At 41.2% G+C, this 72,089-nt stretch overlaps 2 protein-coding genes across 2 annotated transcripts; both read right to left on the reverse strand.

Moving 5' to 3' along the window:
* Positions 1–22,417: 22,417 nt before the first annotated feature.
* On the reverse strand, positions 22,418–24,332 carry LOC128132810 (uncharacterized). The gene is made up of 4 exons (XM_052769791.1): positions 24,327–24,332; positions 23,715–24,155; positions 22,561–23,678; positions 22,418–22,473 (listed from the first exon to the last, which is right to left on the reverse strand). The coding sequence occupies exons 1-3, from the start codon at positions 24,330–24,332 to the stop codon at positions 23,022–23,024; spliced, it is 1,104 nt and encodes a 367-aa protein (XP_052625751.1). The 3' UTR covers positions 22,418–22,473; positions 22,561–23,021.
* On the reverse strand, positions 24,263–54,015 carry LOC128132811 (transcription initiation factor IIF subunit alpha-like). The gene is made up of 5 exons (XM_052769792.1): positions 53,954–54,015; positions 25,981–26,086; positions 25,830–25,897; positions 24,742–25,229; positions 24,263–24,616 (listed from the first exon to the last, which is right to left on the reverse strand). The coding sequence occupies exons 1-5, from the start codon at positions 54,013–54,015 to the stop codon at positions 24,498–24,500; spliced, it is 843 nt and encodes a 280-aa protein (XP_052625752.1). The 3' UTR covers positions 24,263–24,497.
* Between the last annotated feature and the right edge of the window lie 18,074 nt (positions 54,016–72,089).

Genomic DNA, 72,089 nt, shown 5'->3' on the forward strand with positions numbered 1-72,089 from the left:
ACTTCGTCTTGGAAGTCTGCTGCATTTGAAAACAACTCTGGGTAGTGCTCCCTCATTTCCTCCTCGGGCTCCCACGTCCACTCTGAACCCTTGCGATGCTGCCACTACACCTTCACTTGCTCGACACTTTTGTTCCTCAGCTCCTTAGTCTTGCGATTCAGAATCGCCACGGGTTTCTCTATGTAATCCTTTAAGGGTACCACTGCCAAATCATCCACCAAGCACTAACGCAGCTGACAAACGTGGAAATTGTTGTGGATTTGGCTGAGCTCTGTTGGAAGATCTAACCGGTAAGCAACCCGACCCACCCGGGCCAAAACCTTAAATGGACCAATGAACCTGGGGCCCAGCTTGCCCCACTTCGGAAACCTGATAACACCCTTCCAGGGTGACTCTTTCAAGAAGACCATATCGCCCACCTGAAGCTCCAATTCCGAGCGTCGCTCGTCGACGTAACTCTTCTGTCAACTCTGAGCAGTCTAAAGCCTGCTCCGGACCTGCTAAATCTACTCTATGGTCTTGAGTACTACATCCGTACTCCCCATGACCCTCTGACCGACCTCACCCCAACAAATTGGTGTCCTACACTTCCTCCCATAGAGCATCTCAAAGGGAGGTCGGTCTATGCTGGCATGGTAACTATTGTTATACGAAAATTCCGCTAAAGGAAGATACGTATCCCAACTGCCACCGAAATATAATATGCCTTTGCGTAGCATGTCCTCGAGAGTCTGAATTATCCTCTCTCTCTCTCTCTGACCGTCCGTTTGAGGGTGGAAAATGGTGCTGAAATGGAGACGAGTACCCATCTCGTCGTGAAACCGCTTCCAAAACCTGGAAGTAAAACAGACATCTCGGTCTAACACCACTGAGACAGGAGCTCCATGACGTGCCACTATCTCTCGCACATAAATCTTGGCCAACTTCTCGGCCGAGATGCTCTCCTGGATCGATATTAAATGAGCGCTCTTGGTCAACCGATCCACGATTACCCATATTAAATCGACCCCACGTGTGGTCCTGGGAAGCTTAGTAATGAAATCCATATTGATATCCTCCCATTTCCACATGGGAATGCCTAATAGCTGCATCTAGCCATGAGGCTTCTAGTGTTCCCCCTTGACCTTCCTGCAGGTCAGGCATCTCTCCACATACCTGATGGGTTTTGAGCAAAACATCATTCCTATGGTGTACATGCAAACCCTAATAGCTTTTGGATCTAGTTTGTTTAATAAACAAGCAATTGAATATCCAAAGCTATAAACCCTAGATCTATCATATAAGAACCGAAATAAGGGTTTAGTAATTACCTTTGATTGTTATATTGCAATAACAATCAATTCCTTGCTTCGATTGGCTTCAAAAGCTTAGTGCCTCAATTGTTGCACCTCTAATGGAGTCACAAAAACCACTAAGCAACAAGATGAGAAGAGAAGAGAAGAGAGGGGAGACGCCAAAAATGGATGGAAACCCTAATCCTTGAGTTGCCCACGTTTTTGGTGCCTAAGGGCTCCTTATATACTTAGGCAATTAGGGTTATCTGACAAGGAAACCCTAATTTGACTTCTTAAGCCCTAAGTAGCCCATGGACTCCTTCTCTAGAAGCCTTGGACGATTTCTAATGGGTTTCCCCATAGAATTCGTCCACTCCCCCTTCTATGGAGTCCATAAACCCATCTATGTAATTATCTTATAATTACACAATAAGTCCCTTAAGTTTAATTAATCCCTTTTAGCCACAAAATTAATTCTTAATTAATTCTTGACTAATAATAATTAAACAATATGATTTCTCCTTTAATATATTATTCTCATAATATATTAGTGAATCATATTTAAACCTTTCTCTCCTTAATTCATCCTACATATTGCTATGGTGAAGGCAACCCAAAAGGACCATGCTCATAATCGGGTCAAGTACATACCAAAATTGTTATGGACTTAGATATTAATCCAACAGTCTCCCACTTGGATAAGTCTAATAACTATTTTCCATATGACTTTAGAACCTGATCAGCAATCGTAGCTTTCAAAAGCCGCTGTCAACTCTGATCTTATAAGATAGCGTGTCCTTTAGATAAGGGATCATATATTCCTCCATTCTCAAGATATTGTATAGACATAATACATGAATTTCAATCATTCTCTCAATACTGTTTCCTGACCTCCAATTTATGACGACTGACAACAGACTACAATTGAACACATTAACATAGTCCCGGCTTGGCCAAGCGCTTAGGTGTCATCACTAAATCATCGAGGGGCCCACATATATCGCTTTTATCCCACTTTGGGTAAAAGGAATGGATAAACTTTGACTCAAATGCTCGCTTCAAAGAATATAACACCAATTTACTGGTGCGTTTACTTATTATCAATGTGCAACCGACCAACAAATAACAACTCACATGTCTCGGTTTCAAGAATATACAATATTATCAACTCACAATCACTCGCGATATAATCCATGAAGTGATTCATGTGAGCGTGGGTTTAATCCAATACTCTAATCTTATCAAAGTACTCATGAACTCTGCAGCAAACTTGTGCCATGTCTAAACACCTCAGACAATCTACAGACAGATTCATGACAGTCTTTCTTCATACCTACTCCCAACATATAACCGACTGTGGATGTTTGAATAACCTAGTTATTCTGGAATTCAAAACATACAAACTGAAACATAATAATAATACTTAATCCTATATGGCCCCAAACTTGTGAGAGTAAATAAAACACTTCCATTTATCCACCATATTGATTACCCATTATTTAGCATTTAATGTTTCGGATAATCAACTCATTACTTGAAGAACAACAATTGTCCTATGCTTCAAGCATGCACACTTTGTTACTTATGGTCCATGCTTTGTGAAATAGATCAATTGAAAAACTTTTCCAATGATGCTCATTTCACAATTCCCAATCCTTGTCATTTGTGTAAGAACACAAGGTTGTTTGCTACTATTAGAATATGCTAGATTCTAACATTCTATGCAACGATCCTTTCGTAAAGTCATAGCACAAAAGCTACCAAGACTTGGCCAATGAAATTACAAAGTACTCTATCAGAAATTGTTACAAGACAAATCCATAGACGTGAAGTCTCACATTCAAAGTACATTCCTTTGAACATCCTTCTTGCATAAAAGTTTCTAATCTAGACATAGATTCTCAATATCCAACTCCCAATATGGAAACATTTCCACATTTTCCATGTGACAACTCATTCTTAATAGCATCTTATCTATTCATAATTAAGTCAATATGGTCCATCCAATATCATAATTCTAACTACTCACAAGCGACCAATCCTCAGCGAACTTTGGATCATCCATTGATAGTTGTTTAATTATTTTAATAAAAACGGATTCTAGTCCTTTTTCCCTCTTAATGCGCTATACATTTGGAAAATTTTAGAATGGTCAAATATTATAGCATTTTCAATTAATTCTATACCCGAAGCGTATGGGACACGATGCATAATGTCTTACATAAAGATATGATGCTTTATCAATCTTCTGCCATAATATGTTATGTGTCACGTTCTCATAATTCGAGCTATGAAAAGGGATGCCGTAATCATAATCGAAATTTAAGAACACGCTATGTATCTTTTCAACCCATGCAACTTTGCAAATTGAATCTTTGTTTTTCTATGATTAATATTGCTAACTTGCAATACTCGCCATAATAATCATACAAGCATAACACTTATGCTCCCACTATCATGATTATTATTATATAAGCATAACACTTATGCTCCCGCTAGCTTTGACATGTATTCAAAAAAACAAATGAACTTCCAGAAAAAAAATGCCTATTGAATTTCTGAAATTCATATTTCTAATACCAATTGCTTCGATAAGCCTTTATCTAAGCTTCTTAAACTTATACACCTTTGTCTTAGATAGATCATATGTGTGTTTAAACAATTCAGAACTTATGTTAGTAGGTTCCAAATGTTCAAACCAATTGCCAAATCTCACAATTGGAACTATGGAAAGGGATGCCGTAACCATAATCGAATTTGAGAAAACAATTTCTTTACAATTGCTATCTTCTTAAAATCTCTCTCAGTGAAAGAATTTCCTCACAATCATTTTCCATGAAGGAGGGAATCTTATGACACTTAGATTTTATGGTGTATGAGTTCCTATCCATGTGAATTTGCCATAACCAAAGTTTGCGACAAATCCAAACTCATATGGACTGAACTTTCTTAATCTTATTTTTTTTCCTTATGGTAACACAAATGCCCACCATGTCTTCCAAGTAGTTTAGCAACTTATCCTTACATATCAATGTACTTTCCATTAATCAAGGCCCTTTGTTATTATGCATTCAAACAAGAACTCATTGAACTCACATGCATAATTAACTCAATTGGAATGGCACAGAAACAAAATAATGTCAACACGATTGGTTGTAAACCTCAAGTCTTGTGCTAGTGATGCTTGAAAAAGGTTTATTCTTGATTTGGTCTTGAAACCTTTTTCAAGATCATTAAAACTCCCACTGACCTCTTGACATATATGATTCTCTTGTCAGGATACTTTCCTAGACAAAACAAATATTCAAGAGTTAGTGTAGTTCTTATCAAGACAAAACACTTCACATAATTGGTCCTAGTTGGTCTTTGTCTTATCCAAGATATCACAAATTACCAATTTCAAATGTGCAAGAATAAGAAAACTTTTCCGAATTCCACATTTGTTGAGTTTTATAAACCTACAAAAGACTTTTTCACTCAAGTCACAATCTTGACTCTAAGACTTGATATTGGAACGAAGTATGATTGACTTCTTGATTTAACCATTTATACAATTCTCGATTCCTCTTCTTAGACATGCAATTGTACTAAGGCTCACTTAGAGGATCAATTGAGACATGGTTCTTAATCATTAAGACCTATCATAAACACAATAAAAGTTACTCTCCCTTCTTCTTAGAATAGAGAAACTTTTATCTTTCTGCCTACTAGATTCTTCTTATTCGTTCTGCTATTGATTGAAACTCTTTCAATCAACTCAGAATTATACTCAATCTTATAAGTATAACCATATTTACTAAACTTTAGTAAATCATGATGAATATCTTTCACTCTTGTGGTGGACTTGATCAACGTACAATCTTGTGTACTCGGTCTCCTAGTCCTTCACTTGACACTTTGTCAAAGAGTTAGTCTAATATCCAAATATGAAGTTTCTCATTCGTCACGCAACCAAGTTGTGTGATTCCAAGTTTCCGTCCAATTGAAACTTGGGCGATGAGAAACTCTCCCTATTTGGTGAATTCTTGACATCTCCACAAATAACATAATTAAGAATCAAATTCATTATTGCTAACAATAGAAACCTTCAAACATCAATTTTTCATACATGCCATTGCAAGGATAAATAAATAAGATAAAATCAGAATTCATTTTATTGCGGAAAAAAATTGTCCTTACAATGCAATTCAATTGAAAAAAAACCTATGTTATTACATATTTCTTAACAATCTATTCTAACTCCAAGTAGTAGCTTAAAAATCCAATCTTCAAACAATGCGATCAAAATCCACTTTCTTCACGATTAGATTCAGCTCACTTCTTCCCTTAAGCTTCCTCTCTTTTCTTCGATCCTAAAAAACATCAAAATGTAATCTTATCACATCATGTATTAAGACTCTAGAATAGGAACTTAAAAGAGTTAGTTAATGGATTTTACCTGAAGCAGAGCCACACGACTTGACTCTCCCATCTCTTAGATCTCTCACGTAAATAGGGCAGCTTCGTCTCCAATGCCCCTTCTCTTGGCAATAAAAGCAAATGGACTCTTTTGGAATGACACAAGGAACTATCTCAGAGTTTACCTTTTCTGGATCCCCAATATCATCATTTTCAATGTCCATTGAAGTTTGGGAGTTTTATTCACCAGAAAAATTTGCTAGACCAGCACACCAAATCATTGATGATTCAGCAACTATAAGCAAATAGGTGAGATCAATGAGGGTCACACCGTGATCCATCATGTAGTACTCTCTAATGAACTCAATATATGATTCAGTAAGTGACTGAAGAACCCATTCAACAGCCAACTCACTTGAAATCTCGACACCCAATATGTTTAGCCTATCAATGTGTGACTTCATCTCTAATACGTGTGTACACATAGGTTTCCCATCTTCGTGTTTACTTGCCAAAAGGGCTTGAGTGAGCATGAACTTTTCAAGCCTTTGAAATTGTGGGTCAGGGAGAACTATTGGAGGAGGTGGAGGAAGTGAAGCATGACTCTCATTTCCTTGATCGTATCTCGGAACGTCATCTTCATTTGGAAAGCTTGTTCCAAAGGATTTGAGAAGACCATTGTAAGATTCAGACATCTACAAAACGGGAGAAAATTCAAGTTAAGTTGATAGAGTCCTTAATAAAACACCTAAATGAGTTATTAAGGCTAGGATCCAACACAATATTCTACAACCTAGAAGAGGGATGTCGTAATCTAGTTGCAGAATATTTGAAGGTAGATAAATGACGATTTACCAAGTTCCACCATGAAAAACGAAAAGGAAGTTTAAGTTTTAAATGAATTGAAAATCCTAGATCTTTTGAGATTCATTGAACTTTTCAATGGCATGTTTAATCTCGATTATGCCCTACTATTTGTGACTGGGATGCCGAGGATCACAAACAAGGTGTGAATAACCATACTAATCACATGGTGCACCCAATGCTACTATCACCTAATCAATGTGTCGGTTAGCCACACACGCTCCATTGATCTATGATAAGCATCGAGCCACCCTTCGTCACCAATGTCATCCCCAAATTAGTGTGCCGGTTAACCACACACGCTCCACTAACGTTTGACAAGGGTACGAAGTGTAATCCCATGGATTAGCAAACAATTTCACATTTTGGCTAAAGTAACTATGATTTGGGAATTTGTATAAGCATTTAGTTACTTTGTACTTCACTATACTTATATAGGAAGGTTTCTGTCCTATCCTACCCATTCAACTAACGACCCTCCACTAGTCAAGAGTGCGGTGGGTAAGAGTGGATACCCATTCAATCGCCATTTTATAGGCAATTTCCTTAAACACCCCTTATAGACCAGCTTCATGAATGAGGCCTACTAACGGTAAGATTGAATGTTTACTCATACATATATATATAATATTAAACTTTTAATGTTATATATAGTATAGGGTGTATTTTACACTTTTGAAATACTAGGTGGTTTAATTTAGTAAATTATACTTTTAATTTAATTAAATGTAAACCAAAACTTTATGGGTTTATTAGATCACCTTTAATTATACACTTTAATTAATTAATAAAACCATAAGGGTGTGATTTGAACTTTTCAAATTACTAGGGTTTTAGAATTTAACATTTCAAAATTAAACTTATGATTAAAATTTTAAATTCCAAAACTTGAAGGCAAGTTTTGAAACTTTTCAAAACATTAGGGTTTAACTTATTCAAATTTCAAAAACAAAACTTTTAAGTTCAAATTTAAACTATAAAACCTAAGGGTGCAATTTGAAACTATTCAAACAAGGCAATTATCTAATTTTGACCTAGTCAAAAAACATGTAGGATAATTCATCAAATAACTCAAATAATTAAACATTATCTTATAAGGTAACAAATATTTGATTAAATGGTAATTATCTACTATTTTGGTAAGGATATTCACCCAAAATCAATAAAAACGGATTTTATTAATTAAAAACATTTATGGTAAGTATCCCAAGCCAAAACAGCAAGAAAATCGCCAAAAAACGCTACCAGATCCTCGGACTCGCCAAGTCAGAGACTGGACTCGCCGTGTCAGCCAGACTCGCCGAGTTCATCTACTGACTCACCGAGTTGGACAAGCAAAAGCCAAAAAACTTCGTTTTCCAAGCAAAAAAACGATCAATCAAGCATCAAATTCACTAACAAACAGCCCTAGGCTCTGCTACCACTGATGGGTTTTGAGCAAAACATCATTCCTATGGTGTACATGCAAACCCTAATAGCTTTTGGATCTAGTTTGTTTAATGAACAAGCAATTGAATATCCAAAGCTATAAACCCTAGATCTATCATATAAGAACCGAAATAAGGGTTTAGTAATTACCTTTGATTGTTATATTGCAATAACAATCAATTCCTTGCTTTGATTGGCTTCAAAAGCTTAGTGCCTCAATTATTGCACCTCTAATGGAGTCACAAACACCACTAAGCAAAGAGATGAGAAGAGAAGAGAAGAGAGGGGAGACGCCAAAAATGGCTGGAAACCTTAATCCTTGAGTTGCCCACGTTTTTGGTGCCTAAGGGCTCCTTATATACTTAGGCAATTAGGGTTATCTGACAAGGAAACCCTAATTTGACTGCTTAATCCCTAAGCAGCCAATGGACTCCTTCTCTAGAAGCCTTGGACGATTTCTAATGGATTTCCCCATATAATTCGTCCACTCCACCTTCTATGGAGTCCATAAGCCTATCTATGTAATTATCTTATAATTACACAATAAGTCCCTTAAGTATAATTAATCTCTTTTAGCCATAAAATTAATTTTTTACTAATATTAATTAAACAATATGATTTATCCTTTAATATATTATTCTCATAATATATTAATAAATCATATTTAAACCTTTCTATCCTTAATTCATGTAACGACCGAAAAATACAACAAATTTTAAATTTTTCAAAAACATCTCAATTCTAATAATTCTTTACAAAAAGGTTTTCAATACAAAACATTTATCGTATTCCCAGAATCATAACACCACAAAATCATGAGGAGCGGTACGTTCACGCCTTCGCCTTGCCACGATCTCCTGAAGAACCTGAAAAACATGAAACCACAACTGTAAGCCCGAAAGCTTAGTGAGATACCCCCAAAATACCAACCACAAATACCATACACGCATAACATGCCATAACATATCCGATCATAGAACAGTCATGCTCTCCGGGTCTACTGTGTGACTTGTCCGCCGCACCGGCCAACAGTCCACCTGGTCCACCGTCTGAGTCTATCCGCATACATCGAGTCTACAGTGTGATTGGTCTGCCCGTTCCCGGGCCTTCAATCCACCTGGTCCACTCTCTGAGTCTACAGTATGACTGGTCCGCCCGCATCGGGCCTTCAGTCTGTCTGGTCCACTCTCCTAGCCTTCGGCATGTCTGGTCCGCCCCTACCGCGACCTACAGCCTATCCGGACCGCTCGCTGGGCCTACGGGACAACCGGTCCGCCCTGGGTATCTTGGCCTACTGCACACAGCAGGACCCGCCTCAACCCAACTCCAGTCCAAAACATCCATGTGCACATATACATACAATCATCTAATAATTCACAGATAACAAGCAGATCAACAGATCACATAACATGCCACAATCCTAACCAGGATACCAACCTAACAGGTCACTAACATAGCATCTCCCTATCTCTCTGGATACCGATCTCAATCAGGTCTCTAGCATATACCATCCTAACTCACAGGATGCAAAAATAATAAAGCAGTAACATAAAAACACTACCCGGATCTCAATCCGATAAGGGCCGGCCTTGGTGCCTTAGACCCCGTTGATATAGTGAGGATAACTCACCTCGAAGCTACCGACTGAACAGATAATCCAAGCTACTCCGATCACTAATACGATCTCCACCACTGGTCAACCACCAATGTGCTGAACTCAAAACAACAAACAATAATTACCAAAATGCCCCTGGACACCATTGGTCAACCCTTGGACAAAGACAAGGTCAAAGTCAACTCCTGACTGACCCCACTCGCCGAGTCAACCCTATGACTCGCCGAGTTCCCATACTCAGACTTCACTCCATCCGCGGCCTAACTCGCCGAGTCACCCAGAGACTCGCCGAGTCCAACAACTCAGAGTCCACTCGCACACAACTCACCGAGTCATCCCTTGACTCACCGATTCTCGACTCGACCAGAGAATATCGGAACTCTTCGACAAGACTCGCCGAGTCCAAGAACAGACTCGCCGAGTCTAAGGCTATCATCAACCTACTCGCCGAGTTGTTCATACAACTCGTCGAGTTCCAGGCTATCTTCATCCGACTCGCCGAGTTGTTCTTCCAACTCGTCGAGTCCCAGCTCATCTTCAAGCAACTCGTCGAGTTCACCCATGTGACTCGCCGAGTATCACCGATCTGAATCCATTCAGAAGCATTCCAGGCCATGCAAATGACCCAAAACATAGATCTAGCCTTATATAACCCATCCATCACGTAAAGTGGCAAACTTTACGTGAATCCCAAGAGATCTAGGCTTCATTCACTTATAACTAGGGTTTGGGACTTGCAAGCTTCACCAAACACTCCAACACAGGGACTTCCATGCTCTCTGATTCTCCTCCCTTCCAAATCTGAGGTAGCAACCTCAGATCTAACCTCTAGACTTCCATTTACATCCTTAGGCAAGATCCCACAAACCCCAAATTGAAGGAACAACATACAATCAGGCCAAGAACAAGATATTACCTCCAATGGACGCCCCCAACTGAAATGAAGTTGATTCCAAGCAAAGCCCCTTGCCCCAAGCCTTCAATTCCCACAAAATCCCTTCAATAACTCCTTCAATGCTCCAATCCACTCAACAATGGAGCTCCTCTGCGATTTAGGGTTTCTGGTACTCAAGAGGGGAGATAAAGAGGCTGGGGAAGGAACATAATGTTCCTTATATAGGGCTCAACCCCGAGAATTAGGGTTTTCTCCACCCAGCGCCTACTCGCCGAGTCCATCTCATCGACTCGCCGAGTCGGCTACTTAACACGCAACCAAGTCGCGACTCTACTCGCCGAGTCCAGCCATGGACTCACCGAGTCACTCTTTCCCAAATAACACCTTTAGCCCTTCAACTCTACTCTTGCTATTTCGGGATGTTACAATTCATCCTACATATTGCTATGGTGAAGGCAACCCAAAAGGACCATGCTCATAATCAGGCTAAGAACATAACAAAATAGTTATGGACTTAGACATTAATCCAACAGTACCAAGCTACATCCGGCTTCATGCAGGGCCACCAGTAATTAGGTCGAAGATCTCTGTACATCTTCGTCGCCCCTAGATGGATGGAGAATCGGGACTTGTGGTCTTCATCTATAAATACCTGCCATACTCCACCCCAGTATGGTACTCATACCCTCGCATGCAGGGTCAAGAACCCTCGGCAATCGTAATCAAACGAAGCTACTCGGCCTACAATCCTCTCGGACTTCTAGCACTTCTCCTTTAGGCCCTCAACCTGAGCCTCCCTGATCTGCTCCAGCAATGGACTAATCACAGTCATCCTCAAACAGATGTCTCGGATCGGGGCCGCCACTGCCTTGCGGCTCAGGGCATCACCACCACATTAGCCGTGCCCGGATGGTAAAGGATCTCACAATCGTAATCCTTCACCACGTCTAACCACCGACGTCGCCTCATGTTTAGATTTGGCTGATCCATGAAGTACCTCAAACTTTTATGGTTCGTGTAAATGGTACACCAGACCCCGTAGAGGTAAGTCCGCCAAATCTTGAGGGCGAACACCACATCCCCTAGCTCCAAATCATGTGTCGGATAGTTATCCTCGTGAGGCTTCAGCTACCTCGAAGCGTAAGCTATCACATTACCTCGCTGCATCAACACTGCTCCCATACCTGTGATCGAAGCATCACAGTAGACTACGAAGTGATCTACTCCCTCTGGCAGGGTGAGAATTGGCGCCTCACACAATTGTTGTCTGAGCGTCTCAAAGGCTATCTGTTGCTCAGGACCCCAACAAAAAACCACCGAATTCTTGGTCAGTCGGGTCAACGGAACTGCTATCTTGGAGAAATCCTGGATAAATCTCCTATAATACCATGCCAGACCCAGGAAAATCCGAATCTCAGATGGAGACCTCGGAATCTCCCACCTCATCACAGCCTTTATCTTGGTCGGATCTACCAAAATAACCTTCTGGTTGACGTGGTGCCCAAGAAACTGCACCTCAAGCAACACGAACTCACACTTGGAGAACTTCGCGAAAAGTCTCTCCCTCCTCAGTGTCTCTAGCACCTCTCTCAAGTGCTCCTCATGCTGCTCCCGAGTCTTGGAGTAAACCAAGATGTCGTCAATGTACTATTACAGACCGATCCAACATCGGTCTGCACATGCGATTCATGAGATCCATGAATGCAGCTGGAGCGTTGCTAAGTCCAAACGGCATCACCACAAACTCATAATGACCATAGCGGGTCCTAAAAGCGGTCTTTTGCACATCATCATCTCTGACCCGCATCTGGTGATATCCGGACCCTAGATCAATCTTGGAGAACCAAGATGCTCCCTAAAGCTGGTTGAACAAATCAATTATCCTCGGGAGTGGGTAACAGCTCTTCACCGTTACCTTATTCAAGTATCGGTAATCTATGCACATACGGTGCGACCCATCCTTCTTCTTTACAAACAGGATCGAGGCTCCCCATGGAGAACTGCTTGTCAAGATAAAACTATTGTCTAACAGCTCCTGCAGCTACGTAGACAACTCCTGCATCTCAGGAGGAGCCAACCGATATGGTGCCTTGGTTATCGGAGCCGCATTAGGGACCAGGTCAATCTGGAAATCAACCTGTCTCTCCGGAGGTATAACAGGCAAATCCTCCAGGAATACGTTCGGGTACTCTCGCATTACTGGCACATCATCGACTGTCGCCTTACCCTTATCCCGGGTATCCATGACATAGGCAACGTATCCTACGCAAACCTGCTGAAAGTAGCGCCCGGCTCTCGCCGCTGAACAAAGAATCAGTCTGCGTTGTGGTCTCTCACCCTGAATCACTAACTGTTCCCCACTAGCAGTGTGAACCCTCACTAGCTGCAGCTCACAATCAATCACCGCCCTGTTGGGGCTCAACCAATCCATACCCACGATAACCTTATTCCCTCGCAGGGGAATAGGGACCAAATCCACTGAGAACTACTCATCGAATAATCGTAGCGTACATCCTCGATGAACTCTCGCCACCCTGACAATCCTATCATCCGCTATCTCTACGTCGAGTGGGCAATCCAGCTCCCCCGGAGCTCTCCAAAGTTGCTTGCTAAGTGCTAGCGACACAAATGGTCAAGTAGCCTCCAAATCAAACAATACCATAGCTGAAATGTCGTTCACTAGGAACAACCCTATATACAAACAAATAAACATGAGTAATAATCAAAATTAATAAATAGAGGATGGAGAAAATACATACCGGTAACCACATTAGGAGTCGTTCGTGCCTCCCCTGCTGTCAACTGGAAGGCTCTGCTCTTCGCCACTGGCGCCTCAGCCCGACCCTGATGGCTGTCTGTAATCCTCAATGTGGTAGGTGTGGGTGCCACCACCTGTCCTACTGATGCTAGACTCGGACACTGGGACATCTTGTGTCCCCTTTGATTGCAATGGAAGCAAATCATATCAGATGTTGCGGTGGTGGTAGTGGCAGTAGTTGTACAATCCCTACTCATATGCCCAGTCCGGCCGTACTTGAACCAGCTGGAACTCCTCGCCTTGCACACCCCATCGTGCAACCTGCCATACTTTCCACAACGACTGTCGGTCTGCTGCCCCCTAGACATGTGATCAGACACCTTGGGCTTTTTTTCCCGAACCTGCTGCGCCAGACGCCACCTCTGGCTTCCTCTTTCTCGCCATCTCTAGATCAATCTCCCTCTTACGGGCCCTCACAATCATGTCCTCCAGCGTCTTGCAGTTGGAGCTACTCATAAACTAGCGGATATCACTCTGCAACATCTCATGATATCGGGCCTTTTTCATCTCCTCATCCGCTACATACTGCGGAACGAGAAGGGCCCTTTCCATAAACTTGGCGGTAATTTCTGCCACAGTCTCTGTCGCCTGTTGAAGGTCCTAAAACTCTCTAGCAAGTTGATGCACCTCAATAACAGGTACAAAATCGGCCCAGAACCTGGTCATGAAATCACTCCAGGTCATCGCATCCAATATTGTGTCATCACCAGTGGCTCTCCCAAGCTCCTCCCACCAGTCATGTGCCCTATCCTTCAAGAGACAGGATGTAAACCTAACCTTGTCCCACTCGGGACATCTGCTGGTGCGGAAAGCGTTGGTGATATCCAACAACCATCTGGTACTCATAATGGTGTCTTGAGCCCCATGATAATCGGGAGCTCCACAAGCCCTGAACTCCCTGAAAGTCAGTGTGCGTGACCCCATCATAGCTGCAACCTCATGCGAAAAGCACTCAACCTCTCATCCAACAGCTTAATAATGCCCTCCTTGATCGTTCCAAAGATCACCGGAGTTTGGTCTAATATGTTGCGCATGATCTCTGAGGAGATGAACTCCCTGGTCTGCTCGTCTAGATGCTCGGCTCGAGAGCCTGAACCCTGTCCCTCTCCAGCACCTGAACTGCCAACTGCTGGTCTACGGTGTAAAACCACCATTATAAAAACACATCATAACAAACGTCAAAATACTAATATAACTCAAGTAATCACATACCCTACTAGTTCCCTGTTCTTATCTCATCCTTCCTTGATTCGAGTACAGATCCTCTGCTTTCAGTAGTACGGGCCCATAGTACCTTCCACATCTATTCGTACTTTCCTCAAGAACTGCCTCGACTTCACCAAGTCCCTTCTACTACTACTGACGATCTCATCCTGAACTCTTCCTAGGCTTTCCCTAGGGTAACCACCAACCCATTCTCCACTATCAGCTGCATAAGAAGTCCCTGCTACCTCCCCCTAACTAGCTCGTGAATACTAATACATATCACTAAGACTAGATAATTTTTCGAATGAGAGATCCTACCTTACAACGGTTAGACTCAAACAAGAGTTGCGCAATAGAGCTAGACCTAACCTTCTAAAATTATTAATCCTCGCAATATGTAATGTAACATATTCATTTACTAGTTAGTAAAAGATAACTAACACTCCTAAAAGCACAAAGAAAGAAATATTCTAGCATTGAGTACACACAATCAAGCATATACTACTCTGTCTATCATACTGATAAATCTGTACTAGCATGCAATTCTCATAAGGCTGAGACACATATAACAGGCACATAAGGCATCCTTCCTAGATCCTTAGTCCTAATCTAGCATGTTATTCTAATAAAGCTGATAATCATAACATAACATATACTTGTATGGGTAATTTGGGAGTACTTCCTTGAGCTCAGTTGATTGCATGCACCACACCTTTTTCTCTTTTCAAAGTTCTTTTCTATTTTCAAAATTCTTTTTGTAAAAAAATGGCTTTCATTTGAAAGTTTTATACCGCTTCCTAGGTTTGAGTTCAGACACACCCGAAAGTGTGCCCGAATCCCTCAAACCAAGGCTCTGATACCAACTCGAAACATCTCAAAATTAAGACCCAAAAATTTCGTTTTCAAATCATTATTAAATTCATAATCCATCCAAAGTCATAAGTAAAATCATAAATCATGTATCATAAAACATCGTAGTATCTGTCTCAAATCAAAATCCCCTAACAAAAAATCAGAGTAAACTCCCAGGCTGTGGCTATAGTGTGTGCCATGCGATCATCCCAAGCCCTTCCCTTTGCTAGTGGAAGTACCTGAAACCAAAACTGGAAACTGTAATCACAAAGCTTAATGAGCTCCCGCCCCAAACTACCACATACCATACAATAACACATATAACACATATTAGGCCTTGCCCACTGCATCAGGCCCCGCCCCGCATCAGATCGAAGTCCGACATAAATTGGGCCCCTCCCACTGCATCGGGCCCCGCCTAGCATCGGACTGACGTCCGAAATAACTTAGTCCCCGCCAACTGAATCGGGCCCCGCCCAGCATCGGACCGAACTCTGGAATGTCTGAACATAACATAAACATAAGCATATAGCATAATCCTATATACTGCATCGGTCTTGCGCGACATCGGACCGGAGTCCGGAACATATAACACATAGCATAAACATGCATGAATCACAAAGACATCAAGCATACATAACTATTTCTCGGGACCACCCCGGCATCGGACCAAAGTCTAGAAACATATAAACTGCCTAGAGCTAACCCCGGCATCGGGCTTACCCCGGCATACTGCAACTACATAAACAGGCCGGCATTGGAGCCTTAGACCCATGCCTACTGCAGGAAAAACTCACCTCATACGACTGACTGTTGGAAACACGAGTGATAAATCCATGTTTGCTGCTCCGGCGACTCTTCGACTATCAATTCTAAACAACACTTAATTAAAATCTGATACTCCTTCTTACGGTAAAATGACCATTTTACCCCCAGTCAAAGTCAACGTCCTGGTCAAATTCAACCTTCCAGGTTGACCAAACTCGCCGATTCAGCCTATTAACTCGCCGAGTTCTAGAACTCAAATACCCTACAATTTGCGACTCGACTCGCCGAGTCACCCTATGACTCATCGAGTTCCCAAGCTAACCATCATCGCGACTAGACGAAATAACTCGTCGAGTCGTCCTCAAACTCGCCGAGTCCTAGCGTAATCAGAAAAAGGGACATATCGACTCTAACTCAGTGACTCCCTCCTTAGACTCGTCAAGTTCTTCAACTTCTGAATCCTAGTCCTGTCCAGCCCACTAAGTCACCTCCTCAAGTTAATGGTTCCACTCACAATCAGAAAATGAGTTAGGGTTCACGGCCCGACTCGCCGAGTCCATGAAAAACTCGTCAAGACCTCCTTGTGACTTATCCATTCAGTCGATTCTAATCCATTCCAATGCTTCTAATTCATAGATCTGGACTCCTTAGACTAGCATTACACGTAAACTTGCTAACTTTACGTTCATGCATGATGTTATGAAGCTAAAACACTCATTTTAAGCCAAAATGAAGGCCTATATCATGACATGGAGTCATAGCTGAATAAAGGGGGCAACTTTGAGCTTCTAAAGCTCAGAAATGTCCAGATTTGAAGTCGTTTCATCCCCTAAAGTTAACATCTCTAAATGACCTTGGAAAGGACCCAAAAAGTGCAATTAACAACTCTATAAGAAGATATAAGTGGGTAGAAACCAAAGTATAAGCTTTATACCTTTAACAAGTCTGAGATGTCCTAAGAACTCTAGATCTTCTGCCCTCTTTTAATGTCTTCACTCTTTTCCTTCCCTCTCCTAGCTTCAAACAAAACAAGGGAAAATGGCTCAAGAATGCCCAAGATTGATTAGGGTTTCGAGAGTAGGGTTGGGAGGTGATAAAACCGTAAGGGAGGCAGAATATGATGCTTAAATAGGGTGCAAAACCCCAGAAATAGGGTTTCCCTCTTGCAGACCTACTCGTCGAGTCCATACTTGGACTCGACGAGTAGACTCTTTAAATCCCGCTTCCTTTCTGCCACCTACTTGACGAGTTAGGGCAACCAACTCGTCGAGTATCTCAACTAATACTAGAATAATTTAAATAATTGTGTACCATGAACGGGGTGTTACATTTCGTTTAGACTTCGTCGGTTAATTTTGACTATATTTTTAAAGTTATATTTTTAACAGACCTGGATAGGAAAAGTCCGTTAAAAATTCATAACTTTGTCATCCGATGTCCGTTTTCATCTATCTTTTTATCGTTGAGCTCCTATTAACGAGATCCTCGATTATTGTTTAGGTTATGCTGGCTAAAAATCAGTCTATTTAATATTCGAACTCCAGGATGCATACTGCTATGCCAAATCTTGGAAAAATCATAACTTCCTTATACGAAGTTAGATTTTGACGTTCTTTTTATCTATGCTCTCAGTTTAATGTATACTCTGACTTTCTTTTACATCGCTAAGGCTAAAAATTATTTTATCCTAAACTCACTTTTTACATCATACAGGGTCCTGTCGGTTTTGTCGCGAAATTTTTACATGTCAAAACTTCTTCGTTATAACTCGGATTTCGGCGTTCTTTATATGTACGGAACCCTTGTGACATATACTATTGTAACATCCCAAATTCCAAGACCAAAAATTTCATTTTTAATTTAAAGATTCGTAAAATAGATTACTGAAAATGCCATCAATGTTATCTCATATCATGAAAACCATAAGTCAACCATCTCAAAAACATATCATAGGAAAATAACGTCAGAATACAAATCCCAAAAATCTCATGTATGGAAAATCATGTGTGCAATGCCGCTACTACCGTGCCAGCTCCTTTCCCTACGAAGAAGAAGGACCTGAAACAATAACTAAAAAATGTAAGCACAAAGCTCAATGAGTTTCTCCATCATACCACATACCATACAATAAACATACTGTCTAACCTATCCGGCTAGTAGACTACCCCATTGGTCTCTTTCAACCGGCAACTGCCTAGCATATCAAGGTGTAGTCCTACCCCTTCGGTCTCTTTCAACGGTAACTTGCCTAGCATATCAGGGTGTTGGCCTACCCCTTCGGTCCTTTTGACTGGTACCTTGCCTAGAAAATCAGGGTGCTGGCCTACCCCTTCGGTCCTTTCGATCGGTATTGGGGACTATTTCACCCCCTACTTCTACCATATAACATCTTATCTCATAAACACATAAGTCATATACTGCCTAGCTTATCAGGGTGCTGGCATACCCCTTCGGTCCTTTCGACCAATACAGGGGCCTATCCTACCCCTCCTACAACTATCACATAATATCATAGCATACTGGGACATGAAGCATAACAGATAGTGACATACCATATAATTATCATAAAGACAATCATATGTACTATAACTCTTTCTAGTGGGCCAGCATTGGTGCCTTCGACCCACTTCTACTAGAAGGTGACTCACCTCACAAAGCTGGCTGCTAAATCTCTCGGTAAAGAATCTCTATCGGCTGCTCCTGCAACTCCTCGGCTATCATTACCAAATAACACTTAGTCAAAATCCAAACAATTCTTCTTAGTGTAAATGACTATTTTACCCCTAATTTAAATGGACCCATGACTTAGGCCCAAATCCATCAAGCCTACTAATGGCCCACTTATGGCCCAATTTTCTACATTGGGCTCAACTTCCCAAATGGACCTTCCTTCAAATCCAATGTGTAATAAGGTCCATTATCATCCCAAAAGAATAATCCACTAAGGCCCATAATCAACTAGTCCAAGGAAATAACCCAAAAAGGCCTACTGTCGCAACGAACGCAGGGCGTTCCCTTGTGGAACGTTGGACATTCCTCCTTTGTTCAGACCGCGAGCCCCAGTAGGAATACAGTGTGTTCCCAAGACCTACACAGGGCATTTGCATCCAGCTTTCAAAAACGGTCATTAAGCACTTAATGCTTAAGCCATGCTAACCAATCACAAATCCAAGCTATCTAGGACGTCCAGAGTCATAAAGTCACGGAGTTGGTGACTTTGCATGTCCCCATGATTCCAAATCTCAAGAAATAGAAATCAACTTCCATAAATATGGTCCTAAGTCTTTAAAGATCGAAACTTTACTGATGTACGGACACTTGTAGCATCAAAGGTGGCAACCCTAGGCTTATACCTTCAAAGAGTCCTAAATGATGATGCTATCTGTAACATCCCGAAATTTAGGTAAAGCTATTAAACCCTTCTTTTTGTCAAGTTGTCAGGTTCAACCCTTGAGTGAATTTTGTGGCAAATGAGTACGTTGGGCGTACTCATGCGCTTAATTTGGACGTGGACTCGCCTGGGTACGCTAGGCGTACCTAGGGTTACGCTGGGCGTAGAGGACCCATATGCAAACCCTAATATTTGGCTTGTGCACTATATAAAGGATGCTAAGGCTTATTCCCCAGCCACCATATCAGAGAGTGAAACCCTAAGAGAGCCTTCCTTCGTCCTTAAGCTTGTGTGTGGATGTTTTGAGCTAACAGTTCCTTGGTGTGTTGGTGAAGAAGAAGGAGAGGAGCTTGTGGAGGCTACGACTTGAAGTACAAGTTTGGATCTGAGATCTTCAGAGGAAGAAGCTTCATCTAGAGGTATAAAGTTCAAAAATTTGCTCTTTATTTTCGTTTGTTGTTGCATGGACCATTTCTAGGGTTAAAAGTCCCAAAGGTGGAGACTTTATGAGTGTAAGGGACTCCATGGACCTAGATTTGTCCCATTCCTATGATATTTGTGTTATAGATCCATAAAAATCCCAACTTGATCGTTGTTATGGGGTCATGCTTGAGTTATGAGCTTTTTTAGGGTTGCAAATGGAATGTTATGGGTGTTAGTGACTTGTCCAGCCATGTAAAGGCTTAAAGTCACCAACTTTATGGATTAAGAGGCTTAGAAATGGTCTGATCTAGAAGTTGGACCTGTATCTTAACTGTTTAAGACCCCAAGAGCTAAGGAGTCTGAAACTGGGAGTTACGCGGGGCGTAATCCCAGTACGCGCGACGTAAGGGGTCATGTTCCCCGTTTCTGTAAGGTCGCCGGGTACGCCTAACGTACTGGTTTGGTATGTGCGGCGTAACCCGGAGAGTTGACTTTTGTTGACTTTTAGGGTTTGCTCAAATTTAAGGTCTTTGAGCCGTGAGAGGGCTAAAATGGTCTTTTACCCTTCTGAGAGTGCTAAGAGAGGGAATAGTCCAACCTTGAGAATGGTATTAATTAGAGTGCTTATTCCATGTGATTAGGCGGAGGCTAGACTGGGTTTTACCGAGTTCAAGATTACCGAGTCCCCCGAGGTGAGTCTTCCCATTATACTGTACTTGGAAGGGTACCTATGTGTGACCGGAAGGTCTTATATGCTATGAGATATATGTGCCATATGCTGATATGTGATATGTGTGTTTTATGTACGCTACGTATGATAAGGACCGGAAGGTCTAGATGATACGGAGCGGAAGGTCGAGAGGACACGGACCGGAAGGTAAGGAGGTTACGGACCTGAAGGTCGATACGGGTAGGACCGGAAGGTCTACCGGGATTTGGGGTGGAAGTCCCCTGAGACACTCGGACCGGAGGGTCCCACAGAGTTATGCACTACTAGAAAAACAGACTTTTACGACGCTCATTTCGCGTCGTAAAACGCTCAGACGACGCGCAAATGCGCGTCAAGAAAGGCCCTGTCATAAAGAGAGACGACGCGCATTTATGATGCACATTTACGACGCGCGGTTATGACACGCAATGCGTATCAAGGAAGGCCCTGTCATAAAGGAAGACGACACGCATTTGCGTGTCGTAACCTTACGACGCGCGTGTTTATGACATGCAATGCGTATCAAGGAAGGCCGTGTCAAGAAAGGCCATGTCATAAATGAAGATGACACACATTTTTGCGTATCATAATTTTAAATGTTCTAAAAAAATATATTTATATATTTATTAAATTTTAAATTAAATTTGCATTTAATGTCTCATAATAGAAATAAAATATCATATACAAAAAATACAATCCATTGCATAAAATTTAATGTCATACAATTCTATTTCTTACAATATCTAAATTTGCATCTAATCTACTCTATACATCAAATTCCAACTAAGCAAAATTGCATCTTGCCTTTCATAATTCTTTAAGACTAATGCTCCAAACTCATTTGATACATGATCGCAATCCAGATAAGATGGTGGGATTAAAATTTAAAATAAGGTTTTCTATTGTAGATTATTTGTAACCTAAGCATCAGATAAGTAAATTCTCGGATGATGTGAAATGGCATCTTGTTCCATGACTCTCATTTCTTGATCAACACTTTCAAATACCCAATCTGGTAGACGAATCATGTCCACCAACACCTAGAAAGATATACATTTGGTATTTATGGGTTGACCAAGACAAAAAAAACCTATGAGAAATATCTTACAATAAGATTTTTAACATAATATCCTAATAGTTTTAACAACCCAATTTATTTAGAGAAGAACATACCAAGAAATGAATTTAGCACAATCATTTATATAGATATTAACAAGACAATATAAAAAGAACAACAAAGGTTACCCCATATTCTAAAAACTAAAAGTTTGAGTTTTAGGGTTTCAAGTCAACATACTCGCATCCCAAATGCATAATCTTCAGCTGCCCTAAGAAGCTCGACTAGTTGAACAGCAGCATCAAGAGCATCTGGAGCCCATAAAGATGGTGCTTCTAATAATCCAAGAAGAAGTCTTTGAGTAGCACTTGGACTAGCAATAGCATAGTACCTATGGAAGAGCCTTGCATAAGTCTCTAAAGAAGGAAGCCCTGCAGCGAGATGCTCATCCATGGTGGTTGTTGGAGGAGGAAGTAATAGAGCAGGAACAACAGCTGCAGTTAGAGTAGCTGTTTCATAACGAGCAACTTCCTCATCACATAAACTTAAAATTACACCTGCGTCATCAGTAACAGCCCACCTTGGTGTAGATGGCATTAATTGTGGATGCTTTCCAGATCCATGTGAAAAAGCCATTACTAAACACAAAATTTTACTACTGTGTTAATTGTTATTATCCTTCTTCCAAAAATTTTATTAAAAAAAACATTTCCACTTACCAAGAGAAGGTGGCTTCAGTTCCCCTGCAACGTATTTTCCCATAACACCCCCACACCTACATATGTTAATTAAGTAAGAAAATGTAATAGTCATGAAAACACACAAAAAGAACTTTTTTTTAATAAATTAAACAAGCACTTACCAACGAAACTAGTTGCTTCTGATACCTATAGGTGCAGCAAGCAATAAATCAGTGATCCAAGGAGATAGAGGCCTTAGTGGTTTCCTTTCATGGTGTCCAGATGGTGAAGAAGAAGAAGAAGAGGATTGAAATTTTGTAGGGTTATTGTTGATGCTTGGCTACCACTGCTACTGCTACCTGTTTCACCATGTGGGTGTTCAACTTTGAAAATTGGTCGACTGTAATGTGTTAATATTCGTAAAATATCTCCACATGTTAATGCCCATTGTTTGTTCATAAAGCACAAGAGAAGAAACATAGAGGTGTCAGTATGACTTCAGGTGGCCAAGCCCTGTTCACAATAAATAAATAAATAAATAAATAAATAAAATAACGATTAAACCAAACCATTTGTACATGTTACATGATTTAGATTCAAGGGTTTGATTGGGTTTATTGAAACCCATCTAAAGCATCTAAAGTCAACTGTCACCCACAACCACCACCACTTGAGGTGGAGGTGGGTCCCCAACAACACTTCCACTTCTATGAATCAACCCATCCGACCCCTGAATCTCAGCTTCATGACTTACACCCATTCCCACACTCCCTCCTCCACTAATCGCAAGCGTAAAACCGTCTTTTCCATGACCCATAACATTCAAAACCTCTTCATCATTTGTACTATTTTTTCCCTGGTTATCTGTGCTTTTAACACCAGACACCGAAGGGTAATTAACCTCATCTCCTCCTACATATCCATGATGATTTTCAACACTCTCCATTGAATCATTATCATCATCACTAGGACAAAAAGTGTCCGTTGCTATAACAGATGAAGCTCTTGCTGAATCTTTAGTGGAATGAGGAAGGGCATTTATGTCAATATCAAAATATGAAACCTGACTGGGACCCGCACCAGATGAGTAGTCCTGTTTGTAAGACCCGGACCCACATGCCCGTTTACTATCGTTGACTTCATCAGCATATCGGTTAATGACAACACCTTCAATGTAATTTGTATGGGGAATAATCCCCGATGGCCTATCCACTGTACTCCCACCTTCATATACATTTCTTTTGTTCGGGCCCCAGGATTCATACGAAGCTGCCCGACCCCCAACCTCATTGCCCGCAACCTAGCCGAGATTTGGGTCTTGGTATAAGTCTGATACAGGTCTTTTTTGAGATAATCCACTTCCCATTGTAAGATTTAAATCCATTCCTGTAGTTGCAGCTTCATCAATGTCTTCTGTTTGTTGTTCAGCTTCAACCCATCTATTGATTCCACTTGCAGCACTTATTCCATGTGTGATTACAATCTTTTTACTTGCTTCAGGGACATCAACATTGTCAGGGGAAAAACGGGAAGGACGATTTACATGAATGAAATCTAAGATTCTTACTGTGGCCCCACATAAGCTACAATCCAATAAGGGGGATCTAGTTTCCTTCTTTGAAGAATCTTCAGATATTGTTTTCTTATTAGGGTTATGATGTTTACTAGGATTAAAAGAAGCACCATTTTTAGTTGATTGAGCAGAATGTTCTTCACAATCTTGAACATTTGGAAGCCACCTTGGCTCCCACTCACAAAGGCTTATCAACTCTTGTGCCTAAATATAGAAAAAAATTACAACTTTTGATAGAATGAATCATTTTTAAAACAGAGGAAAATGTACATGCACGTGTGTGTGACTTACACGTGAATATATGCATAACACTTCTTTGGTGTTTTAAATATCAGATTGAAGAAGAAACCGATTGATTTCTGGGCCTCTTGAAACCTTCATTTGGTCAAGTGTTGAAGTAGCCACAAGGGGTAGAAATGGAAATTGAAGGAGTCCATCACAGCGGCCTTTGTAACCTCATCGTCTTCATCTTGGATATATATTATATATATTATTTAATGTTTTAAAAAACAATATTTTAATTTTATCTGTTTTTTTAAAGTGAACTTATTTGATTTCAGGAGGAGCGGGGATTTCATGGGATAATAAGTCTTCACACTCTTCAGGATCATTACCAACTGCTTCATCAACATCTGTGAAAATCTCCTCATGCTCCCAGTCATCACCTGAAATCTCACATATAATAACAAATAAACAAACAACCTATTTTCATTTCTCATGGAAAATTCAAATTCAAGTAGTAAATGGAATGTGTCATTCCATTCCATTATCCAAACAACAAAACAATCACCTTTATCAATATCATCATCATCAAAATCAAGATCACCACCTCTAGGGCCTTCCTCATCATCATCACCTCCTCTTTTATTAAGTCCAAGTCTATTTTTCTTTGCAAACTCTTCATCCTCATCTTCTTCTCCTCTATCTGACACATTCCCTTCATCATCATCTACATTATTCTTTTTACGCCCTCTGCCACCACCTCCACCACCACCACCTTCCTTGTCATTAGGCCTTTCAACTTCACCAAAAGTAGCTGCACCGTTGTTTGCAGCTTTCATCATCCATCTTTCATACTCATTTGCAGTTTTCCTTCTGTTTTTTATCTTTTCTTCTGCTTCCTCAAGTGTAAGTTGCTTGTATTGTGCAACTTTGTTGAAGTTGTACCTAAACACCAAATGTAATAATAACAAGTGTTGGTTGTATATCACTAATGGCATGTTCTTTTCATCAAGTGTTGTATACACGTCATCTGTTTCACTTTTAAGCGAATGAAATCTGTAAATGTAAATATATGACCATTTTACCCTTCTGTTTAGGCTTAAAATTAGGGTAGTGGAATAGTATAGTTCCTAGTATCTTTTTTAATCTGTATGTGCATTTTGTATAGTATTTGCATTCTTACTTTTATCCTCCATTAAGGGCTCATGTTTCATATGGGATTTGGGTATTGTTGTTTTTGTTTACCCTTCTGTTTAGAGTCAATGCATAATAGCAAATGATTGTTTATTTGATAGCTGTTAGAAACTCAAAGATTTGAGACTTTAAAACACTACATAGATAAAACCATGATTATGTTAACAATCACTGCTTTATAGTTGTATAAATATACTCTTACTTACCATATAGTAAAGATCATATTTAAACATGTCGACTCTCTTTTCTGTTAACTAGTAATCAAGAAATGGGCCAACAAGTAGAAGGGATCCAGCATGGATGAGTGTTGTATGTCCCAACAGATTGAAAGAGCTTAATTGTACATCATATCAGTTGCTAGAGAAACCTATGCAAAACGAGACAAAACTCACAATTAATTATTGATAACTTTGAATTAAATCTCATAACATATATAATTATTGAAAATTTTGAGTTTGTTACCTTTTCAAACGCTTTCTGAACATAGCTAAGAGCAACAGTTCAGTGCTGGCTATTTGTCCAGAGGCAAACTGCAACAGATTAAGGAATTAGTTTTCATTATATATTTATTTATATCAAAAAAACAAACATATGTAAGTGAGAGTAAAATTACCATGTTGTCTATGTTGTATCTTGTAGCATAGCCAAGACTAGATTTGCGATGTTGACTAGCCCAGAACACTTCCCCACCTAAAGACAGGTGAGGGAAACACCTACCCCTTTTTGATCAGAACATAGAGCACGAGTAAATTGATAGATAGATATTCAAGGAAACACCTACCCCTTTTCGATCAGAACATAGAGCACGAGTTGTACAAGCCTCAACCGATTGGCTTTTGTGTCCCGTCAGCCACCAGCACAATGAAAATTCTTCTTTTTTTTTCAATTCAAAGCTTGGTCAACTGAAAACTGGTCTGGTCCAACACAGATGGTGGAAAACAGCACAAAATTCCTCTGTAATAATGATAGGCTAGGGTTTTAGAAAGAAAGAAGAGAGGAAATGTTTAGAGAGAGAGAGAGAGAGAAATTAAAAATTAGGTATGGATGATTGTGACCTTCAGAGATGACGTACACTTCTCTAAACCATATCAGGGCGAACCCATACCATCTAGAACTGAAAAACAGAGGAAACGATCATCTTTTTCTTCAAGCCCATAATAAGGTTACTGTATTTTGAAAATACGTTAAGAACAGTACCACAGCTCTGATGCATCTTCTCCTTGGCCTTAAACTCTCTCTCTCTCTCTCTCTCTCTCTCTCTCTCTCTCTGCCCGTTTTTTCTTTTTTTTCCCATTTTCTGTTCAGTCTTCTTGCGCGCACACACATCCCATCTGGGAAGTAAGACGACATGAATGATGGTGGAGGTTATAGTCGGTGGTGGCTGGTTTAGGGATTTTAGAGAATATGAGATATTTTTGTTCAGAGAGAGAAAGTGGAATCGATGAGATTGTAAGCTTCGGTTACTGTATACCAAAAAATCCGATGTAAGCTTGAATGAAAGTAGAATCGATAACAATGTAAAGAGCCCCAAATTGAAACCTTGTCCGGTAGAATCGATTTGAGAGTGAGTGTTGGATTTATTGCTTCCCTTTCCTGGTTCGCTTACCCTTTAGTTAACCTAGTCGACCAATTCAAGCTTTCACGAAAAACCCTAGGTAGCAACTGATAGATACAAGAAGGATGGGGCGAAGGTAGGATTGGATCCGATTTCAAAGAGAAACAGTAGATTTCACTACCCTTTCCCGGTTCGCTTGACCTTTGGTTACCTCGGTCAATCGATTCAAACTTTCAACAAAAACCCTAGGTAGCGACCGAGAGAGACAAGAGGGAAAGGAAGGAGCTTCAATAATCTGGGCAAGGGGGAAAGAAGAAAAAGATGCGGGGTTTTTAATTTTTTAGGATTTCATTTTCCCCCGGATGGAATGCGCGTTCCATTAAAATTTATAAAGCGACGTCTTTAGACGACACACATTTTGTTATAGGTGCCCTCCGTGTTTTTTTTTTTTTGTTTAGACACTATTTTAAGGGCACGCAGTAATGCGTGACATAAATATTTAAATTTTTTAAAGAGACGATACTTTTTTAATGTCAGTCTCTTTTGCGTAACATAAATCAGTCAGTGTTGTTGTTTGCGCGTCGTAAAAGGGTCTTTTTCTTGTAGTGATGGCCTGGAAAGGCGTATGTGTTGTATGTGGTATTTTGGGGAACTCTCTAAGCATTTATGCTTACAGTGTTGTGTTATGTGTTTCAGGTACCAGTGAGGATCACGGGAAGGCGCCGACATGATCCGTACACACTGAGAGGATTTATGTATTTGAGATCTTTTGAGATTCTGGGATTTGTTATTTATGATGACATTGGATACGATTGTTGAATATTGTTTTTTGGTGATTGAAAATATGATTTTAAAAATGAAAAATTGTTTTGAAAATTTTGTCGTTACAAGTTGGTATTAGAGCCTTGGTTTGAGGGATTCGGGTGCAACTTCGGATGTATCTGAACTCAAACTAAGGATTTGAGAAAGTTTTTCATAAAATAAACAATTTTTCTAAGAGAGTAAAGGATTTTGGAAAAGGCAGAACGGAGCGGTGTGTACGATCAGTTAGCGCCCGAACGGTGATTTCCCAAAATACCCTTACATTATGTGTTATGAGATATGTTATGATATGATATGCATGCTAGAGTAGGCTAGGTATTCATATTAGGACTAGAGTGGCATGATTTGTGATGCCTTATCCTAGGAAGATTTCTGTTGCTATTAGATGCTTGAGAGTGAGTAGGTAGCAGTGAGGAGCTTATGAGAGGTTTACCGAAGGGTAGCCTATTCTAGCGAGATGTAGAGTACTTGTGAACTGAGATCGAAGGAGGAGGACTTGGGGTGAATGCTGATGCGGTGTGGACAGTAGTATAAGGGCCCGTACTACCAAAGACACCGTATCAGTGCGCAGTCCAAGGAAGAATCCTTAGGGTACTAGGGAACAAGTAGGGATGTGTTATCGAGTGCGAGTATGCTCGAGCGGGTCTCTGATATTTTATGTTGTATTTCAGAGAGACATCATGTTGGGACACGCCACACACCTGAGAGCAGTGGTGCTAGCGAGGAGGAGATCCGCAGGTTGATTCATGAGGAGGTGGTTGTTGCCATCCTAGCCGAGATTCCAGAGATGTTTGGGTCTATCAAGACCACATTGATTGAGACTTGTGATGAGCGGTATGCAGCAGTGACTGAGGCTCCGGCTGCTGCAGCTACTGCAGCTGTTGCTTCTGACATGCCTCAGGGAGGTTACTCGTTGTTGTTTCAAGAGTTCAGCAACACGAAGCCACCAGAGTTTCATGGGACGCAGGATCCGATCGCTGTGATGAGATGGATTTCTAATATCGAGGGATGCTTCTACACGTGTTCATGTCCAGAGCATCTGAGGGTACGGTTCGCGCTGAACCAGCTTCGATTGGGAGCGAAGGACTGGTGGAAGTTCGTCACGGTGAGCTTCACTCTCGCGGAGATTTCTGAGGTGACATGGGAGAGATTCGCCACCAGGTTCAGAGACGATTATGTTCCCCCAGTGGAGAGGGAGCGGTTGGCTCAGGAGTTCTTGATCCTCAAGCAGGGTACTGATTAAGTTACTGTAATTTCCATGAAGTTTCATGAGAGGGCGATGTTATGTCCTGAGCAGGTGTCTACCGAGCAGGCACGCATGAGCCGATATTTGAGCATTCTGAAGAGGGATATTCGGAATTTTATATCGAACTCGACTTACCGGACATTTGTTGAGCTTCAGGAAAATGCCCGGAAGAGGGAGATTGAGTTGGAGACTCAGGCCAAGGAGGAGGCCGAGTCTCAGGGGATGGATAAGCGGCCGACACAGTCTCAGCTGACAGCCAAGCGGGCAAAGCCCACCGATTCGAGATTTGGAGGCCAGAAGGGCCGCACTTGCGGAAAGTGTGGCAAAGGACACGACAGGGTTTGTCGATCGGGTGCTTGCTACAAATATGGAATGGAGGGGCATATAGCCATGGATTGCCCCAAAGGATTCATGGTTTGCTTTCATTGCAACCAGACGGGACATCGGAAGGCCGAGTGTCCGCAGCTACGGAGGACAACATAGGGAGCACATCAGGGATCTGCCCCTGCTGTCGTGCGAGCTACTGAGGTTCGGCCAGTGAAGGCCGAGGCACCGAAGGCTCACGGGAGAGCCTTCCAGTTGATAGCGGAGGAGTTCCGTGCAGCGCCTGATATCGTGGCTGGTATGTATTCTTTCATTTATTTATCTTGACTTTGAGGTGTTGTGCTTATATTATGGTATGCGTAGGTACTTTTCTTGTGAATTTTGTACCTGCTTTGGTGTTATTTGACTCGGGTGCGAGTCGGTCATTTATTTCCTTGGCATTTAGTCAGCACATCAGTGTCCAACGTGAGGCGCTGAGTCGACCTCTGCGAGTTTCTATAGCTGACAAGCGAGCGGTGTATGCTACAGATGTGATTCGAGGATGTATACTCGAGATCTTCGGTGTGGAGTTCCCGATAGATCTGGTCCCAATTGCCATGGGGGACGTGTGTGTCATAGTGGGCATGGATTGGTTGAGCTGATTTGGGGCTGTTATAGACTGCGAGCGTCAGTTGGTGACGATACGAGACCCTAGTGGGGGAGTACTTACGGTGTACGGCGAGGGTACCCGATGTGGGTCAGCGTTTTGTTCGGCTGACAGAGCGACGCAGAGTTTGCAGCAGGGCTGTAGTGGGTTTGTAGCCTATGTGATGGACACACGAGTGGCCACTGGGAGGCCAAGTTCGAGTGATGAGGTTCCGATAGTGTGCGAGTTCCCGGATGTTTTTCTCGAGGATTTTCCAGGTGTGCTTCCCGAGAGGCAGGTAGAGTTCTATATCGATTTGGTTCCGAGGGCAACGCCTCTCGCCAAGGCACCTTATCGTCTTGCGCCGCCAGAGATGCAAGAGTTATCCTCGCAGCTTCAGGAGCTGCTGGGGAATGGGTTTATTAGACCGAGTAGCTCACCATGGGGAGCGTCGATCCTTTTTGTCAAGAAAAAGGAGGGTTCACACCGGATGTGCATTGATTATCGGGAGTTGAACAAGTTGATGGTCAAGAACTGTTATCCGTTACTAAGGATCGACGATCTGTTCGATCAGTTCCAGGGGGCTTCTTGGTTCTCCAAGATAAGACTTGAGGTCGGGATATCATCGGATGAGAGTTCGGGATGAAGATATCCAGAAGACAGCGTTCAGAACTCGTTATGGGCATTACGAGTTCATGGTGATGCCTTTTGGGCTCACCAATGCACCGGCGACATTCATGGATCTCATGAACTGGGTGTGTAGGCCAATGTTGGATCGATCGATGATCATGTTCATTGATGATATTTTGGTGTATTCGAGATCTAGAGAGAAGGACGAGGAGCATCTGAGAGAGATTCTTGGGGTATTAAGGTCGGAGAGGCTTTTTGCCAAATTCTCCAAGTGTGATTTTGGTTACGAGAGGTCCAGTTCTTGGGACACCTCGTTAACCACGCTGGGATATTGGTCGATCCGGCCAAGATTGAGGCGGTTATGAGATGGGAGGTGCCGAGATCACCCACCGAGATCAGAAGTTTTCTAGGATTGGCCGACTATTATCGGAGATTTATCAGAGATTTTTCCAAGATCGCCGTGCCTCTCACCAGGTTGACCCGGAAGGGTGTTGCTTTTTCATGGGGTCCAGAGTAGCATACCTTGTTTGAGACACTTCGCCAGAGATTATGCGAAGCCCCGGTGCTAGCCCTCCCGGAAGGGATGGAGGATTTTATGGTGTATTGTGACGCATCGATATCGGGGTTGGGTGCAGTACTTATGTAGAAGGGGCATGTTATAGCGTAGGCATCGAGGCAGCTAAAGCCTCATGAGACGAGGTATCCCACCCACGATTTGGATTTGGGGGCAGTGGTGTTCGCCCTCATGATCTGGCGTCACTATTTGTATGGGGTTCGGTGTACCATCTACAGGGACCACAAGAGTTTGAAGTATTTGATGGATCGGCCCAATCTGAATATGAGCCAAAGGAGATTGTTGGACGTGGCAAAGGATTACGATTGTGAGATCCTGTACCAGCCGGGAAGGCTAATGTCGTAGCTGATGCCCTGAGCCGTAGGGCAGAGAGTGCCCCGATTCGAGACATTTGCATGTGGTTGACAGCGATGACTCTGGTGTTGGACACCATTTGGGAGGCCCAGGCAGAGTCCGTGAGACCGGAGAACCGTAAGAGAGAGCGGGTGATTGGGCAGGTGTCGGAGTTCATTACCGATAGTCTCGGGCTTATGACCCTTTAGGGTCAGATTTAGGTGTCGTATGCGGGCGGGGCGCACACCACTTTGATGGAGTAGACGCATAGATTGACATTTTCGATACATCCCGGGGCCACTAAGATGTATTTGGATTTGAAGAAGGATTATTGGTGGCCATGTATGAAGAGGGATGTCGCACGGTTTTTTGAGAGGTGCTTAACCTGTCGCAGGGTTAAGGTCGAGCACCAGCGACCACATGGCATGTTGCAGCCACTTGAGGTTCCCCAATGGAAGTGGGAATAGATTTCTATGGATTTAATCACCAAGTTGCCGAGGACCGCGAGGGCTGTCGATGCAATTTGGGTGATCGTCGACCGGCTGACGAAGACTGCTCACTTTCTTGCTATCAGTGAGATCTCTTCTGCTGAGAGGCTGGCAGGGTTGTACGTGAGGGAGGTGCTATCACGGCATGGAGTGCTGATCTTGATTGTATCAGACCGGGATGTACGATTTACTTCCAGGTTCTGGAAGAAGTTCCACGAGGAGTTGGGCACGAGGTTGGATTTCAATACCGCTTACCACCCTCAGACAGACAGACAAAGTGAGCGGACGATTCAGACGCACGAGGATATGCTTCGGGCATGTGTGTTGGACTTCGGAGGGATTTGGGACACGTATCTGTCATTGGATGAGTTTTCTTATAACAACAGCCACCATTCGAGCATTGGTATGCCTCCCTTTGAGTTGTTGTATGGGAGGAGGTGTCGGACTCCCATCTGTTGGGGAGAGGTAGGGTAGCGAGTGATGGGCAGCACTGAGATAGTGCTTCAGATGGTAGAGCAGATACAGCAGGTTAGACAGTGTTTGCTGACGGCCCAGAGTCGCCAGAAGAGTTACGCGGATAGGCGACGATCCGAGCTCGAGTTTCAGGTTGGAGCTTTTGTACTCCTAAATGTGTCTCCTTGGAAAGGAGTGATCCGATTCAGGAAAGGGGCAAGTTGGGGCCCCGGTACATTGGACCGTTCAGGGTGACCGCGAGGGTGGGTAGGGTAGCTTATCGGTTGGAGCTACCCGCAGAATTGAGTCAAATACATGATACTTTCCACGTGTCTCAGTTGAGGAAGTGTATAGCCGACGAGTCCGCGGTAGTACCGCTGGAGGATATTCAGGTGGATACGGGCTTGAATTATGTTGAGAGACCGACCGCAATCTTGGATCGGAAGATCAAGGTTCAGAGGAACAAGGAGGTGCCTCTGGTTCAGGTCCAGTGGCAGCATCGTAGGGGGTCCGAGCTGACTTGGGAGCCATAGTCGGAGATGCGGGAGCAGCATCCGGAGTACTTTTCGGCATGAGACTTCGAGGGCAAAGTCTGGTTCTAGTGGGGGAGAATTGTAACATCCCGAAATTCAGGTAAAGCTATTTAACCCTTCTCTTTTGTCAAGCTGTCAAGTTTAAACCTTGATTGAATTTTGTGGCAAATGAATACGTTGGGGGTACTGGGGAGTACGTTGCGCGTACTCATGTGCTTAATTTGGACGTGGACTCGCCTGGGTACGCTGGGCGTACCCAGGGTTACGTTGGGCATTAAGGACCCAAATGCAAACCCTAATATTTGGCTTGTGCACTATATAAAGGATGCTAAGGCTTATTCCCCAGCCACCATATCATAGAGTGAAACCCTAAGAGAGCCTTCCTTCGTCCTTAAGCTTGTGTGTGAGTGTTTTGAGCTAAAAGTGCCTTGGTGTGTTGGTGAAGAAGAAGGAGAGGATCTTGTGAAGGCAACGACTTGAAGTGCAAGTTTGGATCTAAGATCTTCAGAGGAAGAAGCTTCATCTAGAGGTATAAAGTTCAAACTTTGCTCTTTATTTTGTTTTTTTGTAGCATGGACCATTTCTAGGGTTAAAAGTCCCAAAGGTGGAGACTTTATGAGTGTAAGGGACTCCATGGACCTAGATTTGTCCCATTCCTGTGATATTTGTGTTATAGATCCATAAAAATCCCAACTTGGTCGTTGTTATGGGGTCATGCTTGAGTTATAAGCTTTTCTAGGGTTGGAAATGGAATGTTATGGGTGTTAGTGACTTGTCCAGCCATGCAAAGGCTTAAAGTCACCAACTTTATGGATTAAGAGGCTTAGAAATGGTCAGATCTAGAAGTTCGACATGTGTGTTAACTGTTTAAGACCCCAAGAGCTAAGGAGTCTGAAACTGGGAGTTACGCGGGGCGTAATCCCAGTATGCGCGACGTAAGGGGTCGCGTTCCCCGTTTCTGTAAGGTCGCCGGGTACGCCCAGCGTACCGGTTTGGTATGTGCGGCGTAACCCGGAGAGTTGACTTTTGTTGACTTTTAGGGTTTGCTCAAATTTAAGGTCTTTGAGCCGTGAGAGGGGTAAAATGGTCTTTTACCCTTCTGAGAGTGCTAAGAGAGGGAATAGTCCAACCTTGAGAATGGTATTAATTAGATTGCTTATTCCATGTAATTAGGCAGAGGCTAGACCGGTTTTACCGAGTTTGAGATTACCAAGTCACCCAAGGTGAGTTTTCTCACTATACTGTACCTGGAAGGGTACCTATGTGTGACCGGAAGGTCTTATATGCTATAAGATATATGTGCTATATGTTGATATATGACATGTGTGTGTTATGTATGCTATGTATGACAAGGACCGGAAGGTCAAGATGATACGGACCGGAAGGTCGAGAGGACACGGACCGGAACGTCAGGAGGTTACGGACCGGAAGGTCGATACAAGTAGGACCGGAAGGACTACCGGGATTTCGGACGGAAGTCCCCTGAGACACTCGGACCGGAGGGTCCCACAAAGTTATGGCCTGGAAAGGCGTATGTGTTGTATGTGGTATCTTGGGGAACTCACTAAGCATTTATGTTTCCAGTGTTGTGTTATGTGTTTCAGGTACCAGTGAGGATCACGGGAAGGCGTCAGCATGATCCGTACACACTGAGAGGATTTATGTATTTGAGATCTTTTGAGATTCTAGGATTTGTTATTTATGATGACATTGAATACGGTTGTTGAACATTGTTTTTGGGTGATTGATTTTAAAAATGAAAAAATGTTTTGAAAATTTTGTTGTTACACTATCTCGGATCTATGAGCTCAAGATACTCAAGTTCCTCTTCACTAGCTTCTCTTTCCTTCTTCCAAGCTTCTAAGCTCCAAAACAAACTTCACAAGACCAAACACACACAATGTAACGCCTGTGTTTCCGGGCTTGCCATTTTTAGCAATGTAATAGTCTAGGTTAACCTTTGTAACCCGTTTTGAAATAATAAGGGTGTATTATTTGAGTATTATGTGTTTTGTGCTTAATTGTTTAATTATGTGGTTTGATTAATTAAGAATAAAAATAAGCGTCAAAATTTAAGTGTAAAATAAACTTAATATCTTTGGGTAATGTTGTAGTAGTTGAAACGAGGTTTCTGAATATATATAGAACGCCCAAATCTGACTTCGTATGAGGAAGTTATGATTTATCGAAGTTTCGACTTAGCGGTATGCAGCCTGAAATACTCGATTTGACATCGAGCGGTTTTTAGCCGAAGCAATCTAAACGAGGATCGAAGGTCTCATTGTTGGTATCGAAGCGATGAAAAGTTAGGCGAGAACGGACGTCAAACGAAGAAGTTATGAATTTATAACGAAGTTTTTCTGTCGCGGCCTATTAAAAATAAAAAATAAAAATAAAGTTAAATTTAGCCGACGGAGTCTAAACGAAAGTTGTAGAGCGTAGTCTCACCTTCGCGTGGATATAAAGAACGTCGAAAACGGAGTTCGTATGAAGAAGATATGAATTTCCGAAGTGTATTAAATATTTTGTGTTTAAATTAAATCTTTAAATTCGGCATTATCCGAAGAGGAGTCAGCGATCCGATCCGAAGTACGCCCCGCGTACACCGAAAATGTCGACACTCGCAGCAAGTGGCTTCGGATGACGAACGCAATGACGATTTCGGACCTATACGCCCCGCGTATAGGCGTACGCCCCGCGTACTCCGAGGCTCCAGCCTCCTATAAATAGGATGCGAGGGCAGCCGGTTCTTTTGTTCATTTTCTCTCTTCTCTCTCCCGTTTTGCATCGATTTGCGTGCCAGAAATACCCCGAAGCCCCGGTATTATTCTCAAGCCCCGAGGCAAGTCCCGAGATCCCGAAGATCCCGAGAAGTGCGGTTCTCGAGCCGAAGCTCTGCCCGCGAGAAGTTCGATTTTTGTAGAGATCTTCCAGATCTGCTGAGGATTACTACTTCTGCAAGTCGTAGTGCTGTCCGATCATCTTCTGATCAAGTGAGTGTATACTACCTTTCATAAACACGATAATAATACAAGTATGGTTCGAGTGTATTAATTATATTGTTGTTTATATGTGCGAGTGCGTAGTTACTTTCTTCTAACGCGTAACTATGAAGTATTTTATACGATATACTTGTTATGTGTATATTTTGTGGTTATATGCGTGAATGGATATTCACTTTATTCTATATCATAGATCTGAATTGCTTTCTATGAAATACGTGTTACGTGGGTATGCCTCATCTGTTATGTGGAATATATATTGAATGAAAATGTTATACAGGTTTTAAACTATGTATGAAAATATATATTTTTATCTACTAATATGTTGGGTAGAACATGGGTAGATAGTTGGTGTGTAATAAACAGATGAGAGGCCTCGATGTTGTTGTTGTTGTTGATCTAGTTATTCAGCGGAGTATGGATAACGACCACGGACTCTTTCTAGACAGTCCAGTGGAATGCTAGCAGGTTCATAACCTGTAGGTGTTGTGAACGATGTGTTCACCGGTGTACTCTATCCCCCTCATGGTTGCCTTTAGGATATCTATTGTTGAGGAAACCCCTTAGCAGTGATGTCCGTCCCGATGAAAATCCTAGATTAGGTCCCTTGAGATAGATGTTGTTTTAGGGACGTAAAGTGAGGATAATGGGAATGGGTAATCGGGAGAGTGATTGGTTGGTGAAATTAAATATAATTTATTTATTGTGGTTTGAAAACCCTATATGATCACCAGGCTCCCAAGCCTGACCCACTCTGTTTTAATTGTATTACAGGTAATGGCGCGAGGGCATAATATGGTTGAATCATCAAGTTGTTTTGTTTACAAGTCTGTATATGTATATATTTGTTGAATGACTTGTAATGTTATCGTTTATGCTTTATGGTCTGTATCGGAACATGACATCCCGAGTTTTGATTATATAATGACAATGCATCTCTTGAGGAAATGCTTTGATAAAATTTATTTTATCATGTTTTGTTTTGGGAACAAATTCCGCAACTCTTTCAAATCAAAAGGATTTACTCTGAAATTATTTAAAAGCATAAATGAAAATCGGTCTTTTCTGGCCGTGATTTTGGGGATGTCACAGTTGGTATCAGAGCATTAGTTTAAGCGAACTAGGAATTTGTAGGATTTCTAGACTTAAACTTAGAATACTAAGTGGAAATTGTGAGTTGTGTGTCTGTTGGATTTTAGACACGAGCACTAGTTGATTTTAGGAAAGTTGCCTAAAATGCTTTTATGTGCTAAATGTTATATGTTGCCATATATGATATTAATTGTTCGGATCTACGGTTTGTTGCCGACCGGATCTAGAAACCTTATGTGTGTAGGATTCTAAGCGTATGCCTACGTTATTAGAACTAGCATGTAAACGTTTCGGAGTAATAAGGATGAATTGAATATCTATCGTGAATGAGGATCTAAGTTCACCTTATTCGGTGTGTAGATCAAAAATGGTGAGAACAAGGAGTGGCGTTGGAAACGCGGATGAAAACAGGAATCAACCGCCAGTTATTGAGCAAATACTTGTTGTAGCAGCAGCACCAGAACCAATAACAATGGCTGCGGTGCAAGCCATGATTCGGGCTATGTTAGCCGAACAAAGGGATGAGATGCGACAGATGTTGCATGATAATAGGGATGAACCTATTATACCTATTGAGGAACCCGAATTGGTTCCCGAGCAATCGGAGGAAGGGAACAATAGTCGCATTATGAGTCAAGTTGGGACTCAAGGAGAACGAAGGAACAATCCGGAAAGTAGAAACAACAAGGATGGGCGAATGTACAAGAACTTCTTGGGCGCCAAACCGCCAAGTCTTTCTGGGAGCCCAAAGTCTGTTGAGATAATGGATTGGATCTCCGAAATGGAGATGGTGTTTGAAAGTTGCGACTGTAGCAACAAACAAAAGACTGTCTTTGCAGTCAGACAACTGAAGACTGGAGTCTTGAGTTGGTGGAAGTTGTTGGCAGATACTATGCCACGAGGAGAAGCCCTGAAAATGTCATGGGAGGAGTTCTTGGAGCAACTAAGGGTGCAATATTATTCAGAGATAGATCTGATTGATCTGAACAATGAGTTCCAAAACTTGAAGAAGGGGAAGATGAGCATAGACGACTATGCTACTGCATTCACTGAGAAAATGAAGTTATTTTAGTACCTAGTGCCAACGAAACTCTCCAAGATTAAGAGGTTTGCTAATGGATTGCCTGCCGACTTTGGTCCGACAGTCAAGATGGCAACTACTCTGAAAACGGCTGTTCGTGCAGCTAAGAATGTGGAGGCCCAGCAGAAGGAAAAGGGTCTGGAAAGGATAGATGTTGGAGAAAAGAGGAAGTTCGATGGAACTTCAGGGTCCAACAAGAAAAACAAGTTCTCGAAGTCTCGTTCGAGGGGAAGTGGAGGTGAAGCGAAATGGTGCGACAAATGTAAGAAGAAGCATCATGGAAGATGTGAGGTGGTGAACACATGCTACACGTGTGGAAAGCCTGGGCACTATGCCAATGAATGTACCCTCACTAAGAAAGTTTGCTATGGTTGTGGTGAGGAGGGACACATGTCGAAGGACTGCCCAAAGAAGAAAGAGGCAGCTAGACCCAACATTCCACCAAAGCCAAAGGCGAGAGTATTCCAGATGACACTGGAAGCTATTAAAGATGAAGCTGATGTCGTTTCAGGTACCTTTCTTGTTAACGAATTGCATGCCCAAATTTTATTTGATTCTGGAGCCAACTACTCCTTTATATCGCATGAATTTGGTAGAAAGCTAGCTTTGCCTGTTGTTAGACTAGATGATGCCTTATTAGTCGAAGTTGCTAGTGGCAAGTTTGTACCTGTTAGCCATCGTATGAAAAACATCTTAATTGATCTGAATGGGAATAAGTTCCACGAGGAATTATTGCCTATCGAACTTAATGGTTTCGACATCGTATTGGGAATGGATTGGCTTAGCGCCAATGACGCAGAAATTTTATGCAAGAAGAAGATAGTCAAAGTAAACCCGCCTGGGAAAGATTCGTTTATGGTGTATGGGGACAAACGCAGAGTGAATTCTGGAATCATTTCATTGATGAAAGCCAGAAAATGTTTGACCAAGGGGTGTATGTGACATCCCCAAAATCACGGCCAGAAAAGACCGATTTTGTTTATGCTTTATAAAAATCAGAGTACTTCATTTTATAAAAAGGTTGCGGAATTTGTTCCCAGAAAAACATGGTAAATACGTTATTAAAACATTTTCGAAGAAACGTATTTATTTTATTTTAAAATGTTTGGGATGTCATCGTTAATACCGAAACATAAGCATAAACAGAACTTACAATGATTTACACTAGTGATCTACATCTCTTTTAAATCTCTCAGTGTAATGTCACTTCACTTCGTCACCTGTGATATATATAAACTGAGTGGGTCAGGTTGGGAAACCTGGTGAGTACATAGGGTTTTCAACCCACAATAATATAATTATTATGTTCAATCAAACAATCAACCCAATTACCCATCCCCATTATCTTCTTTACTCTTTAAGGATTTAACCTAAGAGTCATCTATCCTGCATTCGTTTATTCCCAAGTCCCTTACTTCCAGGGTTATGGGACTGGCACTAAATCCATAGCTGCCAATGTTCGTTCATAAAGCACTAATTCCATAGCCGCTATAGTCTATTCATCGGGTACTAAATCCATAGCTACTAGTCTTTATCTAATAGGTACTAAGTCCATAGCTACCAATGTTCAACAGGTACTAAGTCCATAGCTACCAATTCCTACAGGTACTAAATCCTTAGCTACCAGCGTCTAACTAATAGGTACTAAGTCCATAGCTACCAATTCCCAACAGGTACTAAATCCATAGCTACCAACGTCTAAAAGGTACTAAGTCCATAGCTACCGGTGTTTGTCCCATAGGCACTAAGTCTATAGCTGCCAATGTATACTCACGTCATCTTCTATCTCTCATCATTCATCTACCCATCTCATACCCAACATTTTTGTATATATAAAATACGTATACAGTTTAAGTCCTTTAAAACATGTATAAAACGTTCAACCAACATAGACAACAAGTATTCAGATAATGTGCACACATAGCACGTAGTTTATATAAAATACTTCATATCTATGTGTAAGATGAAAGGGACTATGCACTCACTTGAAAGGTGGTGAGTCGGCACTCGGACAGCACTTCGTTACTCTTAAAACAATTATCCCTTGATGAAACCTAGTATCATTACCACTAGAGTTTAGTCTAACGCTTGACGAGACTAATTTAATAGTCTAGCTATTATTACTATTATATAAGCGTTAAATAACACTCAATATAACTCATAATAATAGCCTAAATAATTATTTTAAGGTCCTAACAATGTTACTATAATTAAATAAAATCTATATTAAATATACTATAGGCGTAGCTCACTTACAGCGGGTTTTTATTAAAAACCGGACTTCGCTGGAGCAGCGTTTCCGAGCCGAAAGCTTTTCTTCTCGGAGCCGTCGGGCGCTCCGGGGCTTTCTTCTCGTGATAGGGAGGTTCCCTAGACTTGGGAGGGGTTTAGGGAGGTTAGAGAGAAGTTAGAGAGAGAAAGAAAGGCTTATGGTGTGAAGAAAATATGAGGAGTTCACCCTTGTATTTATAGGAAGTGTATAGTAAAGTAGTCTCCAAGCTTCGTCCGTAACTTTTGCATACGAGCTCCGTTTTTGTCTGTCTTTTTACTGTTGAGTTCCTATTAATGAGATCTTCAACTTTCATTTAGACCTCGTTGGCTAATTCTCATTCTATCTCGGATTTACAAAACTGTATCAAATTCGCCGCGCTCGAAAAGTAGGGACTAAGCTTCGTCCATAACTTTTGCATACGAGCTCCATTTTTGTCTGTCTTTTTACCGTTGAGTTCCTATTAATGAGATCTTCAACTCTCATTTAGACCTCGTTGGCTAATTCTCATTCTATCTCGTATTTACAAAACTGTATCGAATTCGCCGCGCTCGAAAAGTAGGGACTAAGCTTCGTCCATAACTTTCGCATACGAGTTCCGTTTTTGTCTGTCTTTTTACCGTTGAGTTCCTATTAATGAGATCTTCAACTCTCATTTATACCTCGTTGGCTAATTCTCATTCTATCTCGTATTTACAAAACTGTATCGAATTCGCCGCGCTCGAAAAGTAGGGACTAAGCTTCGTCCATAACTTTTGCATACGAGCTCCATTTTTGTCTGTCTTTTTACCGTTGAGTTCCTATTAATGATATCTTCAACTCTCATTTAGACCTCGTTGGCTAATTCTCATTCTATCTCGTATTTACAAAACTGTATCGAATTCGTCGCGCTCGAAAAGTAAGGACTAAGCTTCGTCCATAACTTTTGCATACGAGCTCTATTATCGACGTTCTTTATATCCACGCGTTGGTATTTACGAGTACTACAACTTTCATTTAGATCCCGTCGGCTAAAAATCGACCGATCTAAAATTCAGATTTCGGGTTGTGCACTGCTTTGCTAAATCTTAGAAAAATCATAACTTCCTCATACGAAGTCAGATTTGGGCGTTCTTTTTATCGATGTTCTTAGTTTAACATATTCTACGACTTTCGTTTAGATCGCTAAGGCTAAATCTCGCTCTATCTTAAATTCACTATTTACGCTTCCCGGTATCGTGCCGGTTCCGTCGCGAAACTTCAACGGGTCATAACTTCTTCGTTATAACTCGGTTTTCGGCGTTCTTTATATGTACGAAAACCTTGTAACATACTCTATAACTTGATTAAGATTATTTATTCTAAATAATCTTTTGTCGAAAAGTCGTTTTCGACCCCTATTGTCTCTAATTTGACTAGCCCAGATTTGCGGGCGTTACAGTGTACATCATATCTAGCATTCGTGATTGATGCTAAGAAGGAAAAGAAGGTGATGCAGAATATTCCAGTTGTGTGTGATTATCCGGAAGTATTTCCCGAAGATCTTCCAGGATTACCGCCTGATAGACAAGCGGAGTTCAGAATAGACTTGTTACCAGGAACAACGCCAATTGCAAAAGCACCTTATCGATTAGCACCGACGGAGATGAAGGAGCTAATGATGCAACTTCAGGAGTTATTGGACAAAGGTTTCATTAGACCTAGTTCATCACCTTGGGGAGCTCCGGTGTTATTTGTAAAGAAGAAGGATGGAAGTATGAGAATGTGCATTGATTATAGAGAGCTGAACAAGGCAACAATAAAGAATAGATATTTGTTGCCAAGGATTGATGACCTGTTTGATCAATTGCAAGGTTCGAGCTATTTCTCGAAGATCGACCTAAGGTCAGGATATCATCAGCTGAAAGTAAGAGAGCAGGATATAGAGAATACTGCATTCAGAACACGAGATGGACACTACGAGTTTTTGGTTATGTCGTTTGGACTGACCAATGCTCCAGCAGCATTCATGGGTTTAATGAACAGAGATTGTAATCCGTTCCTAGATAAATCTGTGATAGTGTTCATAGATGACATTCTGATTTACTCGAAAAGCCAGGAGGAGCATGGCAGACACTTGCGAGAAGTGTTGGAAGTTTTGAAGAAGGAGAAACTGTATGCTAAGTTCTCCAAATGTGATTTTTGGATTCGTGAAGTCCAATTCTTGGGTCACGTGGTCAACCAAGAAGGGATAATGGTTGATCCAGCAAAGATTGAAGCTGTGATGAAGTGGGAACAACCGAAAAGTCCCACGGAGATTCGAAGCTTTTTGGGATTAGCCAGATATTACCGAAGGTTTATCCAAGGCTTTTCTTCGATTGCTACTCCATTGACAGCTTTGACCCACAAAGGAGCTACTTATGCTTGGAGTGATAAGCATAAAGAAGCATTCGAGAAGCTAAAGAAGAAACTATGCGAGGCACCGATAGTTTCTCTACCCGATGGAGTTGAAGACTTCGCCGTTTATAGTGATGCGTCTGGGGTTGGATTGGGTTGTGTTTTGACCCAAAGAGAAAAGGTGATAGCATATGCGTCTCGACAGCTGAAAGAGCATGAAAAGAATTACCCGACTCATGATTTGGAGTTGGCAGCGGTAGTTTTTGCTCTGAAAATATGGAGGCATTACCTCTATGGCACGAAGTGCAAACTTTTCACTGATCATAAGAGTCTCCAATATCTCTTTAATCAGAAGGAATTGAATATGAGGCAACGACGCTGGCTAGAATTACTTAAAGACTACGACTGCGAGATACTTTACCACCCCGGTAAAGCTATTGTTGTTGTTGATGCTCTCAGTCGGAAAGTCAATCTTGAAAGGAAAAGGCCAAGAGCGTTGAGAATTGAAGTTGTCTTGACTATTTTGGAAAGTATAAAGAAAGCTCAAAGCGAAGCTTCTGAGAAGAATGACCGAAAGGAGGAACGTTTGGGCAAAGCGTTGGTGTTCGGCGTAAACAGTCATGGACTGAAGGTGTTCCAAGATCGGATTTGGATACCTAAGACAGGAGGAGTTAGAGATCTTCTGATGGAAGAAGCTCACAAAACCATGTACTCGATTCATCCTGGTAGCACTAAAATGTATAGGGACCTGAAACCCTACTACTGGTGGCCGACGATGAACCTTGATGTTGCAAAGTATGTGGCTGAGTGTGTGACTTGTGCGAGAGTAAAGACACAACATCAGAAACCGTATGGGAGTTTAGAACCTTTGCCTGTGCCAATGGGTAAGTGGGAAGACATTGCTATGGATTTTGTCACTAAACTGCCCAGAACAAAGAATGGTCACGACATGATTTGGGTGGTCGTTGATCGATTCACTAAGAGTGCGCATTTCATAGCGGCCAAGGAGAAATGGTCTATGGAGAAGCTTGCGAATTCTTACATGAAGGAAATTATGAGGCTTCACGGTGTTCCGTTAACGATTGTGTCGGATCGTGATAGTCGTTTCACTTCGAGGTTTTGGAAAAGTCTACAAGAGGAATTGGGTACCAAGTTATGTTTAAGCACAACTTATCATCCGCAGACTGATGGTCAGAGTGAAAGAACGATACAAACGCTTGAAGATATGTTGAGAGCATGTACTCTGGAATTCCTAGGTAATTGGGATGAACATTTACATTTGGTAGAATTTTCCTACAATAATAGTTTCCACTCGAGCATTAAGATGGCACCTTACCAAGCTTTGTATGGACAGAAGTGACGTACGCCGTCTTGTTGGCTTGAGGCTGGGGAAAAGCAGTTTATGGGACCGGAGTTGGTTCATCAAACTGCTGAAAAGTTGAAAATAATTAGGGAAAGAATGTTAGCAGCTCAGGATCGTCAAAAGAGCTATGCTGACAAGAAGCGAAGACCGATAACTTTTGAGGTTGGGGATTCGGTTTTGCTTAAAGTCTCGCCGTGGAAGGGACTTATAAGATTTGTTAAAAGAGGAAAGTTGAGTCCAAGGTTTATTGGACCGTTTAAAGTTCTTCAAAGGATTGGGAACCAAGCTTACAAGCTCGAACTACCAGAAGAACTGAATGGAATTCATAACACTTTTCATGTGTGTTATTTGAGGAAGTTCACGGGAGAAGTTCCCGACATAATTCCAATTTCTGAATTGAGAATTGATGAGGAAAAAAAGGTTGATTGAGGAACCAGAGGCAATTGTTGACCGAAAGACTAAGAAGTTGCGACACAAGATGGTTGGGTTAGTGCTTGTCCGATGGAAACACACGAATGGGCCGAATCTCACCTGGGAGACGGAGAGTGACATGATGGGTCGCTATCCGCATTTGTTTGTTGATGTGTGATTCCGGGGACGGAATCATTCTAAGGTGGAGAGAATTGTAACGCCTGTGTTTCCGGGCTTGCCATTTTTAGCAATGTAATAGTCTAGGTTAACCTTTGTAACCCGTTTTGAAATAATAAGGGTGTATTATTTGAGTATTATGTGTTTTGTGCTTAATTGCTTAATTATGTGGTTTGATTAATTAAGAATAAAAATAAGCGTCAAAATTTAAGTGTAAAATAAACTTAATATCTTTGGGTAATGTTGTAGTAGTTGAAACGAGGTTTCCGAATATATATATAGAACGCCCAACTCTGACTTCGTATGAGGAAGTTATGATTTATCGAAGTTTCGACTTAGCGGTATGCAGCCTGAAATACTCGATTTGAGATCGAGCAGTTTTTAGCCAAAGCAATCTAAACGAGGATCGAAGGTCTCGTTGTTGGTATCGAAGCGATGAAAAGTTAGGCGAGAACGGACGTCAAACGAAGAAGTTATAAATTTATAACGAAGTTTTTCTGTCGCGGTCTATTAAAAACAAAAAATAAAAATAAAGTTAAAATTAGCCGACGGAGTCTAAATTAAAGTTGTAGAGCGTAGTCTCACCTTCGCGTGGATATAGAGAACGTCGAAAACGGAATTCGTATGAAGAAGATATGAATTTCCGAAGTTTCTTAAATATTTTGTATTTAAATTAAATCTTTAAATCCGGCATTATCCGAAGAGGAGTCAGCGATCCGATCCGAAGTACGCCCCGCGTACACCGAAGATGTCGACACTCGCAGCAAGTGGCTTCGGATGACGAACGCAGTGACGATTTCGGACCTGTACGCCCCGCGTACAGGCATACGCCCCGCGTACTCCGAGGCTCCAGCCTCCTATAAATAGGATGCGAGGGCAGCCGGTTCTTATGTTCATTTTCTCTCTTCTCTCTACCGTTTTGCATCGATTTGCGTGCCAGAAATACCCCGAAGCCCCGGTATTATTCTCGAGCCCCGAGGCAAGTCCCGAGATCCCAAAGATCCTGAGAAGTGCGGTTCCCGAGCCGAAGCTCTGCCCGCGAGAAGTTCGATTTTTGTAGAGATCTTCCAGATTTGTTGAGGATTACTACTTCTGCAAGTCGTAGTGTTGTCCGATCATCTTCTGATCAAGTGAGTGTATACTACCTTTCATAAACACGATAATAATACAAGTATGGTTCGAGTGTATTAAGTATATTGTTGTTTATATGTGCGAGTGCGTAGTTACTTTCTTCTAACGCGTAACTATGAAGTATTTTATACGATATACTTGTTATGTGTATATTTTGTGGTTATATGCGTGAATGGATATTCACTTTATTCTATCTCATAGATCTGAATTGCTTTCTATGAAATACGTGTTACGTGGGTATGCCTCATCTGTTATGTGGAATATATATTGAATAAAAATGCTATACAGGTTTTAAACTATGTATGAAAATATATATATTTATCTACTAATATGTTGGGTAGAACATGGGTACATAGTTGGTGTGTAATAAACAGATGAGAGGCCTCGATGTTGTTGTTGTTGTTGATCTAGTTATTTAGCGGAGTATGGATAACAAGCACGTACTCTTTCTAGACAGTCCAGTGGAACGCTAGCAGGTTCATAACCTGTAGGTGTTGTGAACGATGTGTTCACCGGTGTACTCTATCCCCCTCATGGTTGCCTTTAGGATATCTATTGTTGAGGAAACCCCTTAGCAGTGATGTCCGTCCCGATGAAAATCCTAGATTAGGTCCCTTGAGATAGATGTTGTTTTAGGGACGTAAAGTGAGGATAACGGGAATGGGTAATTGGGAGAGTGATTGGTTGGTGAAATTAAATATAATTTATTTATTGTGGGTTGAAAACCCTATATGCTCACCAGGCTCCCAAGCCTGACCCACTCTGTTTTAATTGTATTACAGGTAGTGGCGCAAAGGCATAAGATGGTTGAATCATCAAGTTGTTTTGTTTACAAGTCTGTATATGTATATATTTGTTGAATGACTTGTAATGTTATCGTTTATGCTTTATGGTCTGTATCGGAACATGACATCCCGAGTTTTGATTATATAATGACAATGCATCTCTTGAGGAAATGCTTTGATAAATATTATTTTATCATGTTTTGTTTTGGGAACAAATTCCGCAACTCTTTCAAATCAAAAGGATTTACTCTGAAATTATTTAAAAGCATAAATGAAAATCGGTCTTTTCTGGCCGTGATTTTGGGGATGTCACACACAAGAATGAGAAAAGGAGGCTATGTAGGGTTTTCTGAGGTTGAGAGGCTGGTAAGGAGGCCAACGTTTGAGTCATAATGTTATTTATATGGGTCCCAAACCCTAAAAATTAGGCTTTGCAATCAGCACGGGAACGCCCCGCGTTCAGGCTCCGCCTCCAAAGTCCAAATTTGGCATAAATGGTTCCTCATTCTTTCTTCCAAATTCCATAATAACAAGGTCCAAAAGCAGCAAATCGATATATAAGGGACCAAAAATGTAATTAATATATGGACTGGGTGTTACAGTTATCCCCTACTTGAATCAGACTTCATCCTCGAAGTCCACTGTGTCTGGAAATAACTTCGGGTAATGCTCCCTCATCTCTTCCTCAGGCTCCCAAGTCCATTATGAGCCCTTGCGGTGCTGCCACTGTACCTTCACCAGCTCTACTCTCTTGTTCCTCAACTCCTTTGTCTTCCTGTAGAGAGTGGCTACGAGTCTCTCGATGTAATTTAAGCTGTCATCCACCTGTATATCCTCTAAAGGCACAACTACGGAGTCATCCACTAAGCACTTACGCAGCTGGGAGACATGAAAAGTGCTATGTATCTGGCTAAGCTCTGCTCGAAGATCCAAACGGTAAGCAACCCGGCCTACCCGTGCCAAAACCCTAAACTGACCGATGTAACTGGGGCCTAGCTTGCAGTGCTTCCTTAACCGGATGAGACCTTTCCAAGGTGACCCCTTCAGGAGGACCAAGTCGCCCACCTAAAACTCCAAGTCTGAATGGCGCTTGTCGGCATAGCTTTTCTACCGACTCTGAGCAGTTTGGAACCTGCTCCGGACCTGCTGGATCCTCTCAATGGTCTTGAGTACTACCTCTGGACTCCTCATGACCATTTTTCTGACCTCGCCCCAACAGATTGGGGTCCTACACTTCATCTTGTAGAGCATCTCGAAGGGAGGTTGGTCTATGCTGGCGTGGTAATTGTTGTTATACGAAAATTCCGCGAACGGAAGATACGTATCCCAACTGCCACCGAAATCCAAGAACATGTGCGCAGCATGTCCTCGAGTTTCTAGATCGTCCTCTCCCTTTGTCTATCCGTCTGAGGGTGGAAAGCGATGCTGTAGTAGAGACGACTACCCATCTCTTCGCGAAACCGCTTCCAAAATCGGGAAGTGAAACGAACATCTCGGTCTGACACCACAGAGACAGGCACTCCATGTCGTTCCACTATCTCCTGCACAAAGATCTCGGCCAGCTTCGTAGCCGATATACTCTCCTGGATCAGGATAAAATGAGCACTCTTGGTCAATTGATCCATGATGACCCATATCGAATCTACTCCACGTGCGGTCCTGTGAAGCTTGGTGATGAAATCCATGGTGATATCTTCCCATTTCCACATGGGAATATCCAACGAATGCATCTTGTCATGGGGTCGCTGGTGCTCAGCCTTGACCTTCATGTAGGTTGAGCACCGCTCTACATAAAATGCTACGTATCACTTCATGCAGGGCCACCAGTAATCAGGGTGAATATCCCAATACATCTTCGTCCCCCTGGGGTGGTTGGAGAACCTCGACTTGTGGGCCTCATCCATCAGAACCTGTCGTACTCCGCCCTAGTACGGAACCCAGACCCTCCCATGCAGGGTCAACAACCCACGATTGTCATAGTAAAATGAGGCCATCAGGCCTATGATCCGCTCACACTTCCGACGCTCCTCCTTCATACCCTCGACCTACGCTTCTCGGATCTGCTCCAACAACGGAGTAATCACTGTCATCCACAGACATATGTCTCGAATTGGGGACGCCACTGCCTTGCGGCTCAGGGCATCGGCTACCATGTTGGCCTTGTCCGGGTGGTAAATGATCTCACAGTCGTAATCCTTCACCACTGACGATGCCTCATGTTCAGATTCCGTTGATCCATGAGGTACCTCAAACTCTTATGGTCCGGGAAATGGTACAACAACCCCGTAAAGGTAATGCCACCAAATCTTGAGGTCGAAAACCATGGCCTCCAGCTCTAAATCATGTGTCAGATAGTTCGCCTCGTGAGGCTTCAACTGCTTCGAAGCGTAGGCGATGACGTGCCCTCTCTGCCTCAATACTGTACCCAAACCCGAAATGGACGGATCTTAGTATACTACAAAATCCACAATGCCTTCTAGCAGGGCTAAAATTGGCGCCTCGCACAACCTCTGCATCAACGTCTCGAACGCTGCCTGCTGCTCCGACCCTAAGAGAAATACAACGATCTACTTCGTCAGTCGGGTCAATGGTGCTGCATCTTGGAGAAGCCCTGTATGAGTCTCCGGTAATAGCCATCTAACTCAGGGAAACTCCGAATCTCAGATGGAGACTTCGGAACTTCCCATCTCATCAGAGCCTCCACTTTGGTCGGGTCAACCAAAATACCGTCCTGGTTAACAAGGTGCCCCAGAAACTACACCTAGCGCAACCAGAAGTCACACTTGGAGAGCTTGGTGTAGAAGCTCTCCTTCCTGAGGGTATCCAGCACGTCCCGCAAGTGCTCCTCATGCTGACCCTATGTATTGGAGTAAACCATGATGTCATCAATAAAGACTATCACAAAACGATCCAACATTCGTCTACATACGCATTTCATGAGGTCCATGAACACGGCAGGGGCATTGGTGAGCCCAAAGGGCATCACCACAAACTTGTAGTGGCCATATCGAGTCTAGAAAGCAGTCTCATGTATATCCTCATCACTGACTCACATCTGGTGATAACCCGATTGAAGATTAATCTTGGAGAACCAAGATGCACACTGTAGCTGGTCAAACAAATCATCAATCCTCGGGAGGGGATAACGGTTCTTCACCATTACCTTATTAATCTCCCGGTAGTCTATGCACATTCGATATGACCCCTCCTTCTTCTTCACAAATAGGATTGGGGTTCCCCATGGTGAACTGCTCCGTCTGATGAAACCCTTGTCCAACAAATCTTACAGCTGTGTAGAGAGCTCCTGCGTCTCGGGAGGAGCCAACCGATATGGTGCCTTGGCTATCAGAGCTGCACCAGAGATGTCACACCCCGAAACCAATGGCGGAAACGTTCCGGGCCGGAGGACGTCATGTAAAGTATCACAACCGATGTACATAGTAAGCGTAGTAACACAACAATTACATTACATAGAAGTATGTACATTTGTTTGAAAGTAAAGTTTTACATGATTATAGATATATATACATCCAAAATGAACAAAAGTAAAGACGAGACTTCTATATGCTCCGTCTTCTCCAAAAGATCACGGGGTACCTGTCTAACGTGAACCTGAGAATACAAGTAGTTTTAGAAATATCAACATAAAGCTTGTGAGTTCATAAGCGGTTTCTTTCTAGAAAAGAACAAGTTTCCTTTGGTTTTCTGAAAAAGTTGATATCCAAGAAAATCCCATATTTTCTTATAAGAGAAGTTTAGTTATCCATTTGTTACACAGTCTAGTTAAGAACAGTTCAGTTATCCCAGGAAAAACCCTTATTTTCCTTAAAAGTTTGTGGTTGGTTATCCATACACGAATGTCGAATATGTACTATACTTAATGATGGGACATCTGCCTCCGACGAGTCTTCTTGTCTTCTGCTCCGATGGAGATCTGACATTACAGTGCAAACCCGTTAGAGCCGTCCCAGGGACTGTGCCACGGGAGCGGGCTCCGACGGTCAAGTTAGATCAACTAGAAGATCTGAGATGGTCCCCCATAGCTGGAGAGAACCATCTAGGTGCTGGTGGTGGTGTATGGTGGTTGACGGCAACGGGTGGCGGCTGAGCCACCCAGCCGGAGTATAGTGGCGGCTAAGCCATGGGGGAAGATCTAGGGAAGGAGTCCCCCTCCATGGAGGAGGTACTATTCATTATACAGGGGACAATTAGGTCAGGCCTTGGGCCTGCCCAAATCAGGCCCAACTAGCAAGGAGCTGGGTGAGGCCGCCCAAATCAGGCCCAACTAGATTTGTGCGCCTCTCCCATTAGGACCTGACGCACGCCTCCATGGTACGGCACCCACACCCTACAGTGTAGTGTCAACAATCCTCGACTGTCATATTCGAAAGAGGAAACCTGACCCACAATCCTCTCACTCTTCCGATGTTCCTCCTTCATCGCCTCCTGCTGAGCCTCCTGAATCTGCTCCAGCAACGGAGTCACCACTGTCATCCTCAAACACACATCCCTGATCGGTGCTGCCTTGCGGCTAAGAGCATCGGCCACCACATTGGCCTTTCCCGGGTGGTAAAGGATCTCACAATCATAATCCTTCACCACATCAAGCCACTGACACTGTCTCATGTTCAGGTTCGGCTGATCCATAAGGTACCTCAAGCTCTTGTGGTCCGTGTAAATCGTACAGCGAACCCCATAGAGGTAATGATGCCAAATCTTGAGGGCAAATACCACAGCCCCCAGCTCCAAATCATGCGTCGGGTAGTTTGCCTCGTGAGGCTTCAGCTGCCTCGAGTCGTAAGCAATGACATGCCCTCTCTGCATCAATATCGCGCCCACACCCGAGATGGACGCGTCGCAATAAACAACGAAATCCTCCACGCCCTCTGGCAGGGCTAAGATTAGACGAAATTCCTAAGCTCTGGTGACACTCAAAGATGTACATTAGCTGTATTTTTGAAGTTCTGGTGCCATCCAAAGGCGTATTTTAGACGTATTTTTCGAAGCTCTGATGACACTCAAAGATGTACATTAGCTGTATTTTCGATGTTCTGGTGCCATCCAAAGGCGTATTTTAGACATATTTTTCGAAGCTCTGATGACACTCAAAGACGTACATTAGCTGTATTTTCGAAGTTCTAGTGCCATCCAAAGGCGTATAATATTAATAATAATCCTATTTTATGATTAGCATGAATCCTTCGTAAATTATAAATATCACATAAATTATAACACTTTATAAAGAGATTCACAATTAGTCTGAAAGCTAACTCTACAAGTTAAACGGTTGGTTAATACGGTTTCTAGTGTTAAAAGCATACGGAATATGAAACATTTCAAAAGAAATAATAAGTTTGAGTACAAGATTTCCTTGTACTTTTGCTTGTATCCCCCCTGAAAACATTGAAAAACACAAGAAAAGGTGTAGGGGTATGAACTCACCAGACGAGAAATGTGCCGGTTAGGATGCTAAGTGTCAGTTTAAGGCTTGAACACGCGCGAGGTTCATATGTAACATGAGGAGATACATAATTGTATCTAGTTAGACTTTGAACTACTAATTAAGTAAGAAAATACACTCTGAGGTGCGAAAACACTTTATATCAAGCGTTAGGAATGATCCGGGTTGCATCTAAGGGTGTGTAGGGCCTAGATAAGTAGTTTACTCTTCAAGTGTAAACCCTTAGGGGTGTTTACGGTCCAAAGACCATATCCCCATGCGTTTACGGTCGTAAACTCATGGGTGTTGTGTTCTTGGATGGTTAAGGGTCTTACATTGCTCAAGGGAAGGTTCTAGGGTTGATTCCATGGCTTAGGAAGTGATCGGGACTTGAATTGACCTTGGAAAAGGAGTTTACGGTTCTTGAAGGACACTTGGGGAGTTTACTACCATAAACACATGATTGTACCGCCGTAAACTCATGCTTTTCCATGAATCATGTGTTTTGGTGGTTGTAGGTTAAGCATACAAAGTTCTAGACCCAATTCTAAGCCATACAAGGTGTTAAGGGCACTTAAACACCCCTTGGAGGAGTTTACAGTTTTGGGAGACCTTCCCAAACCGTAAACTCAAATATGGCTCATTTTTGTATGTTTTGGTGCATCACATGAAGGAATACAAGGTTCTAGGTACTCATGGAAACTTTTGGAGGTGTTTAAGGGGCAATTTAACACCTTAAAAGGTCTTTATGGTCCATGAAGGTATGTTTACGGTCCAAGAATGTTCTTGGGCCTTAAACTCATGTTTACTACCCAAAAGTCAAGATTTTTGGTGTTCTAATCTCTTACATGCAAGTCCTTAAGTCTTATCTAAGCACTAGAAGGGACTTGGAAGGGTTTTGGGGCATCAAAACCCCCCTTTAAAGGAGTTTATGGTTTTGAGAGGGTCTCCCAAACTGTAAACACTTGTTCTTGAGTGTTTTGGGTGATTTAAACATAGATTAGCATGCCTAACAAATTGAACAACAAGGTAGGGTAGATTACTTACAATTTTGGAAGCTTGAAGAGGCATTTTTCGATCAAACTCGAGTTTTAGAGAGATAGTAGAGAGAGAAAGTTATGAGGTGGTGGTAAAAAGCTAAATTGAAGTTCACTCATCCTTTATATAATGCTTGAGCTTGTGGCCCGATGGAAATCTACCCGATACTGATGTTAAAAGAGGCTTATGGTCGTACCCTATTTAGTTGTCGTAACCCGACATGGTCGAAACTAAAAAATTTCCAAATAAAAATTTGGGGCGTTTTCACGTGTTTCAAATGGGTTTGGACACTCACGAGGTCATAATAAAAGTCTCAATTTAAATGACTTAATCCAAAATGTTAACTGAAAATTTTCGATAAAATAATTTTTTATTAACGGAAATGGGTTTCGGCAACGGAATAAATTACGGGTTGTCATATTATCGCCCCGTTAGAGGAAATTTCATCCCGAAATTTAGAATTAAGATACAAATCATGGAATTAGAAAGAGATGCAGATATTTCTGTTTCATCGAGTCTTCGCGCTCCCAAGTGAATTCGGGTCCCCGGTTGGCATTCCAGCGAACCTTCACTATCGGGATGCAGCTTTGTTTCGTACGTTTGATCTCTTGATCCATGATTTCGATTGGTTCTTCCACAAAGTTCAGACTTCCGTTGATCTCGATCTTATCAATAGGGATCACGAGGGTTTCATCGGATAGACACATTTTAAGATTAGAGACGTGGAAGATAGGATGGATGTTGCTAAGTTCTTGAGGTAGTCGGAGTTTATAGGCTACGGGACCGATCCTAGTGAGGATCTCGAAAGGTCCTATGTACCTCGGGTTAAGTTTCCCGCGCTTTCCACAGCGTATCATACCTTTCCAGGGTGAAACCTTTAACAGGACACGATCTCCAACCTGGGATTCCAGAGGTTTCCATCGTTTATCGGCGTAATTCTTTTGTCTGACTTCATGTGCTTTCAGCTGTCTCGAGGCATAAGCAATAACTTTTCCTCTCTGCATAAGCACACAGCCTAAACCCTGATCGGATGAATCGCAATAGACAACGAAATTCTCTGTTCCTTCGGGCAGGGACCGAATAGGTGCGCTGCATAGGGCTCGCTTCAACGTTTGGAATGTTGTGTCTTGTTTCTCACTCCAACAAAAGGGTACACCTTTCTGTGTCAGAGTGGTTAGGGGTTTGGTGATTCTGGAAAAATTCTAAATGAATCTGCGATAATAGCAGGTGAGACCCAAGAATTAACAGATTTCTGTGGGTGTCTTCGGTGCTGACCAATTCTCTATCGCTTTGATTTTGGGCAGGTCCACGTGTATACCCTCCTCACTTACCACGTGACCAAGGAAAGCTACTTTCCGAATCCAGAACTCGCACTTGGAGAATTTCGTGTACAGCTTCTCTAATCTAAGAGTTTCCAACACTAATCTCAAGTGTTGTTTGTGATCTTCCTCGCTTCTAGAGTAGACATGTATGTCGTCAATGAACACGATGACGAACTTGTCCAGAAAGGGGCGACACACCCGGTTCACCAGGTCCATGAACATAGCCGGTGCATTGGTTAGACCGAAGGGCATCACTACGAACTCGTAGTGTCCATATCGAGTCCTGAATGCCGTCTTGGAAACATCATTCTCGTGCAATCGAAGCTGATGGTACCCTGATCTGAGGTCTATCTTCGTGAAGTAACTGGCTCCCTAAAGTTGATCGAAAAGGTCGTCTATTCGAGGAAGAGTATATCGGTTTTTGACGGTCAACTTATTCAATTCACGATAGTCTATACACATCCGAAAGGATCTATCTTTCTTCTTCACAAATAATACCAGGGCTCCCCAAGGTGAGGAACTCGGTCTGATGAACCCTTTTTCGAGCAGCTCATTGAGCTGACTGGATAACTCCTGCATTTTTGTTGGAGCTAAGCGATACAGAGACTTGGCTACAGGATTAGCTCCAGGAATTAGGTCGATGCGAAACTCGACTTGACGTTCGGGAGGAATTCCCGGGAGCTCTTTAGGAAAGACATCAGGAAAGTTGCAGACTTCGGGGATGCTCTCGAGGTCCTTAACTTCCTGTTTCATGTTGATTACATGAGCTAGGAATGTGTAACACTCCTTTCGCAAGAGCTTTTGAGCTTTGATGCAGAAAATGATGCGGAGATTGGAACTGAGTTTATCGTCGTAGATTATGAGAGTCTGACCAGAGGGGAGATTAAGACGGATGGCTTTTTCATAACAAAGGATATCAGCATGATTGGGACTCAACCAATCCATGCCAATGATAACATCAAATCTCTTTATGGAAACTGGCATTAGGTCAATGGGAAAAGAGTGATCGTTCAGGGTAAGGGTACAACCTATGAATATATCGCTAGCGCTTTCTTTCTCACCGTTAGCCATCTCGACGATAAATGTTTCGGTTAATGGTTGGGGATTATGCTTAAGGAGATGTTTGAATGAATAGCTAACAAATTTTCTTTCAGCATCAGAATCGAAAAGGATTGCAAGCATAAGAGTTTTCGAGGAGGAACATACCTGTGGCAACGGTGGGATCGGGGATTGCCTCAACTCGTCCCATAGTTAGAACTCTCCCGGTGTTGCCAGTTGTTGCTGCCTTGGGGCAGTTTCGCTTGAAATGCCCGACTTCACTGCAACCATAGCAGGCCTGACTGACACCCGCTCTGGAAGCTTGATTGGTTGATTGGGTTGGTGTTCTGCAGTTTCGCGCAAGGTGACCCTCTTAGCCACAGTGTTTACAAAACTTTTCACGACATGGGTCAGGGATACGATGGTGGTAACTGCACCTATTGCACCATGGGAGGGTACTAGTATATCCACTGGTAGGTGCTTGAGCTGAGGAACTGACGACAGAAACAGCAGTAGGGGTACTAGCAGCGTGGACTGCCACAGTTTGCTCATTCTTCGAGGACTCCTGCGAAGACTGACTTTTCTTCTGCTTCCAAAATTTTCTTTTCTCACCACTCCTTTTTGTCGGTTCAGGAGTGGTGGTTGCTTCCTCAATATCATCTTCGTAGTCGATCCAAGTTTGTGCTACGCATTTGGCGCTGTCGTAGGTATCTGGCTTCCCAACTAAGACATTACCCTTGGTTGGCTGGGTCAGCCCCCAGATAAATCTCTCAATCTTTTTACTCTCCGGGGTAACCATTCCCGGGAAGAGAAGCGCCAAGTCATCAAATCTTGAAGTGTAAGTGGCGATATCGGAACCCTTCATCTTCAGGTTCCAGAGTTCATGCTCTAGCTTCTGTATTTCGCCCCGCGGGCAGTACTCCGCAAGTAGAAGCTCCTTCATGATCTCCCAACCCATAGCATTGGCTACAGGTAGGGTTAAGGATTTGACTAGGACATTCCACCAAGTCAGGGCTTTATCGGTGAACGTGCATGCACCGAACTTCACCTTATCAGTTTCAGAGCAGGCACAGATTTCGAAAATAGACTCGATTTTCTCGAACCATCGGGTTAGGGTAATGACACCTCCAGTGCCATTGAAGGGTGTGGGTTTCGTGTTCATAAAGTCTTTGTAGGAACACTCCTTCCAGTGTCCCTGGCCACCTTCCTGGTTTTGGGGCTGAGTACCACCTCCTGCCCCGCCTGAACCATCGGGGTTCATTTGTGACATAACAGTAGCCACAGCAGCAGTAACAGCTACTTGGAATATGGCAGGATCAAATGGAGAGGGAGGTGGTGGTGGAGGAGGATTGTTATTCTTTGAGCTGGGTCTTTTCCTTAGAGGCATCTTGATCTAAAATGATCAGGAAAGAGAGGATGGTAAGTCCTCTAAATGGAATCGAGAGATATGAAACAAGATATATCTCGTTATGGCAGATATAGAGTTATACTTAAGCGATAAAACAGGAAAGAGCTATCAAAGCAGGTAAACTATCGCTAAGGAAAGAATGAGTAGCAACACTCGGAATGAATTTCTACAACGTATTCGGCTTTGGCTAAAATACTCCCATATTATTTAATGTTTCTGCAACGATGAATCATTGTTTGGATATTAGGTAAGTTTTAGACATGCTGCACACCACAGTCACTCCCAAGCACATGTTGGCCGTGTCTCGAATGAATATAGTTGATCAGGCTATATTGACCCTAGACACGACTACATAACTGCCCAGGTTTAACCGCAGTGTACAACACCCAATTACTTATGTTTTGTTCTACTCGTAGTTACGGTATCTGATGATTAGGTATTCTTGTATACTTTTGAAAAATACCTATATTTTTAAGTATACTTTTAGTTCAGAGCACTTCGGCCCCTTAGTGTTTATAGTCTTCTACCATGTAAGGTTCGGTATACTTATTTCACTATAAACAAGGGCTCTGATACCAATCTGTCACACCCCGAAATCGATGGCGGAAACGTTCCGGGGCGGAGGACGTCATGTAAAGTATCACAACCAATGTACATAGTAAGCATAGTAAACACAACCATTACATTACATAGAAGTATTTACATTTGTTTGAAAGTAAAGTTATACATGATTATAGATATATACATCCAAAATGAACAAAAGTAAAGACGAGACTTCTATACGCTCCGTCTTCTCCAAAAGATCATGGGGTACCTGTCTAACGTGAACCTGAGAATACAAGCAGTTTTAGAAATATCAGCATAAAGCTGGTGAGTTCATAAGCGGTTTGTTTCTAGAAAAGAACAAGTTTCCTTTGGTTTTCTGAAAAAGTTGATATCCAAGAAAATCCCATATTTTCTTATAAGATAAGTTTAGTTATCCATTTGTTACACGGTCTAGTTAAGAACAGTTCAGTTATCCCAGGAAAAACCCTTATTTTCCTTAGGAGTTTGTGGTTGGTTATCCATACACGAATGTCGAATATCTACTATACTTAACAAGAATTTTATTTTCGAAACTCTAATTTCGCTCAGAGGAGTATATTAATAGACGTATTTTCGAAACTCTAGTTTTACTCAGAGGAGGATATTAGACGAAATTTTGAAGCTGTGGTGACACTCAAAGACGTACATTAGCTGTATTTTTGAAGTTCTGGTGCCATCCAAAGGCGTATTTTAGACGTATTTTTTGAAGCTCTGATGACACTCAAATACGTACATTAGCTGTATTTTCGAAGTTCTGGTGCCATCCAAAGGCGTATTTTAGACGTATTTTTCGAAGCTCTGATGACACTCAAAGACGTACATTAGCTGTATTTTCGAAGTTCTGGTGCCATCCAAAGGCGTATAATAATAATAATAATAATCCTATTTTATGACTAGCATGAATCCTTCGTAAATTATAAATATAACATAAATTATAACACTTTATAATGAGATTCACAATTAGTCTGAAAGCTAACTCTGCAAGTTAAACGATTGATTAATACGGTTTCCAGTGTTAAAAGCATACAGAATATGAAACATTTCAAAAGAAATAATAAGTTTGAGTACAAGATTTCCTTCTACTTTTGCTTGTATTCCCCCCCCCTGAAAACATTGAAAAACACGGAAAAAGGTGTAGGGGTATGAACTCACCAGACGAGAAATGTGCCAGTTAGGATGCTAAGTGTCAGTTTAAGGCTTTAACATGCGCGAGGTTCCTATGTAAAATGAGGAGATACATAATTGTATCTAATTAGACTTTGAACTAATAATTAAGTAAGAAAATACACTCTGAGGCGCGAAAACACTTTATATCAAGCGTTAGGAATGATCCAGGTTGCATCTAAGGGTGTGTAGGGACTAGATAAGTAGTTTACTCTTCAAGTGTAAACCCTTAGGGGTGTTTACGGTCCAAAGACCATATCCCCATGAGTTTACGGTCGTAAACTCATGGGTGTTGTGTTCTTGGATGGTTAAGGGTCTTACATTGCTCAAGGGAAGGTTCTAGGGTTGATTCCATGGCTTAGGAAGTGATCGGGACTTGAATTGACCTTGGAAAAGGAGTTTACGGTTCTTGAAGGACACTTGGGGAGTTTACTACCATAAACACATGATTGTACCGCCGTAAACTCATATTTTTCCATGAATCATGTGTTTTGGTGGTTGTAGGTTAAGCATACAAAGTTCTAGACCCAATTCTAAGCCATACAAGGTGTTAAGGGCACTTAAACACCCCTTGGAGGTGTTTATGGTTTTGGGAGACCTTCCCAAACCGTAAACTCAAATATGGCTCATTTGTGTATGTTTTAGTGCATCACATCAAGGAATACAAGGTTCTAGGTACTCATGGAAACTTTTAGAGGTGTTTAAGGGGCAATTTAATATCTTAAAAGGTGTTTATGGTCCATGAAGGTGTGTTTACGGTCCAAGAATGTTCTTGGTCTGTAAACTCATGTTTACTACCCAAAAATCAAGATTTTTGTGTTCTAAGCTCTAACATGCAAGTCCTTAAGTCTTATCTAAGCACTAGAAGGGACTTGGAAGGGTTTTGGGGCTTCAAACCCCCCTTTAAAGGAGTTTACGGTTTTGGGAGGGTCTCCCAAACCATAAACACTTGTTCTTGAGTGTTTTAGGTGATTTAAACATATATTTGCATGCCTAACAAGTTAAACAACAAGGTAGGGTAGATTACTTACGATTTTGGAAGCTTGAAGAGGCGTTTTTGGATCAAACTCGAGTTTTAGAGAGAGAAAGAGTAGAGAGAGAGAGTAGAGAGATAAAGTTATGAGGTGGTGGTAAAAAGCTAAATTGAAGTTCACTCATCCTTTATATAAGGCTTGAGCTTGTGGCCCGATGGAAATCTACCCGATACTGACGTTAAACGAGGCTTATGGTCGTACTCGATTTAGTTGTCGTAACCTGACGTGGTCGAAACTAAAAATTTTCCAAATAAAAATTTGGGGCGTTTTCACGTGTTTCAAATGGGTTTGGACACTCATGAGGTCATAATAAAAGTATCAATTTAAATGACTTAATCCGAAATGTTAACAGAAAATTTTCGATAAAATAATTTTTTATTAACGCAAATGCGTTTCAGCGACGGAATAAATTACGGGTTGTCACAAGAGACTAGGTCGATTTTGAATTACACCTGTCTCTCCGGAGGTATCCAAGGCAACTCCTTCAGGAGCACATCCAGATACTCCCTCACAAATGGCACATCACTCACGGTCGCATTACCCGCCACCCGGGTATTCATGACGTAGGCGACATAACCTGCGCAACCCTGCTGAAGGTAGCTCTTAGCCCTCGCTGCTAAACACAAAGTTGGCCCATGATGCGGCCTCTCGCCCTGAATCACCAACTCTCCCCCAGTTGGGTCCTGACACGCACTAACTACTGTTCATAATCGATCACCTCCCCATTAGGGCTCAACCAATCCATGCCTATGATGACCTTGTTCCCAAGCAAAGGAATGGGAACCAAATCCATGAGTTAAGGCTCATCATGCATCCTCAAAACACAGTCTATGAAAACCTCTTATGCCCAGACGGATTGTTCGTCAGCAATCTCGACCTCTAAAGGACAAACTAACATGACTGATGACTCAGAAAACCTTTTTCTAAGAGCAAGAGAGACAAATGATCGGGTAGCCCCCAAGTCAAATAAATCCAATACTGGGATGCCGTTCACATTGAACGATCCTAAAAAACACATAAAAATAGAACATAAATATCATAACCGACATGTAATAAGAGTTAGGGAGAAGAAAACATACTCGTCACCACATCCGGTGTGGCACGCTCCTCTTCAGCAATCAGCTAGAAGGCTCTGCTCCTCAGCATTGGAGCATCTATCTTGCCCTGTTGGCAATTCGTGATCCGCAGGGTCGCTGGAGCCGGTTCCGCCGCTGGTGCTCCTTATGTCAATGTCGGGAAGTTAGCCTTTTTATGGCCCTTCTGATTGCAATGAAAGCAAATCAAGTTTGAGGTCTGAAGGGTGGGGGTAAGGGCAGTACAGTCCATGCGAAAGTACCTAAGCTTGCCGCACTTGTAGTAACCCGATGACCCTAATCTAAAACACCCTCATGCGTCTTGCTGCATTTCCCACAACGGCTCCGGCCCTGCTGGCCCTTCGACCTAGAGTCGAATCCTTTGGGTTTCTTCCCTGAAACCCCAGTCACCTACCCAGCCTCCGCCTTCCTCTTCCGGATGTGCTCTATATCAATATCCCTCTCTCTCTCGCCCTGGCTATCATATTCTCCAAAGTTGGGCATGTTGAGTAGATGGCATGTTTCCGGATGTCTGCTCACAACATATTACCGGGTCTTCCTCGTCTCCTCATCACCCGCATACTGGGGCACCAGTAAGGCGCTCTCCATGAACTTGGTAGTAATCTCCGCCACCGACTCAGCCGTCCGCCTCATGTCAAGAAACTCCCTGGCCAGCTGCTGAATCTCCACAGCTGGCGCAAACTCAACCTTAAACTTGGTCACAAAGTCCAACCAAGTCATAGCCTCAATGGTTTGGGCTCCCAACGAATCACTGACTGCCTCCCACCAGTCCCTAGCTCTGTCTCTCAAACAACCTGTAGTATACCGGACATTCGACCCCTCAGGGCAGAAGCTCGTCAACTGTGCAGACTCGATGTCTGCAATCCATCTCTTCGCCACAACGGGGTCCTTCTCCATCAACTCAATGATCCCTTCCTTGATCGACCCGAAAATCACCGGGGTCGCCTCAAGGATGCCTTTTGTAATCTCAGATGCGATGAACTCGCATAATCCGTCATCAACCGGCTCGGAACAAGCACCCTTGTGACATATACTATTGTAACATCCCAAATTCCAAGACCAAAAATTTCATTTTTAATTTACAGATTCATAAAAAAGATTACTGAAAATGCCATCAATGTTATCTCATATCATGAAAACCATAAGTCAACCATTTCAAAAACATATCATAATAAAATAACGTCAAAGTACAAATCCCAAGAATCTCATGTGCGGAAAATCGTGTGTGTGATGCACTACTACCGTGTTGGCTCATTTCCCTTCGAAGAAGAAGGACTTGAAACGAAAACTGAAAAATGTAAGCACACAGCTTAGTGAGTTCCCCCATCATACCACATACCATACAATAAACATATTGTCTAACATATTCGGGTACTGGACTACCCCTTCGGTCTCTTTCAACCAGTAACTGCCTACCAAATCAAGGTGCTTGCCTACCCCTTCGGTCTCTTTCAATCGGTAACTTGCCTAACATATATGGGTGTCGGCCTACCCCTTCAGTCCTTTTGACCGGTACCTCGCCTAGCATATCAGTGTGCTGGCCTACCCCTTCGGTCCTTTCGATTGGTACTGGGGACTATTTCACCCCTTACTTCTACCATATAACATCCTAGCTCAGAAACACATAAGTCATATACTGTCTAGCTTATTAGGGTGTTGGAATACCCCTTCGGTCCTTTTTACCGGTACTGGGGCCTATCCTACCCCTCCCACCACTATCACATAATATAATAGCATACTAGCACATAAAGCATAACATATGGTGACATACCAGATAATTATCATAAAGACAATCGTCTCTATAACTCTTACTAGTAGGTCGGCATTGGTGCATTTGACCCACTTCTATTGGAAGGTAACTCACCTCACAAAGTTGGCTGCTGAATCTCTTGGTAAGGAATCTCTATCTGCTGCTCCCATGACTCCTCGACTATCATTACCAAATAACACTTAGTCAAAATCCAAACAATTCTTCTTAGGGTAAATGACTATTTTACCCCTGATCTAAATGGGCACATGACTTAGGCCCAAATCCACCTAGCCCACTAATGGCCCACTTATGGCCAAATTTTCTAGATTGGGCCCAACTTCCCAATTGGGCCTTCCGTTAAATCCAATATGCAATAAGGTGCATAACCAGGCCAAAAGAACAATCCACTAAGGCCCATAATCAACTAGTCCAAGGAAATGGTCCAAAAAGTCCCACTGTCACAACGAACGCAGGGTGTTCCTCCTTGGTTCAGATCGCAAGCCCCATTGGGAACGCAGCGTGTTCCATGGACCAGGGCGTTTGCATCCAGCTTTCAAAAATGGCCATTAAGCACTTAATGCTTAAGCGATGCTATCCAATCACATATCCAATCTATCTAGGACCTCTAGTGTCATAAAGTCACTGACTTGGTGACTTTGCATGTCCCCATGATTCCAAATCTCAACAAATAGCAATCAACTTCCATAAATGTGGTCCTAACTCTTTCATGAACCTATTAAGACCTCAAAGATCGAAACTTTACTGATGCAGGGATACCTTTTGCATCAAAGGTGGCAACCCTAGGCTTATAAACGAATTTGAGTCATAAACATCCATTATTGGGGACTAAAAGGTCTAAAACATCATTACACTAGATCTAAGCATACTTGAGGAAAGTTGTGTACTTTATACTTTCAAAGAGTCCCAAATGATGATGCTATCCCGGATCTATGAGCTCAAGATACTCAAGTTCCTCTTCACTAGCTTCTCCTTCCTTCTTCCAAGCTTCTAAGCTCCAAAACAAACTTCACAAGGCCAAACACACACAAGAATGAGAAAAGGAGGGTATCTAGGGTTTTCTGAGGTTGAGAAGCTGGTAAGGAGGCCAATGTTTGAGTCATAATGTTGTTTATATAGGTCCCAAACCCTAAAAATTAGGGTTTGCATTCAGCGCGGGAACGCAACACGTTCCTCAGGGGAACACCTCGTGTTCGGGCTCTGCCTCCAAATCTAAAGTTGGCATAAATGGTCCGTCCTTAAAAATTCCATAATAACAAGGTCCAAAAGCATCAAATCGATATATAAGGGACCAAAAATGTAATCAATACATGGACTGGTTGTTACAACTATAACTTGGTTAAGATCATTAACTCTAAATAATCTTCTATTAATAAGTCATTTTTTACGCTTATTGTCTCTAAATTGATTAGCCCAAATCTGTGGGTGTTACACTAATGACTATGCAATCAGGGTAAGCCATTGGGTTATGCTTAATGTTTCAGCAGAACATGAGATTTGATGCATACGACAAACATGCTTCCAGGGACAGGGTCAGGTAAAGATGATTAAATTAAAAATAAACACCCTAGTCTTTTTATTAATATTTTATATTTGGACCAAGCAATCTCACTTTGAGAGTTTAGATAATGCTAAAAGTAACCTTTGAGTTCTAAGAGTCACCAAGATAGAACTCGAAGGTTCCATTCATTGAGATCTATGAAGGATGAGAATGTAGGATCCCTGTCTTCTTGAAGACGCCTTTGGATCTTTGAGGTGATGAAGTTGTAGTGACAGCCTCACTAGAAATTAGTCGTGCCATGCCACCTACCTTCATCTTATATCATTGCAACTGAAAATAGGCTGATCAAGACATAAGAAATATGTTTCCAGAAGAACATCCTTTGACACAGTTATCTGCCATCTGATCTCATCAATATAAAGCAGCATGTCAATCAGTGTGTGCATCAGTGTCAGTGAGAGAGCAGTTATTGCTGAAGAAAAGATGTAGAGTCAGCGTCAACTGGCTCCATAAGGAGAGTGATGCATTCAAGGAATGACATGTTGATCCCTTGAAAGTAGATCAGTCATATAAGGTCACTATTGATAGAGAAGATCATGTAGGAAATGTTAGTAGAAAAAATGTATTCACAATGTATACTTCTTTGGTAAAGAATAAAAGAAATTTTTAATGCAAACAAACTAAAAACAAATTCAAAGAATAGTAACTTATGTTCAAAAATTTTAAAAGTAGTAAAGCATAAAACAAAAAAAAAAAGTGTTAGCGTCAAAACCAACAAATCAAACCATATAAATATCGTTCTCACTGAGACCATAAAGCAGGATTTTGTTTTCATAATCAAACACTTTTCCCACATGACGGTTGAAAAGTACTTTGTAACCAGTTTCACAAAGTTGACTGATGGAGACGAAGTTGCTTTTCAGTCCTTCTACATAAAACATGTCCTTCAACTTAATTTCCCTGCATTCAAAAGTTCCAACACCTGTTATAGCTCTTCCACTATTGTCGCTAAAAGTCACCATTGGACCATCCTTCTCTGCAAAATTTATTAGGAGTGACTTGTAACCGGTCAAGTGTATAGAACTTCCACTATCTAGGTACCAAGTTTGACCTAGATTTTGACTTGATCCTTTAACAGTGTGAGAACCATCATCGTGACAAATGTCATCAAGGGAATCATGACCTTTAACATTCAACCCCTCATCTTCATATGTCTCCTCTTCATCTTCCCATTCTTCATGATACTCTTGTTTTTCAATGAAAGAGAGATGTTCTATTTCTTCATGTGGGCCGCTAACTTCTTATACAAAACTTCATAGTTCTCAAGACTTTGGGCTTCTTTCTTTTCCTTGCAGTACCTGGAAAAATGGTCAGGGATACCATAATTAAAGCAATTACCTGAGCCTTTCTTCTATGAAGTGGATCTTCTCGTTGAGCTGCTTCCCTTGAATTGAGCTCTTCTAACTCCGTTTGCTCTGCTTTCTTTGTAGTGCTTAATGATAAGAGCGGTGATGACAACAAGCTCATCGGTTAAATCTTCATCACTTTCTTCACCCTGATCAGAACTATCTGAGTCGCTGATGTGCTTTACTACTTCCTTTCAAGATACCAAGCCAACAAAATTTTACACTCTTGAGTTCTTCATGATTTCCTTACGAAGAGCTTTGGTCTCTTCATAATTTCGTAGATTACCAAACAAAGAATTCAGATCCATGGTATCGATCTTCTCATCATTCTTAAGAACGTCAGCGAGATGTTCCTAGCTTTTCCCCAGTGAATCAAGAAACTTCAGAACCAGCTGTGATGAGTGCTTGACGATTCCCAGCTTGCGCATATCATTAACCAAACAGTTAAACCTAATGAAGGTTTGGGTAAGAGACTCACCTTGTTGAGTAAAGAAATGCTCGGATCTCCAATTAAGATTATTGATGGTCATAGCTTGGACTTCCACAGTGCCTTCATAAGCTACTCTCAGCGTGTCCATCATCTCTTGGGATGATTCACAGTTATATACGAGATGATATACGTGGTATGGAAGAGAGTTTCCAATAGCATCCATGGCTTTTACATCAAGACTGAACAGTCACTTGTCATCGTCATCATAACTTGTTTATGGTTTTTGGTTCAGGGGACCAACAAGGAGCATTGTTTACCATGTGTTGGTACATCGGAACATGGGGACCTTTTTCTCATCTCATAGTCAATGGTTTCAAGAACCACCATGGCCTTGGTTTTCCACATGTCGAAGTTGTGTTCTTCGAAGGGAAGAATTTTGTTGAGACCAAAGGATTTGGAATTGATTGAAATTGACATGTTAACTTAAGTGTATCAAAAACCTGCTTTGATACCAATAAAAGTTTTGTATCGATTGGATACACTTCAAGTATGAGTAACAAATGTATAACTAATCTAAGCAAAATAATAGATAGAGAGTAAATAACACAAGAGTTCACCAAATTGTTTCTTTCACCAATAAAGAGTTTTGTCTTCACCAAGAAGACAGGTTTGTCACAAAGACGATTGACACAAAGCCATGATCACACGCAAAACCATAACATTAGGTTTTTCCCTAATTTTGTATATATACTAATCTATACAAGTATATCCCTTGATTGAAGGGATTGTGTCTAATCTATATTAAGAATCGATCTTAACACAAAGATACCGGATCTGTGACCTATTTTGTACTTATCTATATCATTACCTAATATACAAAAGATTACAATCGGATAACTAAATTGTATGCTGAAGTTGACAAACTTGATACATTGGCGCTGTCAATGTGTAGATGCTGGCACATATCTATCAGCGTGTCATGTGTTTGACTCATCAAATCATAAGGTGTGACCTTACAATCCTTCTCATTATAGTTGGAACATTATAGAGGCGTCTGGTTTCTAAGTTTGTCATGAAAGGTGTTTGTAAATAAATGGAAATGTACCTTTGTGATTTTTAGTTTAGGGTCAATGTGGCAAGTGGCACAAAGGTCATATTTTATGGCATCAAGAGGGTGTTTAAGTGAACGTCATAATGATGAGTCTCTTGCAATGCTTACAGTGGATTTCTTAAATGCTTTTAATTTAGTGTATAGATCAACATTATGAAGTGAGGTTACGTTTCCTTATATTCTTTCTTGATAGATTTCTTAGATAGGCATGCAACGACGTTGTATATGGGAGAAAAACATATTTGGTTCACCAATAGGTGTACAATAAGGCGACCTCGATGTAAATGTTATCTATTGGATATTTATGTTTAAGGGCTTGACTTAGTAGGATCTAATATTTTAGTATATGATAGTTTATGATATTGTTGGAACTACTTTGTTATGTAAATAAATCTTTAAAAAATGTCAAGTGTAAAATGATTTAAATAAACAATACACACACACACACACACACACACACACACACACACACATATATATATATATATATATATATATATATATATATATATATATATATATATATATATATATATATATATATATAAGAAGACCATCCAAATCAATATGGTTCATGATAAATTATTTATCTTTTAGCACATTAATTTGAATTTTTTCTATTTGTCCGACATTGCTACACATATATCTAACATTTCATATTTTCCCTATATAATATAACTAATTTGCTTCTATCATCATTCACTCTTGATTCTTGACTCTTGATCATAATATGACTTTCAAAATCTATTACTAATACTCATTAGTGGTGATTTTATGGTATAACATGTTTTTATCTTAAAGTTTCAAAGAACACTATTATTTGGATTCAACTTCTAAAATTATTGAAACTTAAAAGTTATTATAAAAATTAGTTAAACAATTGAAAAATGAGTAAGTTTGCATGTTCATAGTATGTCGTTTTTTTATAATAGATATTTGGACATTGTTTAAAAAAATTAAGTTTAACGTTGTATTTGTATAAAAGATGTGTTTTTTCATAAGTTTTGTTTCTTACACAATGTGTGATAAAAAAAATATATTAGTCTTGTTATTTATAGTTGATTGCTTTCACTTCAATATTTTTCTTAAGCGGTGTGTGAAAAAAAAAAACATGATACAAAAATGCAGATGATAAAGTTGAATTTGATTTCACATCGTCATGGTAAACAAACTTAATAAATTATTTTATTCTATAAATAAAGTTCTTATTTTAATGTTAAAATACTTACATAATTAATTAATCAATTTTTACCATTAGAAACTTTTCCAAATATTAAAGTTCAAGGAAAAAATCTAATTAAACGATCATAACGATGTTGAGTTTTCATAATGAGTCGATTTTGAATATAAGTTATCTAGTTTTAGCAAAATATTTTGAAAATTAATGTTACTTGATTTTCATATAATTTAATTCTAATAATATAAGACATAAATAGTTTTTGGAATGTTATAGTTGATGCTTAAATCGGTTAAAATCAAGCGCATAAGAGAACAAAAATATTTTAAAAAAATGTTTTAGCCTATTTAATCATAGATGTGTATTTTCTCATGTGTTTTGTTTCTTAACCAATATGACAAAAAAAATATGGTAGCCTCTTTACTTATAATTGATTGCTTTCACTTCAAAAATTTTTATTAAGTGACGTGCGATAAAAAAAAACATGACACAAAAAGACACTAATAAAGACGAATTTGATTTCACATTATCATATTAAACAAACTTAATAAACTCTTTTATTCTATAACGAGGTACCGCTTAAAAGTTAAAATAGTTAGATAATTCATTAATCATTTTTATCTTTGGAAACTTTTCCAAATATTAACATTTGATTTTTCATATCAACTTGGTGTATAAATTATGTCAATAACTAATAATTTTCAACAACATATATTTATCAAATTATAAGTAAATAATTTTAATCTGTTACGCAAGATTTCGCCTATAAATATAAAGATACATCATTTTTTGATTTTGATCATATACCAAAAACGCCTTCTGCAATTCCACGGCGATGAATCTGCCTTTTCTTTTGCAATCCCATGCCTACCACTCTACTCCATCTCCTGTCGTGACACCCATGTAATACTTTAAGTTCATAAATCGAAGTTACTTCGGTTCTTTAGTCACAAAATATATTCTTAAATTTTACATAATGCCCAAGTCACTAAAAGATGAGTATTATGGTGTACTTTAACTTCAATTTGAGACATGAATAGAAGTGTAATAATTCGATTGATATACACATTATCTAAAGAACCAAAATAATCTTTTAAAAGTAGGTTCTACGTACTTCTGTCTTCAGTCTACTTTACCAAAGAAATGTAATAATATTTATATATCTTCTATAAAAAGAGGGAATTATAGTTAAAACGTTGAAATAGTTGTAGCAAAAAGAAACAATTAATTGGATAACTGTTTTATCCAATTATTTCCCTATTGGTTGATTTTTGTTAAATGTTTTAAACGAGTCTCATTCCTATTGGTTGATTTTGACTCAATATTAAGCCCAAGACATTTAGAAGCCATTTTTACAAAGCCGAAAATCCTCGCTTCTTCTCAGTCAGCCCAAAACTTTCCAAATTAACAAGATATGCAAAACCAGGTGCGGACAGGACCAAAGCCGGTTCTGCATGTCGCCAGTTGACAATAACTGATTCTTATTTGGGTCCAAGTTGGGCTTCAAAATATCCACAAACATACAAATTATAATAATTTTCTTAAAAAACAACTAAATCGTTTTTTATTTGTTATATTTGATTATAGAGCACAAGAATTGTTGAACCTTGTTCTATTTCTTTAACTGACATTTATTTTCGTTGTGCTCAGTTATTTGGTTAGAGAAGATCAAGTGCTACAAGATGTATGCGTTCCATCTTCTCTAAGTAACAGTCTTTCAAGTAGATTATATGGTGAATTTCATCTAATATATCCGGGGTCGGTCCTGAGGAATTAAATATCATCAAAGGCCGATGACGAGCTAGATAAAAAGGGTCATTATGGTTATTATAAGTTTTTATTTTCAAATAAATATATATAATAAAAAAATTAGGCTTTGTGCAGCTGCCCACTTTGCCTCCCTCAATGCCCCCATGAGTACATCAAATTTCAGTCTAAACCCTAAGAACCTACGCAACAAAATTTTATAGGGCAACTTGCAACACAGTCACTACATTACCTTATAATTTTGATTTTGAAACCGAATTATTGTTTTCTCATATTATGTCACTGTATTTACATATTTAATGCAATATCTTGTTCCCCTAGTAACTATTTTTTCAAATTGTAATAAAGTGACTATATTACCATAAATTTTCGACTTTAACACCGAGTTATTTTTCTCAATTATGTCACTCTATTTATAATTGTGTTGCAATATCAAGCAAACGACCAGTTCGATGCAAACTCTATATTTGAAACTCAATCATGCCACATAAGATCCGACGTGACTTCCACATCATAATACTATCATGTCTTTATTGGTAACTTGCTAAATTGATGGTAATCGGTCACTTGAAGCAACATTAATAATATTTGAAGATAGTAGAGGAACAGCAAGTTCAACAATGTTGATGTTGGCATATCCTGGTGACATGAACTCCAAAAGAATGTCAATCATCCTTAAGTAAGTCACATAAGTAGGTCTTTTCTTGTAGCCAAGGGAAGACATTATTTGAGAAAAAAAGTAGAAGCATCTCGAGTTCCTTGACGGTAACGATCATACCCTAACTTGGAAAGCACGGACTTGCACTTCTTTTCAGACGGAGAAGCAGAAAACGCAACATAATTGATGATGTATGTGATTACTTTCGATAACCTCATCAAGAAGAATGGAACAGTTTTGTAACTTGCTAGATTGTGATGAGGTTTTTAGGTTACACAATCATTATACATGCGAAATTTCACTTAAATCTTAAGGGTACATGCAACCTAAAATGCATTTATGTCTTTTTCACATCTAATAGCAACATACTTATGAAAATACAAAACTAAAACCCTATGAATCGAATTCATAGTTAGAGAAACATACCTTTTCTTGATTCCAGTCAAGCTAATCAAAACCTTTGTTGTCTCCTTGGAAAACTAGCTCAAAAAGTATGCCCGCCTCTAATAGTTCACACCTAAAAATCAAAACACCCTAGGATTGGAGGAGAGAGAGGAGAGGATGATGAGAATTTCGTTCTCCACCTTTTAGGTATGATAAGTCACGAAATTAAGTACCCAAGGGTCCTATTTATAGTCTATGTAACTTGTAAATAAATCCAGATTTGAAAAGTTAAATAATAGATTTAATCCCAATTCAAATTGTAACGACCCAAAAACAATACTAAAATTTTTCATTTAAAAACCATTAGTTTTCATTCATTGATTGTATCAAAATCCATTATCCTTTACAATATTACAAAACATCAAAGTACAGCTACATCAAGTGCGGAAATCATGTCGGGTGGATGCGGTGTCATCACGTTGGACCCTTCCCTTTTAAGCTGGAAGTACCTGAAACCATAAACATAAACTGTAAGCATAAAGCTTAATGAGCTTCCCAAATTACTACATACAACATACATATCATATAACAACACGGGGTTGTGTCAGGTCCGTATCAACCCTCGGGTGTGTATCAACCCAAAATAACAACATATAGTTGTGTCGGGTCCGAATCAACCCTTGGGTCCGTCTCAACCCCGAGTTTGTAATGACTCTGAGCCCATATAGCTCATTACATAAATCATACAAGCACCCAAACATAACCATCCGATAACATACAGTTTTATTCATACAATACAATGGGTCGGCCTTGGTGACTTCGGTTCACTTAAGATGGTAAGAAGACTCACCTCATAGTCATAAGAAAAGCTGAACTGACACGCTGCTTCATAACCCATACCAACAGTCACCTTTACGAATAACAGTAACCAAAACTCATACTACGATTCAAATACCTAAAATACCCCTAGGTCAAACCCTAGCCAAAATCTAGGTCAAAGTCAACTAAGTCAACCGGGTTGCATAGTCAGTATGTGGGACGCTGACCTCGTACACTCAGCATACCTTTCGGTACGCCCTATGGACAAGGTTGCTTGCCAACCTCATAAATATGTGCTTAATCCCTTAAGCACCTACGTCTAAACTTCT

The sequence above is a fragment of the Lactuca sativa genome, chromosome 3 (assembly GCF_002870075.4).
Source record: "Lactuca sativa cultivar Salinas chromosome 3, Lsat_Salinas_v11, whole genome shotgun sequence".
Lineage (NCBI taxonomy): Eukaryota > Viridiplantae > Streptophyta > Magnoliopsida > Asterales > Asteraceae > Lactuca > Lactuca sativa.

What these genes read in the sequence shown, in the direction of transcription:
- LOC128132811 (XM_052769792.1), bottom strand. Translation starts at nt 54,015, where the DNA reads ATGGAAACCTCTGGAATCCCAGGTTGGAGATCGTGTCCTGTTAAAGGT. An exon ending in GATACAACATAGACAACATG is followed by an intron (nt 25,898 to 25,980) that starts GTAATTTTACTC and finishes AATCTGTTGCAG; the next exon opens with TTTGCCTCTGGACAAATAGC. An exon ending in TGATGATGATATTGATAAAG is followed by an intron (nt 24,617 to 24,741) that starts GTGATTGTTTTG and finishes GTGAGATTTCAG; the next exon opens with GTGATGACTGGGAGCATGAG.
- LOC128132810 (XM_052769791.1), bottom strand. An exon ending in GATTATCTCAAAAAAGACCT is followed by an intron (nt 23,679 to 23,714) that starts GTATCAGACTTA and finishes AATCTCGGCTAG; the next exon opens with GTTGCGGGCAATGAGGTTGG.